This window comes from Dufourea novaeangliae, unplaced genomic scaffold (assembly GCF_001272555.1).
Source record: "Dufourea novaeangliae isolate 0120121106 unplaced genomic scaffold, ASM127255v1 scaffold108, whole genome shotgun sequence".
NCBI classification, from domain to species: domain Eukaryota; kingdom Metazoa; phylum Arthropoda; class Insecta; order Hymenoptera; family Halictidae; genus Dufourea; species Dufourea novaeangliae.
In genome coordinates this window covers 4,156,020-4,228,108 of record NW_015374014.1, presented here as the reverse complement: position 1 = coordinate 4,228,108, position 72,089 = coordinate 4,156,020, and the positions used below count along the sequence as shown (strand labels likewise).

Sequence of the window (72,089 nt, the reverse complement as noted above, 5' to 3'; positions counted from 1 at the left end):
TTGCGTACGTGACCGTGATTGGCTTGGGTGAAGGGGTGAGGAGAGAATTACATAAAAGGCACGAACCGAGCGAGTCGCCTATTCGCCCAACCTACGTCCTCCCAGGGTCGTACACCCACGTTCATACCTCGCGCGTATCGTCTCACGGGCTTATATGGATTATGTTATTCTTGTCTGTATGTGTGTATGTACGTGGAACGTTTTACAGAGGACTCTGCCAGGATCGAATAATATGATTTCAAACAGGCTGTATGTCGTTTCTTCCGTATACAAGATTAGAATCAAAGAGAAATTAATGAAATCCCTACTACCGTGGACCGCTTGTGCAAGAGTCATTATGATTTATTCTTCTACTAGCAACCATTTTCTACTTTGAGTTTCGAAACTTGAGATTGAACGTATACAGGGTGCTCCAAAATTACGTAGCCAAGCATTGCTACTGTATTTGTTAATTAAAAATATTATTACGTATCTACACGTAGATACATTAGTGCTTCGGTTCTGAATTCTTTTATAGCTGTGTTTCTGAAGAAATATGTTCAAATTAATCAAACATATTTAAATTCAATTTAACTTTCCCCAGTGTCTACCGTTTTCAGTGATATTTCCAATTTTCTAATGGGTTGTTTACAATCCTAACGACAACACTTTATACGATTAAAAATATCTTTCCGTGAATGTATGTAGCTCGATATAGTAACAAAGTTAGGATTAACGATGTGAGAATACCTTATATAATTTTCTTGGAGATTTTCCATTGATCACCGCTTTCTTTCCTTTGACCATGCAGATCACGAGAAGGAAGGATATGATAAGCTGTGGCCGATGAAGAAGAGAGCACGAGCACGAGCACGAGTAAGAGCAGGAGCACGAGCAAGAGCAAGCGGGTTCGTCGAAGAAGGCGAAAAGAAGCGACGACGAGGCGGCGGGCAGCAATACCAATAAAAAGATCAACACTAGATCTGATGTTAGCGGACATTAACGGTAACTTGGCGGATCTGAGAAGCGAAGCGATGGCGTCGTCGCAGAGGTTTTGCCTGCGCTGGAATAATCATCAAAGTAATCTACTCTCCGTTTTCGACCAACTGCTCCATGACGAGTCGTTCGTCGATGTTACGTTGGCCGTCGAGGGTCAGCTACTCAGGGCACACAAAATGGTGCTGTCGGCGTGTAGTCCGTACTTTCAGGTAAGAGCAGCAGCATAACCCTTTTCCGGTGCCAACCAAAAGAAACGCTGCACGATTAAGCGAGATCAGAAACAGGGGAGCGAGCGCTTGGGGGATATGTCTTTTCGATGACCGACGAGTCGCATTCTAGGACATTATTAATAATTCATAACGATAGATTAATTCACGTGACGCGTATCAATAATTCATCGACGTTTAGTCATAGTCCGTCGAACTTACACCGATGAACGTTTCGCATCTGCTATTTTTACAGGCCCTTTTCGTCGGCCACCCCGACAAGCACCCGATAGTCATTCTCAAGGATGTCCCGTACGTGGATATGCGCAGCCTTCTGGACTTCATGTACCGCGGGGAGGTCAGCGTCGACCAGGACAGGCTAACCGCTTTCCTGAGAGTCGCTGAGTCCCTCAGGATAAAGGGCCTGACCGAGGTGAACGAGGACAAGTGTGACTTGCCCAGTATCACCTCGTCGTTGCTTGGCAATCAAAACATAGTACCTCCGCCACCACCGAGTCTACATAGAATAAACCAAATCGGGCCTCATCACCACGTCTCACAGAAGAGGATGCACCACATGTCCAGCCATCCTCTCCTCGGCTCGGCGTTGTCCGCGCCGAAGAGGAAACGTGGCAGACCGAGGAAGCTAAGCGGATCGTCCGACACACCGATTGGCGAGATCACCGGCCAGGAGCTACAGTCTTGCTCGGGGGCCGATCTCGTCCAGGGCTCGCCGGAGATGATGGAGATGAAGATGAGTATCGACTTTCAGAGCGAGGGTAGCGGTAACAGTGGGAGAAGCGGGAACGGGAATGGTAACGGGTCGGCGGGTAACAACAACGCGAGCAGCAATAACGTCGGGAACTCGGCGACGAGCAACACGGCCGCATCCTCTTTGTCGTCGACGAGAAAGGACGAGCCAACGGAGAACGGTACTGACACGCCCGAGTCGCTGACGCCTCGTGTGAAACGGGAACCTGAACCAACGCCTAGCACATCTGCCCAAGGTAAATAATAATAATAATTCGTATTTTTGTTGAATTTTCTCCTTGAATTTATTTCGATTTTATGAATGCTCAGTAATAAACGATTTAATCGGTGCGATTTGTACTTCAGCCTCCGACGAGACGTTCGCGCGGCCGCACAGTAGACAAGGGAGCGAAGGTTTCAAGCAAGGTAAGAGATACCATTCAGTCAGCTTTACTCGATTAATGGTTTGCGCAACCTTTAATCATTGTCTCTAACGCGATAATCCGAATAACACAATATCATTGCATTGTTAATATTTCTGATCTATATTAGCTTGAGCAAGTTTAACATTCCTTTTACGAAAAGTAATACGAACAGGGGTATTCACGAGCTCGGAAGCTTGTGGATAAGCCGACTAACCATATACAAAAACAGGTTTTCGCTGTTGAGCACCTGTAAACTGATTTTAGTGTATTAGAAAGATATTGAGAAGTGTCTTATCGATTTAATTGAAATTTTGGAGCAATTACTGCATATTACGGTACATAATAATGTATTAAATACATTGGTTACAGGATTTAAGGAATATCATATATTTAGGATAAATATATGTACGTATATATAAAAATATAGAAAAGTTATTTAATGTTTTAAGTATTAACGGTTACTATCAAGTACTTATCCTAATTGCATATTGATTCTCGAAAGTTGATATATATTAGAAATGCGATAGCTTTCAATGAAACGAAGTTGTGGACAGAAGTATTTGAAATATGCATAAGTTATATAATCCTCTTTGCATATTATTAGCATATTAGTTCCAATGCTCTTGTAACCCATATGTATCAATTGAATTAATTGAAAACCACGTGGTTTTCTATACGTGTCTGAAAGTACGCATAAATGAAATAATTTAATTTGAATAACATAAAATTCATTAGCTATGGAATATTAATCTGTGACCACTTTGCATTTAATACATTATTGTACATGATATGGATCAACTGTATGCAAAATTTGAAACACATATATGACCCTATAATAATCATGGTAGTATTTCAACATAAATTAAGTAAGAACCATGTGGTACATAAAATTAATCTGAATATTTGATTAGTATAAGTGATTAGCTTAGAAATCTATTTTTGCATGATCGAATTTAATCCTACAAATTCAAGAATAAATTGTACCGTTGCTGTTTAACCTCCAATAGAATTAATACATTTTCATACGATTCGTCGAGGTCGATCGACGGCGGTAACTACAATCGGAAAATGCATATGTACTCCGTTTCACAAGTGCTTTCTAAGCGACGTCGTTTCGATCCTTATACCAATCAGTCACTTATTCCATCCAGGATGCTGCAATAAAATTCAAACATGTAACGAAGGCGATAGAAATCGCCTAAACTGCTTTTACGATGTGCTAATGAATTTAATTTTTCAGAAATTCTCGTCCGTTAATTTTACCGTGTTCGGCGTTGCGCGACTGCAAAACAATTTCGCACAAGTGCAGTATCGCGGCAACACACGTTTCCGGGGAGGCTATTTTTTTGACCTTAGACTCAAGTACACTCACCAAAAAAGAAAATTGAAAAAAAAATTCGAACTCGAGTCGATGAATTTGTTGACGAGCGCAATTCGTTAAGATGTTAACTCGTGGACGACGCCTGAGCTAGCATCCTTACATGAAATTAAGGTCAACAAATCGCGCAGAGTGCAGATACAAAAAAAAATACAAAAATGTCCTATACATTGTATGTGATTTGCGTCTGGAGCAGGTGAATAGGCTCCCAGGATGTTGTATTACCGTGTCACGGGTTTTTCTAAAGTCGGATTCCAAAAACAACCGTTTCGTTTTTCCGTGCGACCCGAAACAAATCTTTCGGCAGCGGCCCCTAGAGGCCGTATGCAGAAACGTATCGAAAACACACGATGCGCGCGCCGAGTTTCGCACGCGAGGCTTTAGAGAACTATGCACGAGACACCTACTACTTGAGTCACGCGTGTTGACCTGTGACGGTTCAACAAAAAAAAAAACATATATATATATAATAAACAGCGTAATCATAATAGAACCAGAAAATATGTATGCATATATACATATATATAAATATATCTACGAAAGAAATCGAGCGTGTACGAGAGAGAAAGGAAGCCGTCGTCTCGTTGAACCCACATAAACGTTATATGCTCCTCTGAAACGACGAGACATTCGAGCGGAACCAAAAACGTGCCAACAAACACACAGACTCCCTTTGAATGCTGTAGCCTCCAAAAATCTAACCTAACCACCCACCGATTCTTGTTAAAAAAAATGAGTATATATATATAATATATATAGATACATACATATATTTATATACACTTTCTATTTACTGTCACTTTTTTACTTACCCCCGTTTCCGAAACAACCCCATTTTTACATGTCTTGTGTATATACACGCGCGTTATGTATACAATATTCATCCCCACCCCGCCCCCGCACGAATGAGAAACGCTTCGCTGCCATTGGCCACTTGGTAAAAGGAGGGGGTGGAGCCAGCTTTTAGCGGTGCTTACTTTTTTTTTCTGATTTTTATTTTAAACGCTGGTTAACTTCTTTTGTTTCTCACGTTCGTTCGTTGTGTAAGGAAAAAAAAAGTTGAACTATATACACGCAACTATATTAATGCATAAATCATTTTTTCATGTGTATATATATATATATTGTTATCCGAACATTTGCGACGGACCGCTGTGAAATCTGTGGATTAGATCATTTACAAGGAAGTGCGCGTAGATATTTTCACGGACAACGAACGTCGGCAGGTTTATCGCTTCCGCCTTCTCTTGCGTTCTTCTCGTTGCCTAGTTTTCAAGTTCATTGACGACAGAGGAAATCAGAAACGGAGAAACGAGAAACTAAGAAATGCATATATACATATATATATACCGGGATAGATATATATGTGTTTAATGTCGATATAATATACAAGAACGAATAACGAAAAACAAAAAGAAAAATAACACAGGACCGAAAACCAAACAACAGAAAAAAGAGAGAGACAAACGTTGAAACCGAAAAGAGCGAGAGACAGAGAGAGAGAAAGATTTTCGAAAGACTGAGAGAGAGAGATCAGAAACTATCGATATCGAGAGTGGTGTGACGTACGTTTTTTTTTTTTTAATGTTTTCATACGTTCCTTCGAGCGAGAATAACGAGGCAGAGAGAGAGAGAGAGAGAGGAAAGGAAAAAGAGGTAGAGAAAAAAAACAGAGAAAAAGTACAGAAATTCCAATATTCACTGACGTACGTACGCACGCACACACATACACATACACGCGCGCGCGTGACAGAGAGAGTGCTTCGAAGATGTCGAAGATGATCGTTCGGTAGTGACCGTGAAACGTGTTGCTTTTGTTCTCTTTGCGCAGGTGAGTTGAGATTAATCTGAATCACCATTCGATCTCTGAGAGATTACCTTTGCGCGGGGGAAGCGAGGGAACTAGGGGAGGCCAGCCGCTCAAAAATCTGAAACCGTTTCGAAATGCCAGAATATATACATATATACATATACATATATAAATCTCATATAAGAGAAAGTCGATATATATATACTAAAAAAAAAAAATGTATACGTAAAGAATCTGATGTACAGAAAGCCAAAAGCGGATTTAAACGTGTGATCAATTGCATCGAAGAGAAGAGAGAACGTTACTTCTTCTCAAGCGTCCTCGATCTCGATGGATCGTCTTCCCGTAGCGTAACTAAAATAACTAAATAATTTTTCAAAAAAAAAAGTAAGTCGGATGTTATACGATTCGGACTGACGGGACGTGCGGACGGATCGATGTAAAAGGGGGGTGTGTTTTTTTCCCGGGAGTGTTGTTGTTGTTGTTGTTGTTGCTGTAGTGTACACATGATTCCATTGACAGTTGCATACACGTGCATTTTGCGCGCGTACGTACGCATTGTCCTTTGTCTTGAGTGTTGTGTATGTGTGTGTACGTGTGGTTGTATGTTCGTGTTTGCATACGTTGTTGGTCGCAGCGATAGATAAACGTGAACGAATTGGGCTTGAACGGGGATTAGAGAGTACAGAAAAAAGAGGGAGGGGTGGGGAAAAGATAGCTAAATGGTGCAAGTCTGGGAGCGAGGATGGGAAGAGAAAAGGGGATGCTGCGTGAGAAGTGTTGAGAGAATGGGTAGAATGAGAGAAAGTACGAACGCGGAAGTGTTGTGCGAGAGGAGTGGGTGCATGGTGCATAGATCCATTTGGAAGAAAGGGAGAAAGAGAGACGGGGTTCGTTGAGTCGCTGAAAATGCTCCTCTTCGTGGTGTTGGCGACCGGGGACCGGTTAAACAGTCCTCTTCGCAAGCCGGCACGGAATCGAGGCAAAGCCGCGATCAACAGCGGGAGCGAGTAGGCGAAAGAGCGTGCGTGAGAGCGAAAGAATCTGAAGAGGGGAATATGACGACGAACGTACCGCACCGGGGATTTAGGGACATGGAAAACAAGCACGCGGGTTGTGCGACATAAGAAAAAATAAAAGAGAAGAGATAACACGTGGGACAAGGTTTGACGGACAGTCGGTTCGAATACGGTGACTTTTTTGCTGGCTCTACCCTTCCTCTTGCTTCCCCCCACAAATATAGAAATACGTTATATATATATATTTATATATATATATAATATCAATACAATAATTATACACAATATACATTACTATTAATATACATAATTGTATGTTAGTACATACAATATACTTAAGTCCTATAATTATATAAATCTCTATACATATTAATAACGTTATTACAATATTAGAGGATGTCCAGAACTGTTTAAAGAAGGGAGCTTTCTTCGTTTTCAGACTCGGAGGAGACGTCTAGTGGCGGTGGCTCCCAGTCACCGACTCACATTCGCATCAACTTCGAGCGATGCTTTCGCAAGGAGTACAGCGCCTCCTCGCTACAGGGGAAAACGTCGTCGTCGTCTGCGGCTACCACGGCTGTGTCCATGGAGGACTCGCAGCAATACTCCGACTCTGAGTCGGAGCAGAAAGTGTCGAAAGACAATCTGAGCAGTGCCATATTTAATCTGGTCGCCGGCGAATCGGAGATCAGTCAGAGCGACTTCGAGGGTTCGTTTAAGGTCGAGAATGAAAGAACGGAGGGCTCGGTCCGGGACTTCTGCGTGAAAGAGGGGGACGTGTACCGGTGCACCGTATGCCATCGTACCTATACACACATCAGTAACTTCTGCCGGCACTACGTCACCTCGCATAAGCCTAACGTCAAGTACTATCCGTGCCCGGTCTGCTTCAAGGAGTTCACGCGGAAAGACAACATGGTCGCCCACGTAAAGATCATACACAGTCTGAAGCCGCATATGAGTCTTAGCAGCAGCGGCAGCAGTAGTATGGGCCAGCAACGGTAGACCGTTGTTGCATCGTCTTTTCACCGGCTGCGTTCCCTTGCTCTTCCGTACTCCGTCTCGTGAACCGAAAGCAAAAAAAAGAAACAGAGAAAGAGAAGAGAGCCTCGCGGCTGGGTCAGGTTGAGACACTCGCCTGAGCGGAGACAAACGATCGGGGGGGTGTAATCGTCGATAAAATTCGTTTGAACAAATCGTTGATCGATTTCTTTCCTTGGTAGTAAGAGTTGGGGAACGTTGCGCCAAACGAAGAGGTGGAAACAACCCACGTTCAGGCTCAAGAAGAGATGCGAGCGCGAGTGGTCACTGGCTTTCCGAGTGAATCCATGGTTGTACACCAGGAAACCGACATGTGTCTCGAACGAACCAAAGAAGACCGAGTAGATATGATAGATCATTGAAAGATGAGCGTATGAGGCAATTTTTAGGGACGGGGGGCAGGGGGGAAAATAGACGATTATACAAATTTTAAACAATGTAGCATAATTAATGGTAATTACTTTATTTTGGTTGTACAACCATAAGTTATCACTATCTATATGGGAGAACCGAATCACGGCCAAATGGCTATCTGCAGCTCAAGACGGTTTCTCCTCTTTCACCGAATGCACGTTATTTCGATGCGAAAAACGTGGATTTTGATGAAATCATATCTAATGATATTAAAATGTAGCAGCTAGTAAGGTCGTATGTATACCTATACAAATCGAAGCCAGTACCGTTTACGATTTATAATCAGATGTTTTTAACGTAGGACAACTAATGATACCATCGGCTGTATTCGTGTTCTCTTGGTTCGTTCGAGGAGTCGCTGTCGCCAGACGGAAAAGCTCCCTTTTCTCGAGGAGGAAAATTTCGCACGCGTGACACACAACGGGCATTAAGTTACAAACGAAACGAGCTTTACACCGCGTGCCTCCTCCGGTCGGGAGGAGTCGCGGATACAATACAAAAAGAAAAAGGGAAAGGAGAAATATAAGATGTGCATACAAAGAGTTTATATAATGATGGAACCGAACCAGTGTACTCGTTTAATCGTCTCAACGTAGTTTCTGCGGACGACGGGGATCAGTATAAGATATAGAATTCTAAACCGCGAATTCGCTGAAGGGGAACACGCGAGTCCAAATCAACAAAGAATATATTTGCTATTCTGTGACTGTTATATTAACGGAGAGAATCAAACGTGTCGCATGTAGCTCGTTCAAGATGCATACGTTGTATTGAGTAATAAGGAAAGGGAGGGGCAGTACATGCACACATAATTACACACGTAAATACACACACACACACACACACACACACACACACACACACACACACACACACACATTGCATTACATACAATACATACACACGTATATCACAGAGACACGTTACGATATAAATAAGGGAACCACGTAGACTGAGTAAATGCAATATATATGTACGATGACCGTTCGCCATGTTGTTGAGCCGTTGAGCTGTTGTCAAGCTGTCGAGCCTGATTCGGAGCTATATAGTAGTATAATAGGGAGCCAAGGTGGCAAAAAGAGTCCGTGGTTGGGGGCAAGGAGGGAAAGAATAGGAAGAAAGGGGGGAGGAGGGGTTATAATGGGGGAAATTAAACGGAAACGGGACATGCAATTCTTGAAAGACTGCAGAGGGACGGTTTTTACGACACCAAATACAAGATAGTACTGACATTGGATAGACTGAAGGCACTTTAGTAGTAACTTAACGCCGTATCGTACTGTACCGTACTCGATTGAACAAAAGCGCCTCGTGCTTGCTCGTTAAAGGCTAGACACAGCTTTACTATGTGTACTTGTATGTTGTATATTATATGAATCTGTTGATTTTTATTACGATTGCCCGACCGAGTGTTACAGGATTCTGTACAAGCGGGGTACGGGATCGATTAAAAATTTCGGGATCAATATTAAAATTGTTAGACGATCCAACGCTAATGAAATGAACGTATAAGCTTTGTTTCTTGTAAATAAGTGTACCGAATAACGTAAGGCAAGGACGTGTATATCCAGGGTCGTAGAAATTGTTATTGTTAAAACTGTTCTGTCCTTGTCTTGCTTGTTGCAGATCGCCGCGTAGCAATCCGGTGTATCAGATTTTTATCCATTTTTAATCGAACCGATTAAATTCAGACGTAATGTGTTCTTTAGAATATTGTTCTTTTTCGCGTTCAAGGTTTCCACGCGAATACTGGAGACTCTCGTCCGTGTGAATCAATACAATATATATTGTTCAAGAGGGATACGGCTACAGTGATGGTATATAGGCTTAGTCGTGAGAGACAGCACTAAAATACGATCGTAGCTTACTATATTTTGCACTTTTCACTTTGTCGGATCCTCTCTAGTCGAAAACCTTCGTTCATATAGACCGTTTGTTTAGGATAAACATGAACGATCCTTGCATGAAACGGGGGGAGAGGACGCAGAGAACGATTTATATACAAATTTTTTTTTTTTTCATTAGTTGGGCATAGACATTTAGACGACTAGAGGCTATATAATAATAATTATAAACTATTATTACTGCTACTATTAATTAATTATCGTAAACGGAGACCTTCGTTGTTATTTTAATACGTGGGGGAAATTTAATATAAGACGTGGGGGAGAGGCAAGAGTAAATGGGAAACAATAGAAAGAGTAAGAGAGAGAGGGGGGGGGAGGACGCCCGTGATTTGTATACGATCATGTCCGATCGCCCACGATTGACCAGTGTTGTTCGTTCGTTATTCAAGAGATATCTAGCGTGTTGCAATGATATAAAAAAGGAAACTTTAGCTGATTAGGGATAAGGGGGAGGCAAAGCAAGAAAGATCACCGCGAGTCCCCGATCGCAGTTACGCGTACTTTTTAGGCAGATATAGAGGGGTTATGTCATTTAGTTAGGCAGGCAGCAAAGATAGAAGAGTAGGTGAATAATGCAAAAAAAAAAGAAGCTAACAGAAACCGATATAGGATCAGACAGAGAGATGGAGAGAGAGAAAAAACTAAACGTATATTAAAGGGTGGTTTTTTTTTTAATAAGTATTTCTGATCATGGTCGACCGTGTGCCGCTGACTCCCAGATCAATATATACACGTATATATGCTCTCAGGTCAATTATTTTTCAAAATTGTTCACTTTCATGGACCAAAGAATGTGTGACCGCCCTGGTGAACGGCGGGGCGGATTATTATCGGCGGGCGAAAAGATGCTTCTTGTTTCTTTTTCTTTTTTTTTTTACTTGTAGAAAAACGAAAAGAAATTTAGTGGACGAGACACATAAGGGTGGTGTGTTGTGGTGTCGCGGGGGGAGGTCGGTCTTGGTGAAATCGTTGTGTTCAATGATGATGGGTTTTACGCGAATGCCCGTCCAAAACGGAAACATTAGCGTGGGGGAGGGAGGGGTGGTATAACTGATATAAATAGTTACGATATATAGAAATATAAAAGTGCAAAGAGGCAGCGGCTGAACAGCTTATATATCGATTTAACGTAAAGATGAAACAAAATAATAATTAAAGTAATTACACTCACATTTGATAATCACTGAGAGGCTAAGACTAACTCAATTTTAGATGGCGGGCAAAGAGGGGGGATACGGATTCGTAAGGAGGCGAAGTAAACAGGGATGTGCCGATTATCGAAGGGGAAGATTAAAAAACAGTAGAGTGAAATATAATAGACGCATAGAGCTCTCGGATCGCCTGAACAACAGACACAAAATTTTTAATTTGCCAAATCAACGAAAATTCGATGATCAATTTTTTTTATTGTAGGCCAAGAATGAATAATTTCCAAATCTTTTTTTTTCTGCTAAAAGGCCTTCCGCAGTAGCTCTCGTTTTTTCGTGAAATTCTTTGGGTTTCTTCGTCCGTGAACAGACAAAAATGAAACACAAGTGTTAGTTTACCCTAGTCGAGTTTTACGTGAGAAATCGCTGAAAAGTTTAAGAGAACCTTTGTTTCTAATGTTTGTTGAAGACATGCTTGTCTTTTTTAAAATTTTATTCATCCCCATTATACATATATATCTATTATATACGTATATACATAATATTGTATATATTTCGTTAAATATTTTATTAATCGTTACACACGGGGGCAAAAAGGGAAACGGATTAAAAGGGGTTTCGTATCGTTGTTGAGATATCTGAGGACAGTTGCAGAATATTTGGCACAAGAAAAAAGAAATGAAAATACTTTCGATCGGCGCGTATGTGAGGCCGGAAGTCGAACGCTCCACTTGCATCAAATTCCTTACTGGTATCTTTAAGGCTCGTGATATCAGGGTAATAACTGGTACCTACTTAAAATTGTTGAAATTCTAGCGATTGAATATTTGAAGCTTGCTACGAAATTTGATCGTACCAACATTCGCTCACGTTCGTTGCCTTTTAAATGTTGTTAATCTTTAGACTTAAGGTTGTAAAAAGCGGGGAAATTCATGTTGCCAATCAGTAAAGCGTTAGTGGTATTTCGAGGGGGAGAGAGAGAGGCGTGTCTTGTGTGCCAAGGATGCGATCGTACGCGAGGTCCTTGGTGTTTCGTACAAAATTAGTGTTCAAATTGTAAAAAGTGTTCATAGCTAAAGAAGATGAAAAAAAAAGAGACGTTGAAGTATGTTATGAGGAATTGCTTGTTGGCGGGGAGACAAGGCTCTGTGCTACGCATTACGCGCTGTTATACTTTCGGCTTCGATGAAGGAAAAAAAAAGGGAAACTAAATTTTCGGGAAAGAAATTGTTAATGCGCAAAAAATTGAAGAAAATCGACCGAGGTGAGACTTTTGAGATGTGATCTGCAGCTGTCCTTTAAAAAAATCGTCTTTTGAGCCAAATAGATTTCACACAGAAGCGAATTTCTCACGCTAATCGAGGGGTAGGATGATCGCATGAGGTTCTCGTTGATGAGTTTCGTGTTGAGCATATTTTAATTAATTTATAAGTCTACGGACATTGCGGGTGGGTAACGGGGGTTATATGGAAAATAAAAAAGCAAGAAAATTTTTAAATAGAATATATTATATTTACCCGAGCGTGGCTCTTGCAATGGCGACGTTCAAGCGATTCTCGTCTCTTTGTTCTTGCCTCTTTTTCGAAGGGGTAGGGCCACCAGTCAATAATCGATTATACTAAGTTTTTTTTCCACAATGTTAAATCGGCGTCGACCGCTATTGCAAGATTCCATGCCGTAAAAGGAACATGGAGACAGATAGAGAGGGCGCAAGAGAAAGGAAGAGAGAGAGGTAAATTACGAGGCTTAAAAAGCAGACTGTACTATCGGATAGATTTTAATATATATTAAATATAAATATATATAAATATATATGTATATATACATAAACATGTATGTATATATATATTAAAAAAATGAAAGAATCATAGTTTATTATCGCAAAATAAATTACACGCATATGTACACAGAACACGTATAGAGAGAGTGAGAGAGAGAGCATGTGTGTGTGTGTGTGAGAGGGAGAGAAAGGGAAGAACATATATAAAAATACGCGAGAAGACGTAAAAATGGTACATATATGCATATATCTATATATACATATATACGGATGTATATGTATATATACATATATATTAATATTATTGCGATTATTATTATTAACATTATTACGATTATTATCATTATTATATATTATATATATATTTAAACAAAAGTTATATCGAATATATTTTAGCGCTAGTTGATAATACCTATTAACGTCGTTGCAGTTTTTGAAATGATGCGTCAGAAAATGAGAGTTGAATAAAAAAAAAATGACGATAAAGACGAGATGAAAGGGATAACGGAGGAATACGTGGTTATGACATTTAACTTTATATATAAATACGTTGAATTAACGTACTTCAGTGGGATCCAATAATATTGTAGCGGTGTAATCCCCGATTTGGTGCCTTTTTAAGCGACATAAATAATGACGATGAAAAGAAAAACTGAAAAAAAAAGGGAAGGAAGGAAATGATGGGTAAATAACGATGACGATGAAGATGAAGAAGAAGAGGCAGAGACGAGAAGTAAATGAAAGAAATTGTTATCGAAAAAAAAACGCGGTCGCAGGCGCGCGCGCGCTCGTGTATATCCCCTTTTTTTAACAAAAAAAAAAAAAGAAAAGAAAGCGCGCCCGATGATCGCTGTCTAGTGCCAAATAAGTGAGACCTTGTCGTAAAACGAGTGTAATAAGCAAACAAAAAAAAATGAAATAATGAAAATGGAACAAAAGGTGAAATTTTATAGGGAACTTTTTAGAGAAGATGAAGTCTTTTCTGACGCTGGGTAGACTTAGTATATTTTATATGCACTGATTGTTTGATTATGACTATCGATAATAAAAAGAACGGTGTTCAATAGATTATAAACCGAGGGGTTTTTAAGTCTCGCTTTGTGTATACCGACTTGTCTCACATACACGCCATTTATTCACGTCTCCGTTTTTTCCGTTGTGCGCGCGAACGTATGCTCACATTTTCTTTTTCTTTTTTTTTCTAAACCACTACTGTCCCGTGCGTGTGTGTGTGTTCGACTTCGCGAGATTCGTCGACAAACATATTGACACACACACACACACACACACACACACACACATCGATCAGTAATCGACAGGCGTAAATCATTGAAAATGATCGGACCAAGTATAGACGTTAATCGATCGTGTGTATCGAGATGAATCTCGAGAAGTCGTGCGCAACAAATCCAACGTACAAAAACACAACGCATCGAAATGTCACACACATACATAGTAAACGAGCGAATCAGAGCGACAAACTCGATGTTCAAAACCATTATTGTTTCTTTTTCTCGAAAGACCTTAGTTGTCTTGTATCGTTTGAAGTTAATCGAATTGTTCGCACTCCCCACCCTTGTGATACCGACTTGCGTGGAACCAAGCTTTGCCTACGAGCGTGTTTCTTGTACCGAGGCTTCATCCATTAACTGCAATAATACTTTAGTAAATTGCAGTTGCTGCTTTAATTTTCAACACACATCTCTACTACATTCTCTCTTCTATATCTTTTTGTTGTTGTTGTTGTTGTTGTTGTGTTACGACGTTTCGACGATATTTCGCATCGTTTATTTTCGTCACTCGATCTTAACATCGCGTCGAAGTGGAAACGAAGCAAGAGTGCGAAACTAAAATAGTGGTGGAAAAGAGAGCGAATGAGTGGTACGAAGCTCTGGATGTCAGCGACGGTATTTACCGAGAAAGTATACATAACGACAAAGAAAAACACGATATATCACGTTACACGTGCGTTTGTAAAGTTAAGTGGATTGTTCTCTGATTTACATACACGCTTGTCGAGGAAACTAAGCGGGACTGTATCCCATTCAGTCGAAATGAAAAAGGTAACTACCAATTACGCCCGAGCGGGCCCCAAGTAAACGTGCCAGTAGAAATTTGATCTTTTCTTTTTTTCTTTCATTTTTTCTTTCCATCACTTTCTTTCGTTGCGTTTCCGTTGTCGTTTCCGTTATCATTGCGTTTATACACCGTGTACACGCACGTATGTGGAACACACCAACAGACTCTCTTCATTGGATCGTTCAAATCCATAGTCCCCCGGGTTGTGCCTCTCGAGGACACACAATCATCGATCGTCGAATCACCATCAAAGTGCCATAAAGTTACTTCGCAATCGAACCACAAGTAATTGCCTGAAGTTCGTTTCATCGTCCCCGAGAGAGATGTTTCGAACGTCGTGTTGCGTTCCACAACCGTGCACACACTCTCGTAAAGATTGTCTCCGTTATTAGTCGTTTGAAACGAAAAATCCACCGCCTCCCCATGTGTATATCTATCTCGATAGATCCATGTACACGTACATACACACACACATACATATATCTATACAGACAAGAAACACCAAATTCGAGAATTCCCGCACTCACCACGAAGCACCGTTACACTTAGCCAAAAATTACTTTTATTTAGTTTCGTTTTAGCGATTTTTTCGTGGATGCGTCTCGTTGGCCGAGTTCACCCGCCAAATCGACGTCGTTGAGCGATTATTTAAGCAGCCTTCGTTAGCGTTTACTGGATTACTTTGCAAAGAAATCAGAAAACGGCGTGCCGGCGATTCGACTCGTGCCAACGATGACGATCCTTTTTAGATATTAAGATTCCTATGCCGCGGCTGGCTCGAACGGAAGCGAGATGAGGAGGTAGGGATCGTGATCTACGCGATCTGGTTTCTCTGTAATGAAGGGGAAAAGACGAGGGAAAATAATTCTCGCTACCGGGATAGCCAATCGCGGCAGGGGAAGTCAGCGATTATTATTTTTTATGGACTTTTGTTTTGCATGTTGCGTACGCGTATTGTTGATTTATTATTTTTACTTGTCCGGACAATTTGAAGGGAAGTGAAACACTTGGAGAACAACAGAAAGATAAATATATATATGTACATGGTTTGTTCGTTGCATTTAACTTTTTTGATTTTTTACGAGTCCGTTGGCCGTGAGATCTGTTACTTGTTGCCATTTTTATCTATCACGATGCAACATTCGATCGTTTGGAGAAAGAATCTTGACGGACTTCCTCAAGAGGATTCTGTGTGATCGTTTTAACGAAGAATTGTAGCAACAAATTGACCGTAAATTTATTGTACGTCATCGAATACTGCCAAATATTCCTTGCTATACAAGCTGTTTTCGTGAATTAACCACCGTTCACGTCGTTTCTCCCATCGATCGAAAGTTGTATACAAAGTACAACGGAGGATCCTGTCGGACGACAGATTAGGTACACGACCGTCTCATGACATTTATCATTCCGTAGTCAACTTGGAAAGCTTCCAGTGCATCTAGCTAACGTGTACCAAAATTACTCACTCTATAAACCTGAGAACAACGTCGGATGTGTTCATCTTTTAGTTGTCTACTTTTTTCTTGCCCATTCTGTTTCTTGGAAAAAGAAAAGAAAATCATACGTACCGGACGTTCGTTAAGAATTTTCAGCGTGGAATCGACGGACTACTTGGAATCTATCGATGTTATGTTACACGTGTGCTCTTTTCTTGTAGTTAACATCACTAACGCACACGAAACGTAAAAGAGGCACATTCTGTTACGAAAAAAAAAAAAAAGAAAAGAAATGGTACGATCATACTTTGTTTGTTTGTTTTATCGACGTTACGTTTATTTTCATTTATGTGTTCCATACCCAGTTCCTCCCCCTCACCACCGATCAAGTAGCCTTAGCAATTTACGTTGAATTCTTATTTACAGGTGTTTTATTAAAATTTTTATTTACATCGTATACACAAAGAAACGTATCCGTAATCGCTTTAATTGATTGCGTAGTAAATCTCGTTTATACTTGAGTTTGCACGCATATTACAGTATTGCAGTAATGGATCATATAATGACATTAATAGTATCATTCATCTTTCAGTTTGAATTTTTGCTTGAACTTGCATGCAGTACACAGATGCGTGTTTTTAGTAGAAACGAAAAAGATAAAACAGTTGAAAAGAAAACATCCTCTATTGTAGCGCACAAAGTGTACACAATATTTCGACGAGAAATTCGGACTGTTTTAATTAACCGAAATCTTTCCACAGAGTATGCATCGGGGAACGCGAAATGGGACGGCGAGACCTGGAAAGAGAAGTCACGGAATCTCGGTTCAGGCTCCTCGGGGAATCAGTCGACCACGGAGACATCGAGCACGCGATCGAGCACAACGACATCGTCGAGCACGACCACGAGCTCATCCTCGACTTCCACCACCGCGTCGAACTCCGGGACGACCACGACCACCTCGACGAGAAGTTCATTCGCGTCCGCAGCAACCGGAAGGAACAATGCCGCCGCGGCGCAGAACAGCGGCGGCAGCAACAGCCCGTCACCGACGACGAACACGTCGACCAGCGGTGGAGGGCACCAGATCGGCACGATGTCTGCGCCACCTGGTCGCCAGGTGCCCAAAAGACGCATGAGACGACGCGCGACCTCGCACTCCCAGGATCCCGCCGAGCAGCTGACCGAGATGTCGGTCCGCGGGCTGAATCTCTTTCGTTACGCCTCGATCTCCGAGGGCGTGTACCAGTGTACCGAGTGCGCGAAACTCGACATCCAGAAGACGTTCAAGAACAAGTACAGCTTCCAGCGACACGCGTTCCTCTACCACGAGGGCCATCAGAGAAAAGTATTCCCGTGTCCGGTGTGCGGCAAAGAATTCTCGAGGCCGGACAAGATGAAGAATCACATGAAGACGGTCCACGACTGCTTCATGCCCAAGGACTGCGTGGTCCCGTTCGGATTTTTTCTCTCGCCTTAGCGGGCGGTGCGAGGGCGAGGTGGGGCGGCGATCGGTCCGGCACGAAGAACGTCCGCCGCCGCAGGGGATGACGACCAAGACGCGCGTACGGAAACTACTGCTGTGACCGGCGGCGTTCAGCGGAACGCTAGGGGCACAGCCCCGAAAACGATACGGCGGCACTCCTCGGCCCCCAGGATCCTGTCCGCGTTCAGGCGGGGCCGGGTTTGAGAGAGACAGCAGTCCGTTTTCGTTCCGTTGTTCCGGATTGATTGGCGGGGTTCTGTGATTGGTGTGTCCAGAGTTTGATCTACCTAGTTATACCCGAGTATTCAGTCGGTAGAGACGTAGCAAAGTGAGGGACTTAATTTCTTGGAGAAAAGTCTGTATAGTTGTTGGATACTGGGGTGCAGAAATGGTAGTATATCTGGAAAGAGATTTCATATATTTTTTGGGCACAGACATAATTGACTACATGATTCGTAATTGAGCGAATTAGTAATGATCTATTCAGTTCTGGGACTCAATATTATTTGTCCAAATTTTTTGGAAATTTAGTGCAATTGGTTATATTGCCGTTTTAAAGGCTAGCTTGAAATATTATCGATGCGTCATATACATTTTTGTTTTATTCCTGAATGAATTCCATAGTTTTCGACTATTTTTTAAATATATGATTCTATCTTTTAAATGACGCTTGCGGTGTTGGTTAAATGTATAAGAATATACATAATTGTAAAGACAAAACAATGTTGTTGGAAACCAGTAGATTTGTCAAATGTCACTTTAGTTTCTATAGTTTTATACCACATTTACATTGATTTTTATTAAGTATTTGTTTCGCTTATTCGTTCAAAAATGTAATGCTCATAGTTTATATTTCTATACAAAAATCGTGCATGAAATATCAGTTGTATAAACCATATAAAGTACTCGTATCTTATAGAAATTATTTTTCTAGCTCTAGAAACATTAGTAAAATGATTACTGAAAAAATGTTTCTCATGTTAGTAAGCCATTTAATACACGAAGTGCCTAATGATTAGACCACGGGTATTTTTTTAAATACTGTTTTAGACTATCAAGTATGAAAGAAAAATTTATTTCAGCAATGAAAAGATTTACAAAGTCAAAAATATAAAAAAAAAACTCTATTAATCTCTTATAATTTTTATGTGTATGAACACTTTTACATGCCATTCGATGTATAAAATCCTCAGTCCAATACTAATTAACAAAACCCGATACGCACCAAACTATTCACCTTTAGAGAGGACACAAGATTACATATGGTCGTCTCAATTACCATCCATTGTATCGAGCAGACACAAAGTGGTAGAGTGAAAACACGGGTATAATCCGGTCAGAGAGATAAGTATAGGCGTATACGAATACAAATTAGAGATCACATTCACAGAACGTGGCTAATTACTAGCAATGCGGTCAGGGGGATCCATGGAGACACAAAAACTCCCTTTACCGAAGTGTACCCTGCGTCGCGCGGTCCAATCGCATGGCCCATCTCACCCCCGCGATGAACGACCCCTTCCCTCTGTATAAAGCGTGATCCAATACCACGCGCGATCGGTATAGTCGTTCGAAGGAGCCCGACGAATTAGTTTCCCTTGAGAAGAAGTGCGAAGCAATACGTGGCCCCGCTAGTGGGTGGAGACCGAACACGATCGGATCGGGTGCAAACACTTGCTGAGCGGGACGTCGAGCGATCGCGGAAGAAAACGGAACAGGAAAAGTGTATCCCCCGCGCGTGTGTGCTCGATTAAAATGACCTTGTGTACATTAGTATTATATGATCCTGAAACTGTGCAATAGCGCGCAATGCTTGTAGCCGATCGACGACAAGGTTCAACAGTCTCCCTCACTCGCGCGAGTGTCTTATACGCGTTCACTATGTTCTACCTATGGAAACGTAAGTCGTATAAAACGTAATCGAGGTTCGACAATCAGAAAAACAAACAAAATATAATTTTAAACGTTCGACATATTATATAGTACGTGACCTTTTTTGAGGTTAGGATATAAGTGCGTGTGGTAACGCCCGCGGGCGTTCAAAGTGTGTACGCTTGGCAAAGTGTGACTATGAAACCCTTTAGCACACGAGGGCTGGTTTGCAGTCCAAGAATTTTTTTTTATCATATCGAACTTACGTTTACGTATGTAGAACGTACATGAAACCACTGTTTCACGACGTTGAAAAATTTTGTGTCGGGCCCCCGCGTAAGACACGGAAAAGAGTTTTTTTTTTTTTTTAAATGGTCGCAGTATTTTACGCGGGCGTAGTCTGCATTAATTCCAATTTATTCTCGTTATCTTTTGAAGGTGTCAAAATTTAACGATTTATCCGGCGAACAAAAGAGGAGAGAAATATTTCTTCGGAAACTAACGAGCTTTCTCGTGCCTTATTCGATCATTCGATTTTTAAGGGTTAAGAAAAAGAAATGTGTGTAACGAAGATAATGGCGTGCAAGAAAGTACAGAGTAACGTAAGCAATACGAGTAATGGGACTGTCGAAACGACGTTTATATACGTAGATTCTTGTTTCTGGATCGTGTACCACGACGATAGCTTTAAAAATTGTCTATGCTTTAATTTTTTCCCTTTTTTTTTTTTTTTTTTTTTTTTTTTTTTTTTTTTTTGAAGAAAAACCTTTATAACTTCAGCAGGTCGACATGTGAAACGTGGGTTACGAATATGGTCCCTCTTCTTCTCGGAGAATTTGCAATCATACACCCCCTACGGTCTTTTATGCGTTCGCGTATAACACTGTATAGTCAACGCTGAACGGAATTTCGAACACTTTTTTTTTTAAACGAAAACTTACACCAACGTACACTGACGTGGAAACTCTGCTTCCGCTAGGTGAAAAAGTGTAGTGGGGGAAGGGCCTTTTACTATTTGATAAATTTATTTCAAGCACTAAAATAAATGTTAAACCGAATGTTAATTTGGCATACATTTCAATATTTCCCGATAGCAAATGGTAGGAGGCCTTTACTCTTACGCCACTTTTTCCCCTAGAAGAAGTCGAGTTTTTACAATAAATGTATCGAATGTTTTTATTTCAAGCACTAAAATAAATGTTAAACCGAATGTTAATTTGGCATACATTTCAATATTTCTCGATAGCAAATGGTAGGAGGCCTTTACTCTTACGCCACTTTTTCCCCTAGAAGAAGTCGAGTTTTTACAATAAATGTATCGAATGTTTTTTTTTCGATTCCGTAGAAAAAGGGGGTGGACCCATAAACGCGCGAAGGTTCGTAGTTAGGATCCTTCCTCTTTTTTTTTTTTTAAATCTTTTGTATGCCTTCCAAACAGATTTGATTCCAATGGTGCGTAGCAAAGCATATTAGTAAAATGTTAAAAGGAAAAAAAAAGAAAATGTATATTTATCAGAGAGTTTATAAACGGTTCGCTACGAGCGCAGGAGACTCGTAGAGTTCAATTAGATAGTGCCTAAATAGAGAAAGCGAGAGAGAGAGAGGGAGAGAAAAAAAACACGATTTATACTGCATAGCAGCCTCGGTATATGTACAGGTTCTCTGGGAATGTGTATTATAGTTATTACCAATTGATTAATTATTACTATTATCATTATTAATTTACCATTACTCGCACTACTATTAATGCAGCAAACAATATTATTTTTATTATCACCGTTACGATTATATTGCTATTAATATTATATTGTTTGATAAGAATTATTAACTTTTAGCTATGGACAAGCACCGATAAAATTGGTTATTATTATTATTGCTAGGTATATAAGTTAAAATGCACAGGCAAGCACGACACGTTATAGAGAAAGTTATATATGTATACAAACATAGTATATATAATGGGACCCTAGTTAGTTTTGGGTCCTGGACCGTTTGTTTTTCTCTTTGATTTATTATTATTATTATTATTATTATTATATTATTATAATATTATACTTTTTTCGTTCATTCGTTCGGTTGAAAATGAAAAGAACGCACTATCCGAAAGAAATCCTTTATACTTGACACACACTGTTGCAAACGTTTCCTTTTTTCTCCCGGTGGTTGGGATACCGCATATATAGTAGACATCATATTAAAACCAGATCGATTCACGCGAATTTCGAATAAATTTGACTTTTTTTTTTGGAGGGGATAAAATCACATCGAAAATCGGAAATCGCGACTCGTTTGTAGAGAGATACACTGTGTTGTCAGAACCTCTAAGTGAATAACGTTTCGCCCGTTCCTCTTCGTTATTATTCCTCCGCGGCCGAATTTATTTGTTACATATATATCGTCACCACGAACAAACCGTACGCGATTTGTACAATAACTAGCAATAACGAGCGCACCGTCAAGTACTTTGAAGGTAAGAAAGAAAGGTGGTACGTGTAGTTTTTTTTTTTTTTTTATTTGGTTCAATCCCAATCTAATAACTTCCGTGAATTCTGATATTACACGGATAACACATCCCCGCCGCGACCTTCTTCCACGAATTTACTAGACTTAAATAGTGTTCACTGCGACGTACAGCCTCCGACAAACCGAGAATCCTTCCTCCCACTCTCCGTACTTCCATTCTTTAGTTTTTTTTCTTTCCTTTTTCTGCCCTTTATCCTCTCTATATCTGTTTTGCGACACCTTTCGAACGAATGCCGAACGGACAAAAGAAGGAGTATTTTGGTCTTCCGCATCGGTGTTTACAGACGCAAGTGAGAGAGCATCGTGTGAGAGCAATAACCAGAGCGTGGATGTATGGTGTGTGTGTAGAATGATGGTTGTCAGAAAGAGAGAGAGTTATTTAAAAGAATATATATAAAAGAAAAAGAGATATATTACGTGAGAGGGAACGTGCACCTGCGTGTGATTTCTTTTTCACGGGCTTTTCATCTCGCCTGAGATCGAGCCTCGTCTTCGCGGTACATACCGGCGAGGGAAGTACATATATGTATACATAATTAAGAGAAAGGAACACCAGAAATTGTATTTTTTCGCACAATCTTTTTTTCTACGTCCAATCGATCGTTAATATAGAAAACAAAAAAAAATACAGAAATGAAAAACTTTGATATTATTACGGGCACGCGAAATATATACGGTATACGTGTAGGTAGATGGTATCCGATTACTTTTGCGACTTGAATGTCGACGATACGTTCGATGAGAAAAATATATATTGTTACAATTGGGTCGACGATCTACTTGTTTGTGATCTGTACGCGCGTGATCGATTACGAAAGAAAACAAAAAATGGATATCGTGTATGCAATTCTGATGGCGAAGAAATTCTGTTTAGAAAGAAGAAAAAAACAGAGAATTGCGTGTACACGAGGCTCCGAGGAGTCTCGTTGAAAAAAATGAAAAGAAACGAAATTATTTCCTAATTCTGTGACATGTGCAAAAGCAATCGAAGACGGCCGTGTTACTCTTTTCTTCTATAATTTTTTTTCTCTTCACTTTCCATGCATTGTGACTACCTTACTTACGTTTTAGTTTTATACCACTATTGTAAGAGTTCTATTATTATTACACTATTACTATTGACATCGTCAAGAATAACGTTTATTATATTATTTTTAATTTTAACTGTAACATCGGGTAATTAGTTAGCGCGGTAAGGTTCGTCTTTTTTTTTTTTAGGCTTTAATGGAAGACCAACAAGCGATAGACGTTTTTTTAGGGGGACGAAACGTGAGATAGCCGGACAAGAGAGAGAGAGAGACACGAGAAAATGTTAATTATATTACTTATTCATATGGTACGGATAATTTTATTCGAGAGCGTTAAACGATACACACACACAGCTTGCGACGGAATCGCAGGCGCCTTCTTATGTTTTCCACTTTTTATTGGGACGACAGAGCGCGCGCAGACGGGGTGTATGCGCGTTGTGCATCTATCCCCGCGGTGTCTTCTGAGCGAATAGATATCTATTTATGTGCGATGGTTAAACAAGTGCAAATTTTATTCGTGTGTTGGCCGGCGAAGAGTAGCCGGGTGGCACTCGTGGATGAATTGTTCGAGGATGACGACGCGCCATTACGATTTCGATTACAGTAAATCCTCGATAAATTTGCAAAGGCTCCTTGGCAATGAACATTAAATATTGCATAAATTAATCGCCTTATACGGCTGAAACAAATATCATTGGCTCCAGAATTCCAAACTCTATCACCGGGCTAAACCTCATTAAAAAGTCAGCGATACAACTGGAAACTAATTCCTTATCAGTGCGAAGGTGCTTTCGAACACTCATCGAGGATTTACTGTATCCCCAGTTTTCCACTCGTCTGTCGTCGGAATGTCGAGAATCGCGATGATTTCAGCGAATAAAATTCGAAAGGAAACTCGGAAAAAACAAATGCGAAAATGCCTGCAAAGCGTCTCAAAACAAAAAACGGAAAAAACACCCTCTTTTCTTTTGTTTTTCTTTTGGAATCGCGCCCCACCTGCATTACTCTAACTTACGCAATTTTATTTATAAACATGCGAAGAATGCAAACGCGAGTCACTTTTTTTTTCCATAGAAAATTTTTACGGTCGTACCAACTAATTATTTTAGTAGCGGTATATATGTATATGCGTATCGAGTACTCGGCACTTTTATCAATGCAAGGAAACATCTCGAGAGACATCGGCACGCGGCACTCTTGTTTCGATAGAAGAAAAAAGCGGTACATAGAATATTTACTGACACAACTTCAAGCAGGACGTTCGATAGTGATTTTTTATGTTTTATTTTACGTTTTTTTTTGTTTTGCAATAGAAAAAAAAATGAAATCGCGGGGAACTGTTGAGAAACTATAAACGTTGCGAATACCGAAAATTATTATATATATGTATACATATATATAGAAATGATATATTATGTTGTATTGTATTATACATCCTGTTCGAGGGTGTGACACGTTTATATATATATAGAAAAAGTTATATACGTATAACGAATTAATAATAGAGAAAAAGGAAAATGCTGCACGTACATCGTGTCGGTCGCGTCGGCTGTACATTTGTTCGAATGTACGTATGTACCTATATATTGGTGTCTGGTGGCGATAAGAGCGATAAACGATTTGATAATTATTATTATTTTTATTTGTTTTTACCTTAATTATAGTTTCTTTGTAACTCTTTGTGATATACATTGCAATAGTCTATCCGACCGTTTATTTCTTGTATCGATTTAGCGCAACCTTCATTAAAGCAAAACAAAGAAACATGATATATGTATATATACATACGTATATATCATGTTATATATATACATATCTTTAAAGGTTCTATTTCACGACAGTCGCCCTATCTTTAACGAATTCACGGTGCTAACCGAAGTCAGCACTGGCCAAGTAGATGTATTATTTAAACCTGAATGCAAATAAAATTCCAATACATAGAACGTAAGGCGTTTAATCGAGGGAGCGATAATTAACGTAATTGTTTATGTTGAGGAGAAAAAAAGTTTTCACTTAAAGTAAGATGAAGTTCTTAAAGAAAACTTTTAATTTCTTTCAGCGGATGTAGCATTGTTAATCTGAAGCAATTTACGGAATAATGTTTTTGTTTATGGACCACTTGAAACAACACAGAAATAAAAAATCATACATTTTATTGCACACTTAAAACTCATAGTTTTTCGATGTGTGATATTTCTCGAATATGCCTATGAGGTACAATATACTTTGTGTTGCAACGATGTTTGCTGTTCAAGCCGTATTTCAGTCCGTATACGCCATAGTTCAGTACATATACAGGGTGTTAATTTTAACTCGAGCACCTAAATTATTTCCACTACTATTTAAAGTAAGAAAAAATTACCAAAAAGGGTGTACATGGTTTTAAGGCGAGCATCTGATGGTGATAAAATCTTCTGCATTCTTCAAACTGAAGCTGATTTCTTCGTCTTCAAGGTCATGGTGTGTAGGTTGTTGAACTCATCTTGACGCCTACTACCACATCGCGTTATAAAAAATACATGTTAATGTGCAAACAAATACGATAACCTTGAAAAAACCTTCACAGGATTTTTTTATCACCATCAGATGCACGCCTTAAAACCATGTACATCCTATTTAGTCATTTCTTCTTACTTTCAATAGTAGCGGAAATAATTTAGGTGCTCGACTTAAAATTAACACCTTGTATATCATACAATTACCATAGATTCCTTTTTCTGCAAAAAATTAACCTTTTAACTGGTCTACCTAATTGAAATACCTAAACCCTGTAACACCTTTAAATAAGACTTTCATTTAGAATAAGTTACAGACACCTAAGTCATGCAATATCTTCGAATTCTACTATACCTATACTACTTGATTCTGTGTTAATAAGATTTTCATCCAGAATAAGGTGATGATAAAATATGTACTTCAATTATCAATACTTTTTCAGTGACCAGAATATTTATAAACCTGCGTTCACGAATGATATACACTCTCGCCCGTAAGTATTAGGACACTCATCGAATATGCAATAAATGTTACAACGAAATCCTCGATGAGTGTTCGAAGGTTCCTCGGCACTGAACACTAAATATTTCATAAACTAATGGCCGTATGCGGCTCAAACAAATATCACTGAAAATTCCAAGCTCTATCATTATGTTAATCCTCATTAAAAAGTCAGTGTTGCACCTGGGGACCCTTCCTTGCCAGTGCCGAAAAGCCTTCGAACACTCATCGAGGAGTTACTGTATTTCGAAATTACTGAAAGTCTGAAATAATGGAAAACCGAAACAACGGCCTATGGCTACGAAGTAATGGCCCAATATATACAATTTTTACGAAAAATCATATTTTTTTCATACAAACCAGGTGTATCCTAATACAAGTAAACTGCGGATCATTCTACAAAATAACATTTTACGAACCAACTTACGAAAGACATGATGAAAGACAAAAATTTCTTTTCTCTCCGAGGTTCATCGGGTTACGAAAAAAAATTAAAAATACATTAAACCTGAATAGAAGTTCTGTCTTCTATTGCATTTCACATACCCATTTACGCTATGCACACATAAAAACCGCAGTCTACTTACGAGCGGTAGTGTATCACGTAACCCTAATCCATCCCTTCTGCCAATTTGACACATTTTTCCCCTAAGAAATGATGTCATTCAGTTATGTGTAGGTAACTTTATTTTCTTAAAAAGTAAATTTATTTAATTATTACATTAAATTTATACCACTCTGTCAATTTGGCAGCAAGGGACAAATTAAATTAGAAAAACGAGGGTCATTAACATCCAATCTCTCCAAACATCAATTCCATAAATCCATCCTATCAAAACTCCCAATAGTAAAAAAAAAAAAGAGAATCTTTAACGTCTTATTCAGTTCCATCTAAAATCTCTAAACGCTCAGACTAACAATCCCGTGTGCCTCTGTTCTCTTTCCATGTCTAACCCAGACCAGCTGCCCAGTCTGCCCACGGACATCACGTTCGAGATCTGCACGTCGTCGTCCTCGTCGTCACCACCGCCGCCGCCGTTGACGACGACGAAGTCGACGACGACGACGACCGGCGGCGAGGACAGCTTCAACGAGGACAACAGTGGCGGCGGCGGCACGTTTATCAAGTCCGAGAGGGTGGTCAGTGGGATGCACTTTCTGACCGATCGGGAGGAGGATCGGGGAGATCTGTTGCTGCCGAAGTCCGAGTCCGGGGATACCGAGCCGGAGGTCAGGAAACAGGTTGGTTGGTCCGCTGCTTTTGACACTGCTATGGCAGGCAGTGCACCAGCTGCGCCACGGATGAACACGAGGAAGAGGCGTAGCGTGCCGCGTCCTCGCGGAGATTGCACCAACAGAAACGGACTGACCACGAGGAGACCGCTTCAAAGGCCCGTCCCGCCGCGGATTTGATTCGGGTGCTTTCCATTCGGGTCACGGGGGATCCTCGTGCAGCCGAGGGCATTAGGAAATTTGTTAGACACAAGAGATATTATTAGCGAGGATCGAGATTGGACCCGGTTTATTGTTTCGTCGACCGGGACTTGTTGCACACATTGACGAGAGGGGGGATGATAACTTTGACAGGATTTTCTATGATGGATCAGCTTGATACGGAGTTGGTTACTGTGGGTAAATAAAAATGGGAATATTGGATCGATTAGTGGTGTGAAAAATCGGTTTGAGTATTCGAGTCTAGTGATGGGACTGATACGATACATCTGTGGCAGGTATGGATAAACGCTGCATGTCTGAATTTCCAAAAATTTCAGTTTTTGCGTTAATTGAGCTGTAGAATATAGGATTTAGGCATTCATCAGCGAAACAAAGGCGTGGAAACGAACTTTATATGTACAAACAAATAATGCAATTTAATTGAAGTCTAATATACAATTCCTACGCGTTAGGCAAAACAACGTAAGTCCGTGAATTTTGAAGAATATACTTATTTTCTATAAAATATAACGAACAAAATTATATTCTATATTTTTATTTTACCAGAAATTAACACACTATTACATACAATTCGTACGTACATATGTAACTTGTATGTTACAAAAAACAACGCTATACACAGAAGAATTATGCAAAATGAAAGAAATATACATTTATATCGTAAACAAAAACACAGAAACGTTGCTAATAAGAATTGGTGTTCGGAACTTTAAACGGCAATATCTTGAAAGCGAAAACATGTGACTTGTGGCGTTTCCCTGATAACCACAAACGTATTGATGATAATCAAACAATTCGATACCTAAGTACTCATTGGGAAGCCTCGAAATGCATCGAAATCTTGGATACTCGGTATTAACTTTCCATACTGATGCATTTTGGAGCGATATTAATTCGTACCGATTCTACAGTAACCAAGTAAACATCGATACCATGAACAATAGAATCGAATTTTCTCAAGTATTTTGTGGATATAGGATTTTCTACTTAGTTGCTATAGAAGAGGTATCAATATTTTTGTGAATTATGAAATGTGCTTTCATAGAAGTATCAAATCGGTACTGATATTTTCGTAGATGTATCAAAAGGGTATCGATACTTTCATATAAATATCGAAGGGGCATCGATTCTACTCGATAGCTACGGCTTTGAAACTATTCTGTACCTGATCAAAATTTACGGCCAGCTGATAACATCAATACGGTATCACTCCCAACACTATGCAATTCTTATTGTTTTTAGTTTTATGGAATTGTAATTATTTTTCATTGACGATGATTAGCAGAAATGTTCTAAGGTATATTCACACTCATAGACTCAAGCTTATCGTAATCTCTCCGTAAAAGTTAGAAAATTATTTTATTCAGTTATCGAATGCAATGTTTTGTTACGTTAATCGGTACAACAAATAGTTTCTAGTCAGTTAATACAATAGTCAAGTTTTGTTAAGTTATTTAACCGATATTTATTGAATTAATTCACCAAGACCTGATAAGAATCGGAGTGACGAGTGAAAACGAGGAAATAAACGGTGCTCCGATCAGACAACCGCATCGTTTTATTAAATTAATTAACACGAATAGCAAAATGTTGTGGACACGTGGAACGACATTATCCGAATCGCTGTTTTAAAATATCTGTCGTAGTTACACTTTTCAGAGAACACAAATCATTCCGTTATTAAGACTGGTAGCCGACAAGATAAGCAAGTGTTATCGATGAAGATAAGCGTCGTCATCCAGTACGGTGTGTCGTAGTGAAAATGATTATACTAAACATTGGTATTAGCAAAAAAAAAAAAGAAAATATAAATGATTAGGTGTATTGTATCCAATTAATTAGTTCAAATATAGCTACAATCGTGAAATTCAAATTCATCAATTGTAACAATTTTATTTATGACGGCTAATTTATTGAAAGAGAAAAACAAAACGAAAAGAGAAAAAAAATGAAAGCGTGTGATGTGTTCATAAAGTTTTCCGTTATAGGCGTGTTGTATCACAATATGAATGGACTGTTTGTGACACTTGTTTAATTAGCGTATAAGGAAACGTGTGCTTCGCGGATAACGAACTATTTTCCGTTGTTCTCTTGTTTGTGAATGCGTCTCTGACCATCCCATGTAATTGGATCCTGTGTCAAGGACCTATACATAGATCGGTTTTTATAGCGGCCAGTGCAGGAGTATTTTATTGCCAATAAACTGGAAACTTGTAACGTTGAAGATTTCTTCTGTCACTTTGTGTACCAGCCGAATGGAAAGCACCCGGGGACAAACGTGTTTCAGTTGGGAAAGTAATCCTTCCGTCCTTACGTTCATTTCTTATCTGGTTTGCCTGACGTATCTCCCTTATTTAAAAAGAAAAAAATACCGCCGTTTACTTTTCACGCCGCGGAAGGGTTCGTTGAACCGACCTCTCTCCCGCGCGTACACAGAACAGTTGGAAGCGGATCTGATTTTTACGGTGGCTTATCATGGATGACACTTTTTCTGTCGGTGCACATCCTCCGTTTACTTCACTGCGCCGCCGGGCTGAAAATAGAGACCAGAACTTTTGTTTTTATATAAGTTTAAAGTTGAGACACGTGCTGAAAAAGTTGCTGACAATGTAAATTTAGCATTTAGAGAGAATTATGTAAATCTTAGGACAGTTCCACGTTGATTCGTGAAACTCCAAGCTGGTGATTTTTCATTAGAAAATGAATCGAGAGAAAGGCCAGAAAATGCTATCGACGATAATGTTTTAAGAGATACGTATTATTGAAAATAATCCACTGCAAGCAAGAAAAGAAATAGCGTTGTGGAAACCACACGTGGTTGAAGTTTCGTTTGCAAAAACGCTATTTCATGTGTACCAACCTAATAGAAGCCCATAATTTGCCATGAGGCACGTGAAATGTGTGGTATCCCATCATACAAAAGTCAGCATTCCATGAATGAAATTGAATGAATTTGAGACGTTTAAGTATTAAGTCTTCCATGTTCATTTATAAAATTTATGTGAGATGATAAAGCACAAAATATAATTGGAACAAAAAAGAAAGTACCTAAAACAGTGTTATTAAAAATAATGAAATCTTACATTACACGGTGTGAGAGATGCTTAATACAATAACACAAAACAATGTTCAGTTGGTGGGAAATAAATGACGGATCACAATTTGTATCTTTGGAGAGGGTTACGAGGGTTTATATTATTTTTTCGACATATGAAAATATCTCATGTCCCAAAAAAATCTACTTTCTTGGAACTATAACGGAAGCAAATGCAAAAGCAAATTGCAGTAATCGGTATTTAATTTAAGAATGAACTGACTCGTGAACTAACGATAACGTAAACGTGAATGATTAAGAATTTGGGTGTCGAAGAAATGTATTACGTCGTAGGTTTAACAAAAATTAAATTCAATAGTTTCCTATTGCAGTTTTGCAAAAAATTTTGTTTTCGTGTTCTACAAAAAACAGGAAACAAAGTGTCTAATAGTTGCGTCATATTTTCTAGGCTACCCTAATATTAACATATTTATTTCCCGCCAACATAATAACAATAATTTCGGGGCCGAAATTAAAAAGCCGTATGCATTTAAAGTTACATTTGGTGGACAAGATATAGCTTCATAGACATTGTTATTTTACAGTAAATCTAACAGGAATCGAATCTGATCTCTATTATTTCTATATAATAGTTATATTATTCGAGCTCTATTTATTGTCTCAAATTTTTCTAAACAGGATCGTTGTGAAATATAAGAAAGGTTTCCATGATCGTTTGAAGAAAGCTTATAGGTCTGGTATACCTTCTCCATTAATTGTATCCGGGGTTCCACAAACCCCACTCAACTTCCGGAACATTGGCCGAGAGGGTTCAATAATGGGGAAGGGGGTTGGAACAGTGTGACACGCCCGCGAGAACCGTGGTGGGTGCGAGTAACGATGATTGAACGAATGAGAGAGGGAGAGAAAAAACCAAATAAACGTTGTTTTACAAGCTGCTGGAATACCTCATTCAAAACGACGGTTCCGTAGTCTGCAAGTGGTGCGGCGAGGTCCTACCGTCTCGAACCCGTTGGTATAGGCACAAGTACAAGCTCCACGTCTCCACCCAGGTCACCCAGCCGGCGCCGCTCTTCAAGTGCCACAGCTGTAATGCATACTTCAAGTCCCGTAAGGGTTACATCGGTCACCTGAGCTCCCGGCATTCCGACAACGAGAACGACGAGAACAGAGAGGAGCCGGCCAACAAGAAGGCCCGGAAGACCTCCGATGTAAGTCTCTCACCCTCTATCATGTGATCGCTTCGCCGCTCGTACCCTTGCTCCCTCCTTCCATTGCTGTTGAACGATTCGAGTCAGCGAAAGCCTTTCTTCTATTCAAAGATCACCCACGAGACACAATCGAACAGTATTCATAATTGGAATAAACGGAAATTGTAGAATACAGTAAATCGTCGATGAGTGTTCGAAGGTTCCTCGGCAGTGAACATAAATATTTCAGAAACTAATCGCCATATGCGGTTGAAATAAATATCATTGGCTTCAGAATTCCAAGCTCTATCACTAAAAAGAACATTAACCTCATTAAAAAGTTAGCGTTACACCTGAGGACCTCTCTTTGTCAGATATCTCTTTTTCAAGATATAGTTAACAACGGCGAGTAAAGATCGTAGAAGCAAGGCATTCGCCCCTCGCGGAACCATTCCCCCTGTTCGCTTCCATGCGCATCGCTTGGTTCGATCGTTTCGGTGAACTACGGGGCGAGGAAAAAAAAAATGTGAAACGTGCCCCCACAGATCGGGAAAGGGCCGGACTGGGAGCAGCAAAGGGAGAAAGAAGAGAAGCTGGTGGCGGACATTATCGATCGCGTGAAGAGGGAGTGCGAGGCTCAGGGTGAGACGGTGACGAGACGGGGCTACTCCAGGCGATCCACCGTGATGAACAGCTAAGGGCGAGCCCTCGTTAAAGGAACAAAGGGGAATCTGGTGCCATATCATCGTCGTACGATGCTCTCCTCGTGATTCGGCTCGAAGAACGTGCAGGTGCGCGCGCATGGATCGATCCCTGCCGACATTCGATCGCCATATTCGTCTCTATCGGCCGATTACGGGCGGCTCTACGATAAACTAATTAAGGGAATCTCGAGTTTAGAGAGAGAAAGAGAGTCTAAGATCAAACTAGGATTAACTTAACCACATGCAAAATCGGCGGCTCCGTGCTCAATCCGTTCGTTACCGGACATGGTTAGAATCTCGGTCTCTATCACGACGATCGAAGCCCACCCATTCCCCAACCCCCTCTTCCATCGAATCCTGTTGGATATTCTATATATCGGCGTATAATGAATGCGCGTGATCGTCGCGTTAACAATCCGCGTTTACGAGGTTATTACACTCGGTCGGTTCTCCCCCCGTAACGATGTCGGCAGGGTGATCTTCGGTCGCCGGATACGAGGCTCTACAAAACTGTCTAGTCATAACGCACGCGCGGCTACGTATATTTTTTTCGCATCCTAATCGGCCGCGCGGTGGTACATCGGTATGTAAGTATCCGTACGGTATTTGCCCGATAATACGATACACGCGCTCTTTGCGAGTTATAAAACACTTGGGGCCTGGGAGAGCCGCGTCCGCAGCTCCTAACCTACAAACGGGCCGTAGAACACGTTTCGTTCTTCCTCGTCGAAATTCACGATCGTTGGTCGATATCGTTCCTTTGATCTCGGTAGGTTCCGTGGATCTCGATCGCATCAACACGCGAACGGAAGTGCGAATGTTGTTGAATGAAATGTGGTATTTTTGTCGCCGTCACACACGGCGACGGAAATAGTTGCCATTTCGTACACGTCCTAGATTGGCAATGTCGATTGAAAACTGAACTAGCATTGTAATATGGGTTTTATTATGAAACGAACGTCTTAAGAAGAAACTTTTAGATTTGTTCCATTCTTTTTTAATCTTTTCGGCAGAATTGTACGCTTATCCTGAGCTTTTCATGGACCTACGCTACCGTAAAGTTGGGAGTCGTGCTCGATACATTTCAAAATGGCGGAAAGGTATCTTAACGTACCAGTTCAGATTGATCCAACTGTAATCAGGTAAAGCAAAAGATGATTTTAAGGCACATTATACGTAGGTCATGGATATGGGAAATGTTCTTATAGTTGGTGCCGGATACTTAAGGTTTATACAAGCAAAGAATTCGTTCATGTAACAATAAAGTTTTCATTAGGAAGGAACGAATGCTAGGGCCAACTTGGTAAATGGAAATGAAAAAACAGATTACACAAGCATGTGTCGAAATACGAGAAATTGTAAGTGAAGGAAACAATACATATGGGAGATACTAGATCAGGAAATGATGGCTGGTCGTAGAGAATTGGTTTGTATTAGGCCGCCTACATAAAATTCAGAGTAAACTCAAAAAGTGTAACATCTAATTATAAAGAATTGAAAAATTATTTATCGATAAAAATGTGACTTCGGGATATTAACGTACAAACTGAAGAAAAGTGAAAATACTTTGTCTGTTATTTTCGAATTCGAATGAAATACTGAATAATATTGCGTCGAGCACGACTTACTCATACGCCACTCGTTCATTTCATAATTTATTAGTCGATTTTGATAGCCTGATACTGGAGGTACTAGAGGTACTATCTCTATGATTCGGAAGAAAAAGGTTCATCAGTGGACCGAACAGTTTAGAGTGAGATTTCCTATCAGCATCAGACGTAAGCATCTACGACTATTAGACGAAGTGCGACGTATATGCATTTCTAATTTTATTTAATCGTGTTTCAGACATTACGTATAACGATATCTCCTCTTAAAGTAACCGTTAAGACATTAACGCACATGTTTGGTGGTGATACGAAGTGCCACCTTTAGAAAACAACAGGAATTGATTCCTGTTCTAAGTGGCCAATCAGCTGTTCGTCTTTCACTTACGCTCAACATTATCAGGAATATTCTATAACGATCCTCTATTAAGAAATTCAAAACACAATTCGCCTATGGGACGGAAAATCGGCCCTGCCATTCTAGGATAGACACGAACGCAGGCCATTAATGTGAATAGAGTTGCGATTCAAGCCTGAAAGGCTCTCTCAAAGAGAGAAACAGAGAATCCAGTGCCAAATATGTATCTTCCCAAGCCTAGGACATCTCGTTGCGTACAAAAACACGCGGAACGTTCACTATGATACGCGATGAGAGCCATCGTTTGCTCAACAGTGCAACCGTACTACTTCCTTCGATTATGTTCGTTCACTTTTTTGTTATGCTCGACCGTGTGCAGATGTCGCGAGTTTTACCGTGGCTCGTGCACACGAGTGCGGCGTCATCTCTTCGTGGAAACGCGTCATTGAGCAGTTCAGCGCGCGTGAACGTCACGGCGCACGTGAAATCCATAGAAATTATGTCGCTATACGGGTATTGATGCATTTAAATCGCGTGGGTGACGTTCACGGATCTGCCACGACGGTTTTAAATTAAAACCGTATGGACACTTTGGACAGTAAAAGTAACAGTGAGATTTTTCTTTTTATTTAAACCCACCATTACAACTACCTATCGTTCTGAATTATCTGTTATTCTACGTTAATAACTTTAAAAGACTGGGAATTATATTTATTTTTCTGAATGTTTCTCAATAACATGGTAGAAACGAGGAATAAAGGGAAACATATGTTGCATAAGTATTCATTGTAGATAGTTGTATTTCCGAGGGCTGACATCATTCGTTGTTATTCTTCTCTTAACGAGAGAAATTTCTATGATGTCCCGGGCAATTTATTTCGCATCGTGCACTAGATACACGGGAAACGGTACTCGCGCATCTGTCACGCTCGAGCAAGTTAGTTGGGCACGAACTAGTGTCGCTAGAGAGACGGTAGATAGATCGATAAAATAGATAAAAAAAAATATATATCTACGCGTACACGAGGTACGAATAAATAAAATATAATGCACGTTGTCGGTAATCGACGCGGCGGCAGCATTGTATGTATTAATCTTGCTGAATATTCCAAGAAAGTCTGTCCATTTTTTCGAATGTCTCGAAAGTATTTTAATCTCTACTTTATTGTTGCGTGCCGTGGCGGCGCAACGGCAGAAGAACGAACTGCGTTTATCTCGGATTTTAAATTTACGATTACAATTTAGAGTAGACCGTGCGCGGACGCTGTTATACAGATACGTCGCGCACGTAAACTGACTAGTCGTTAAGTTCGGTGCTAATCAAGAAAGGTATGAACTCCGTATGCCTTTTTATTACGAATACGATTGCATCAATTATTTTTCGGAACGAGAGAGAAAGAAAGAGAGAGAATAGAGGTTTAACCCTTTGGAGGAATTGCCAACGATGGGTCATGTGGTGATAAAACATGAGAACTGCGAGTCAAGTTCGTTAAAACGTGATATTTTGTGTCTAATATTTTAATTAAAAATACAGTCAAACGAGATGTACACGTGACCATAGCAGGCTTGGTATTATTGGGATAATATATTTTAAAAAATTAGCATTAAAATCAATTAGTATGTTATTTAATTAACTCTTATTTTTTAATATCTGTACGATATGTTTTCTGGTTCCGGATTAAACGATTTTTTGTAAAAAAAGTTTGCAAATCATTTTACTCTTAATTCCGTGCAACGAAGGATTAGATGGAACCTAACATATTTTCTGGACGCTATTAATGAAAGAATTCAGCAAAAGCTGTCCTTTTACCAGAAATTAATGTGTACTTCTAGTCGTAGCCAGGGAGGGCAGGGATGGCCTTGTCCCCTCCTCCTCCTGGACGGAAAAAAGTGGTTTTTGCACTATTCTACAAAAAAATAATTGAATTTTGCCCCCCACGTTCACCCCTAGAAGACAAAAATTGGATCTTGGCCCCCTTCCTGGGTGCACTAAAAACTTCTAATTATCATTTCCTATATTACCCATTGGTATGGAAACTAGTTGCCATAATTTTTTACATATCAAGATATGTACTTGAATAGAATATTTAAATCTGAAAATTGTCTGTCGCTTTGTAAGGTAGAAATGTAATTACTTTCAGATATTTTTTATGCAGTTGCTTTTTCTCAGATATTGTTAAGCTAGAAATAATAAAATAATTTCAATGATTTATTATTCCAAGTATTACTCTTTAGTTGGCAGTTTAAACAATGTACCAAGCCTGGTTCATAACTATATAACGCGAAAACGTCACGCGCGTTACCTAATCTCCAAAGGGCTAATCAAAAGAGGACAACTCTCTTCTGACATTGTGCGACGGATTTTACACGTAATTATCTACAGACGCGTACTTGCAGGCGGACCTCTGCGCGTATACTATATTTCTAATCCTACGTGCGCAGAATAAGAAGACTGCGGATATGCATACGAGTTCACGGTTTTAGAGGTGAAGGTTCAAGAATGGACGTCAAAAGGAAACTTACTATCTTCGCTAACCCCTTAACTGCGGATGGTCTGTAAGAACATGCAACAATGTGTAAAATACAGATCTTTTATCTTTCACTCTATGTTTAAGCGAGATACATCGTGAATAAACGAGATAAAATTTCAGGTCACACAACGTCCCCTGTTTCGTATCGATGTGTCAACGATTAACTTCAAAAAAAATTTTCATTTGCTTCACTGTATCATCACGATAGTTTTACCAACAGATTAGAGAAAATTTCCCGTTGAAAATACGTTCTAACATGATATTCCTTGAATAATTTTTTGCAATACAAAATGTACGATTCTTTTACACCAAACCACGTTACATAATTCAAAATGGTCCGAATGACGTCGAGTTCGATCTAATTTTCATCGGGAGAACCTGAATAACGTTATTGGTGACGTTTTGTAAGAAAATATAATGAAAGTTTAAATTTTTATTAGCTTGTGACTCGATCGGAAATTACATGGTTGTGCGATCCTCGATCGCGAGCAACTCTGAAGGGTAAGCAAGGTTAGTCTACCATCATAGACGGTTTCCGCAGTTAAACGGTTAATGCCTTTATTAAACTGAAAGGACCCTGAAGGAATGATGAAATTTTAATGTCACACTCCTTTCACTGTTGTTTCTCAAACCACGTTCATGCGTAACACGAACGCGTACGATCCGTGGTCTTATAATCAGATTTACATGCACGCATTTCGACGCGATTGTATACGAGCAGAGGGTGTTAATCGACTAGTGTCGGGCGAAAATAAAAAAAACAAGAGCTACACTTTTCGTCTTCGTTCCTCTCCCATTTGGGACGAAGAATACGGGTTCTTCCACATTCTCGAACGCGCATTAACATGTTCCTTTAATGAAATCGTGGTGTAATTCGACCGTGCGAACGTTTTATCATACCATCCCGACGATAACATGTTAATGTTTTATTAATTCAAGTTTCCAGCTACATTGATCGATCATTCGTGTAACGCTCGAAGCGTGCAAAATTTAACACGAACCTTCAGGTATACTCGAGAGGGAAAGACTAAAGTTGCAACGTTTTAAGAAGAAAAACAGAACTACGCGCAGGTCGCGCCACGGTTTGAAAAAAACAAAACACATTTTCTGTAATCCGAACTCGCCCCATTAGAAGTAAGAAGCGCAACGGAAACGATCACCTGTGACAAAAAATGGGAGTCGCTGATGTCTTTATTGGCGAGCTCTGTGACGCCTCTTCGCGTGCTTTGTGCCAATCGCGAGCATTCAAGCCCGCCCAAAGATCTTTACACGGACCTTACACGATGAATAATATGGTTAATATTAACAAACACTGTCGATAGTACTGATTATGTGTGGTCAGTAGCGATAGACTGACGTTTATGAATGACGCTGATCGATATATCGTGATCCTCGGACAACGATATCGCTGAATGGATGGTATATTGACAGCAATTGTATATTGTTGAACAATGTACATAAAAAACAAAACAAAGAAAAGTCAACGGTTTTTTTTTTGGTAAACAGTGCATGTTCAAATTTTACGCTAAAGGATCAACACATGAGATCAATGTGTCATAAACACTAACAATGAGCCGAAATATTGACAGTAATAATGATATCGCAAGGTCGCGACGATTATGTTGAGTGCTGTCAGTATCGTTGGATCAGTTTTACCGTATCGTATCCTAAGTCTATGGAGTTATCGATCAGTGTCATCGACCATGTGTAGGGTTCGCTTCAGATCTTTCCGCTTGTGTAGCTGTTCCTTTCCAACATGAATAATAATAGGTCCAAAGAACGTATACGATCCGTTTGGAAAATTAATCAGCGGTAATAAAATTCACGAAAGGGTGATGTTTAATTCGTACACGCGATAACGTTGCGTAAACCTGTTTCGTGTACTATACGATCCTGCTTATACACTCGTCTGCCTTCACAGTAACAGGTACGAACCTTCCATTATCAATCGTCTTCCTCGTGATTATGTTACTTTGTACACGATACATGGCGGCGTATAAATGTATAATGACATACGGACTGCGGATTTTTATGCAAATATGGAATTTTTATAGACTAATTCAGAGAAAATTGAAAAGAACAGTAGTTAACAGTTTATGTACTCTGTTCAGACTTCATCGGATTCCAGGTAATAAAGGAACCTCGTAAAACTATATGGATTTTCTTACTACATTGAGTTGTCGACAATCATATACGCTATATATGCATAAAATCTACAGTCTAATGATATACAGGGTGTTTCCAAAAGAGTGTTAAAAAACTTGCAAACGCACCCTATACCTGAAACTAACAAATAAGATCCACTATTTTATTTCCACAATAACAGCTGATTTAGATTCTCGATCATCGGATATAAATCCTCTCGACATTTATTTGTCGGGTTATTTGAAGTCAGTTATACACTCGGTGGCCAGTGGACACTGTCGAGGATTTACGAATGCACGGTCAGAATACATACCACAGGATCAGAAATACGCTGAATATTCTGAGACCTATAAGACGATCAGTAATATAAATTTTGAGAGGTTATGTGATGACTTGTACAAGTTAAAATTAAATCGGCTATATTCCCGAAATCTATTAGTTTCGAAGTATAGAATACGCCCTCATAGTTTACAATGCCGTTTTGGATTGCACTCTGTATAGAAACTTTTAAGTATTTGTATAAATAATTTGTAGTTTGTTCCCCTTTAGCATCGCGTAAGTTAACAACTAAAGTGACCTTTTTCTTCCGGAAACGAGACAAAAAGAAGATGGTGTGTAACATCAATCAGTGAGGTCGTTTTAGATGCGATAGATAGGGACGCGAAATTTATTCGATCATTCCGTCAGACCGCGTTTTCATTGATAACAGGCTTCCTTCGTTTTATGACCGACAGAACGATCGTTAATACCGACGGAAATTACAAGATGTGTGAGGGGGGGGGGCAGGAAGACGAAAGAGTGGCTCGCCCTGACGTATTTCAATCTTCCGTATTGAATCTTAAGTGTTACTAATCGTAAGATCGTAAGGCTGACCTCCTATGTCTGATGTGACGATTCAAGTTGAGAGTACTCGAGGAGATAAATTATTTATTTGTTTACGATAACGAGGCCGTTTTGCGAATTGTAATTTCGGGCGTCTCGCGCTAACTCAAAAGACTATCATTGTATATACAGTGACAGCGACCGCCTGAAGGTGCGATCCCGTCTAAAAGTGCACGAACTCCACAAGTACGTATGTACTATACGATTAAAACAAAATAAAAAAAAAGAGAGAGTGGAAAATAATTACAACATACCATAGTACTTACGATCACGCTAATCACCCAAGCGATTAGCAAACGTTACAACTAACGAAATCGAGCGTATTGTGCATTATATGTCGGGAAAGAAATAAAATCAAAATGAACCGATTAACTCCGTCTCCTGTCATTTACACCTGATCAATTTCTACAGATATGTCAAACTATAGACACTGTATATATTATCATTTAACGTATATCTTAAATGCTGTGCGTGTACCGCCGTGTATATTGTTGGACCAGATCTCGTATTTAATGAAACTGAAAAATATTATTACGATTATTGTGTATCCAATAAAATACTACTCCCAATCAAAAAAACTTGAGAGATGAAACAGTATTTCTCTAAATTGTTCTATTCCGCATAGAAAATGTTAAAATAATATTTACAAATTATTTAGAAAAACTGAAAAACTTAAAAAATAATAAATAACGATAAATATGTCGGTTCGGCATAAGAGTTTATTACAAGGAAATATTTATCGGTAACGGTTAAATAATTTAGAAATAAATATTTCACCGCTGTTTAGCAGTAACGATTTTGCCATAAAGGGAGATAATGATGTAGGTGATCCTAAACTTTTAGTCTATAGTCTATTTACGAACATCTAACAAATCTCTAAAAATTTCGAATATTCCCGCGCTTTCGAAGATATCAGTTCCTAGGAACCATCGTAGATGGCGGAACAATGCGCCTCGACAAGAACCGAGTTAGTCTACTGGTTAAACGCATTCGCCATGTTCTGTTTACAGTGTTACTCTGGTCGCGTCCATCATCGTTTCTAAGTAGTTACGCTCGTTTCCACGCTTCAGTTCAAAATTATTATGTCCTGCACGACTCGCTGGTGATGTTCGTAGACGTGGTGGGTTCGCGTATTTACGAGGGCTACTTCGCGTGACGATTGATCTCGGAAGTGGCGACCGGGCGGCGGTGAGAAACGATGATTCTGTGTTACACGACGGTCTACGGGCTTCTGGTGGCGGCCGTGCTCGGTGTCAATGCTCTTCACGCGAAAGATCCGTTGGCACATCACGGTAGATGCGAGCCGATCACGATTAATCTGTGCATGAACATACCGTACAACGAGACGATTATGCCGAATTTAATGAATCACCAGAAACAAGAAGACGCCGGGCAAGAGGTGCATCAGTTCGCGCCCCTGATCAAGATGAAGTGCAGTCCCGACCTTCGTTTCTTTCTATGCACCGTTTACGCGCCCGTGTGCACTATTATTGACAAAGCCATACCCCCGTGCAAATCGTTGTGCGAGAGTGCCCGTGCGGGCTGCGAACGATTAATGAACAGCTTCGGTTTCGCTTGGCCGGATAATCTCGATTGTTCGAAACTGCCCGAAAACGGCGGCCCCGAGCTTTGCGTTGGTCACAACGAAACCACAAGCCCGCAACCCTCGGCACCGGTCTATCCGCCGCCACGGAGGCCCGTGGCTGAATTTCAACCGTCCTGGACAGGACGACCGAAATCGTTCGGCAACGGGTTCATGGTCGGCGCGAGGGACTTCGGGTTCGTCTGCCCCCTGCAATTCAAGGTTCCAAAGGAACTCGGTTACTCGTTGAAGGTCGGCAATAAAGAGGAGCGTCACTGCGGGGCACCTTGCGACGGAATGTTCTTTAACCCGAGTCAACGACAATTTTCGAGAGTCTGGGTCGGCAGCTGGGCATCCGTTTGCGCGGCTTCTTGCTTTTTCACCTTCTTGACATTTCTCATTGACACCGATAGGTTCAGGTAAGAAAAACGCCCGAATACCATTCAGTTTGATGTGATGACTGATCAACTCGACTTCCTTCAAAATTCTCGGCTTCAATGTCTTTGCACATTTATTTTAAAGTATTATATATGTTGTCAATACAGTTGAGTCCGTTTATAGCGACATTCAAGGGACAGAGAAATTACGTCGCTGTAAACGAATGTTGTTATAAGCAGATTGAAAATATATATAAAGTAATGTGTATGGGAACTTAGAGAGCAAGTCTGATGCAATATGCGGTCTGTTGTTATAAGCTGTGTCGTAATAACCGGACTACACTGTATATGTGAAATGTCAACAGTTTTCAGTAATTTTTAATGCATACACTTGACCAGTTTAACTTCTCATAGGCTCGTATGTAATAAGCAGACTGTGGTAAGTCTTGCAAACATAAATTTTTACAGATTAAATCATAGAAACTAGAATCAAACAAATTTATTTACTACATTATGGGTTCTATCAAGTTCTAACAATCAGTAAAATAAAAACTTACTATTAAATTAAACTATTAAACTGCTTATATAGATCTTTTGACAATCATACATGGCATAAGTATATTCTTTAAGTCTAATGTGAAATAGATATTCATGTCAGACTTTAATTATGAATGATTGTCTTCTTAATAATCAGTCTTAACTTTTCCTATGTGAAGAAAACAATATAAACTTTTAAAAAAAATAGTGTGTGTTTAAAATCATTATTTAGAGCAATAAAAAGTCATTGAAGAAATTGTTCGAGAAATTGTATAATCTAAAATTTGCTCCTATGGGTGATTTAGCAAGACTAGTTACATAAAATATAATTTCTTATACATAATCATGTTTAGTAATATTACTCTGAATGTTACTAAGAATAATATTTTATCTTACAGGTATCCAGAAAGACCAATTATCTTCTTGTCAGTTTGTTACCTCATGGTAGCACTGGCATATGTAATTGGTTGGGCAGCTGGTAATTCAATTGCATGTAGAGAACCTTTTCCACCCCCTTTAGAAAGAATTGAAATGAAATCAACTATAACACAGGGTACTAAACACGAACTGTGTACAGTACTGTTTATGGTGCTTTACTTCTTTGGGATGGCATCCAGTATATGGTGGGTCATCCTAACATTGACATGGTTCCTAGCTGCTGGTTTGAAATGGGGCCACGAAGCAATAGAAGCTAATTCACAATACTTTCATTTGGCTGCTTGGGCAGCACCAGCAATAAAAACAGTTACCATTCTTGCATTGGGAAATGTAGAAGGTTAGTTATCAAATGATTTAATTATACAATATTGTAACGGCTATTATATTATGTAATTAACGTTATTGTATTGATCCTTGTAGGAGATATATTATCTGGTGTCTGTTATGTGGGACTTTCGAACATGGAAGCTTTACGTGGGTTTGTCCTGGCTCCTTTGTGTGTCTACCTTATCCTTGGAACTGCCTTCCTATTAGCTGGTTTTGTTTCACTATTCCGTATTCGTACGGTGATGAAACATGACGGTACAAAGACTGATAAATTAGAGAAATTAATGATTCGTATCGGCATATTTTCTGTACTATACATAGTTCCTGCGCTAATTGTCATTGCTTGCTTGTTTTATGAGCAAGCGTACTACGATCAATGGATGTTGACGTGGAATATGGAGATGTGTTCCAGACCAGAATCACAGACATTGTATTCTCTGCCATGCCCTGTTGGCGAACGTACTCGCGACGTTGGGAGACGAGCAGACTTCGAAGTTTTCATGATAAAATATTTAATGGCTATGATTGTTGGTATAACAAGTAGCTTCTGGGTATGGTCGAGTAAAACGCTAACCAGTTGGCGACAGTTTTTTAATCATATCAAAGGACGTCGCGCAGAAGCGTATGTTTAAAGACTCATAATTCCATACAACAGAACTTGTAAAGTTTTGTCTGTTTTAATCATCACATCACATCATTGATATTTCATTTGGATGATAATCCACCAAACTAATTCATAACAATATATATTTCATCGCAGCTGATAATATTTAAAGAATTTATATACTAAGTTTGACTTACTGAAAACAGATCTGACTAGAAAGATACTCATTTTTATATTCTTTTTTTTTTTCTTTTATCAGTGCATGAGAAACAACAATGAGAAATACAGAAATATGGCGTGCCAAAATACTTTTTTTATTATTGAGACGGTTGTATGTTTGTTTAAGCTATTTGCGAACTTTTCCATTGTATTTTTATGAAAATTGTGTAAGGACTGTATAAAATGTTAAAACTAATCGTCGATTAGTTTACAAGTATTATTAGACAAAGTCTGCATTATATTTTAAGTAATGTACTCTTCTCTTATATGTTAACAGAATTCACGACTAATGTCATATTGTTTACATTAAGTTGAAAATGCTCAAACTGTTTGCAGACAAAGTGTTCAAAGATATAAGTGTACTTTACTACTATGCACAAAACGAATGGCTGCTACTGAAGTCCATTGTCTTTTCAAACCTTCCATTTTGGGTTTGATCGATAGATCATGAACAATTACGCTTACTAATCTCGCGAACGATTTTTATATTTCTATAAAACCGCTTTTAGAGATATTTTATATTTGAAGACTCAGACAAACTTCTGAAAGTTTTTCTTATCTAATCGTGAAAAATCTTTTGATATTTTTCCATTTGTAATGAAAGTCTATAAATCTTATCTTCATAAGCTATAATCGAGGCAAGCAAATCTTCAAAAAAATGTAAAATTGACTTGTAAGACATATGCTATAGTTTAACTAAATTGTATATACTTATATGCATTAACTTTAGTATGTATTATAATATATTTTTAAAAAGTTATGTACATATATATGTCCGCCAAGGAATTGGCATTTTTGTAAGTTTCCTATGCGTAATCAAACTAATTCTAGCGACTCGTTAAATCAGATACACACGGGCCATTTGAATCGAGGCTACTCGGTAACGACTCGCAAACCGGGTGCAATTATTGTTCCAATATCAATGATCAATTCGTCCATTGAAACTGTCGAGCTTTTGTGTCTGTTATGTATTTACGGTGGTCATTAAAAAAATGAAGAATTTTGTAATTAAACTAACCGTAAATACATCATAGTAGGTGCGCAACTATCATACATGAAATATACGTGACGTTGTGTAAAGTAACTATACTATTATATTCTTTATATACTAAACCGGAATATATACATACAAACAGTTCATACATGGTATATTTATTTAATCGAATTATGTTCGTTTACAAATACATAATTATAAGATGAATGTACAGTATAAACTGTGTAACAGAATATTAGTAACAATTGTAACGAATAGTTCAACTGGATTCCGTTGCTTTTATCTTCGGCGATTTAAGAATCCCCATTTTTCGTAATTTTTTTACGAGAAACGGTGTTACCGCTAATGTGATCGATATTCGTATGGGCGCCAAAAGCTTGTGAACGGTGTATGCCAACAAGAAGCTCGACGAATTACTTAATACTTTTTCCAGTTGCTCATTTCCCTCGACAAAATATTTCGCAAGAGGTGTTAAGTCTAGTCCACTGAAAAATCAGTAAACACTTTTAAGTATATTTAATTATAAAATAATATTTAAATTCCGACAATAATTTCCCAAATTTTTGTTTAAAATTATAAAACAGTCAAACATAACTTTCTGTAAATATTTAATACATTCAGAATGGCAAGATTCATGGTATGATTTTTCATTTAAAAAGTCGATTTATATAATCTACGAAAAAATTAAAAGTGAAAATAATAATTATTAACAAGAAAAATTAGTTACAAAAGCAGCTGTCGTTCTGAATCTGTCGAACTTTCTGTTAAGTATAAAGTGATATAAAATAACAATCAGATCCATCGCAAAACTAACCTAATTACAGCTGTATAACATGCACCAAGAGATATCAACGAGATGCCTATGTGAAACACAATAACAGTCCTTCCGTAATCCTTTATCAAAATTTTAAATTTTTCTTTCTTTGATAAATCTACAGCTTGTTTTTCTTTACCGGTACCTTCCTTTGTACTTTGCAGCTGTTCAGACGTACGTGTTGAAAACCTCATATTGAAGATATAATTTGGTTGATACAATTTTCGCAAAAATGTGGTCGTTGCGGTGACCTGACTTGCGGGACCTGAGCGACAAATTACAATTTCCACACTGTTTACATTATCGGTAGTAAAGCGAATTTATCTTCAGCATGCTCTGATAAGTTTTGGAATATCATACATTATCAAAAATCAACCAACTTCATTGTTCTCATTAATAAAAACACCTAACGATGATAAGTAAACACGAATCATACAATACTGAAAATCTAAAGTCAGGATATATTTTTCAAAGAAACAAATACAAATACGAATTCTTAATTCGTTCATTCCCCAACCACGAGTAAAAATAACTATTTTCCTTGATAATTCTGTTCATACGTATCATATTGACGACTACAGAAAATATCCAGTGGCTTTATATTTCTACCAATTTTTACTAACCACTTGTGTCCGCCTGTAATTTTGGTAAACAAACACTTCGGTAATGAGACTTCTGCATGTCCTCGGCAATATATTTTCCATCTCTGGCCCACTGGCCACCTGGCATGTTTAAATGTGTAGACTTTCCACTGGAGGAAAACGGTTTTGGTACGTTACTTTGCATCGTGCCATTTAAACTAACCGCGCCAAAGCAATCGTACGAGTCTACGTGTGAGTCGCTACAGGTTGTTGGGATGCTAGCATGTTCGGCGGTTGTTTTTGTTAATTGTTCCGAGAAGAACGTTCTGCAATCAGCATTCTTGCCATAGATTAGTACCGGTGCGGCGATATCTCGTGATCTTTCAGGAGTAAAGCGACCAGTCTCATTTGCAAATATTTCAGAAACGTTCGAGGGAAGCGGTAGAGTGGGTGGATCGGGATAACGCCGAACACTCGTCACGTGAAGAGCTTTTATACGACTCTGATGCACCGCTGCGTACCGCGTACACTGTGTTTCCCCCAAAGAGGCATTTGCTGAAAAAAGGAAAATGTCTTCTATTCAAATAACTGTTCAAATTCATTTTATGAACTGAATTGAAACAGTAGACGATTGTGTATATATTCTTGTTAGAAATACAACAATACTTAAAGGCTTCCCTTAAAAAGTTAGAATTGTTGACTGTGTATCCGCCTATACGTAAATGCAATAAGATACAGGATTAACTTTTTTAATCATACTCTGTGTAAGAAGTTAAACTGCCCCCTCCAATAATCTCCATTTGAGGAAATTATAGAATCAACTGATAAATCAAATCGTGGGACTTGTGACTTGTTAAAATGGATTCCGAAATTTGTTTACATAATGCCCACACTAGTCACGAATAAGTATTTTTTTTTTATGCAATGAAATGTACGGCACGTTACTATCGCGTTTAATAATATTGCGCATTGATAAAAGAATACTGTCGCTTCAATGACTTACGTGTAAAGAATACTCCGTGCGTCATAATGTTAGAAAATATACTTTTACTGTTCTGTAGTAAGAACTATATAATGTTTAAAGGATTATTGATGTGCATTTATGTTTTTTTAATGTATATAATATAAAAATTGTTTCATCAATATAAGAAAAAAGTGACAAAGATTCAATCTGTCACTAAACAAAACGTGATTTGACATTTTGTCGAAAAAGGATTTAATGCAGTCGACATAGTTTTGTAAATAGACGATAATATTCATAGACATTAATATCTACGTTCAAATACGTTATATACTAATAAATCGGAAGAGCTACTGATACGTGATAACGCCATCGTAGAAATTTCACAGCACTTATTAACCAGTTGTTTCGCTGTCACATGACATCCGCACACTGCTTAAGCTGCTTTATATAGACACGTATAAAATTCAAGGAATGGACAAAATTATACAATGTATGTTTTGAAAACAAACCGGATATTCAAAATAACCCCTTACCACATTCACTGTGAGACCACCTAACCTAGGAACACTCTGACATTTATATCTTTCACAAGCTTGTGTAACATGTATGTCTCGATATTCACACACACGTCAACAAAATTGTCGTAGTTAAAGAAATGTCATTCAAACCGGTTAATTATGCGTGTAGGAAACAAATCTGCAAGTTTAAACGTGATATAAACGTTGCACAGCGTTACTGCTGACTCAACTAGAGATGGCGTGCAAAATCACTAACGGTGATTTATCACAGTGATCGCCGAATCACGATCACGGTCATGATTTAACTTCATTCGCGACCGTGATTGCAATTTTTTTATCTTGTGTGAATTGCTCACTGCGATCGTAAGTCCTTGATGTTTAAACAGAAAAACGTATTTAATATGATTTTACGATGAATTACATTACTATTCGTGCTTGTAAAAATCAGTAGAAGAAATAAGAAATTCTAAAAGAATGATTTGCTAGGTAACATGTAAATTATAATTTATAATCATTAATTTATTTATTCTTCATTGTTTCTAATTATTCCTTCACTGTATACGATATAACCACCGACTAGGTATAGAATACACCTATCATCCAATGTTTTTTTCTGTCCCACGTTCATATGTTATTATTTTAGTGTCAGTACCCGACGTTATCGATAAAGCATGAATTCTGTGTATTATTAACACAAATGAAGTGTTATATATTTCATTTATATTGCGTGTACCTATAATCTATAATCTATATGATTTGACGGGAATAAAAATATCCGATACTTCATTTAAGGTCCACCGGGGGTCTCTGGCGCCACCGGTGGGGGTTCTATGACCCCACGATCTCGCCACACACGGTCGGTGGCGCCACCTGCGGGGTTCTGTGACCCCACCTTCCCACCACACGGGGTTTCTGGCGCCACCTGTGGGGGTTCTGTGAGCCCTCGTTCTCCCTATACGGTGTCTTGGCGTTTCCACCGGGGGGTTCTATGACCCCACGTTATCACCACACGAGGTCTCTGGCGCCTCCGCCGGGGGTTCTATGACCCCACGATCCAACACACAGGGTCTCTTATGTATAAGTTGTCATTCATGTAATTTTTAGAATATTGATATTAATTTATGAACCGAGATTATGGTTTCACAAGTTCCGAGGTTGTTGATACAAAAATAAATTAAAATATCATTTTTATTAAGAATATTAATTACGTGCTTATTATTGTACATATTTATACAGATTTCTTTAAGAAGAAATGAAGTAATAGGAATTAGGAGGAAGGTGGTAATGGGATTAATGAACAACCCATATATATGATTTGACTGTTTGTTATTGAAAATATCGTACGAAAATATACAATTTACAATAGTATTTCTATAAATTTAACAACAATTGCCTTAAGTACTACTTACATACATGATTTTACAATATATTTATAATAAAATTTGTATAGATTCAATAAAAGTGCCTTTAGATATTTATTTTACTTAAATCCTACTTATCTATATGATTTTACAATATACTTATAATGATATTTATATAAATTCAGAAAAAGTAGGCTTAGATATTATTCAGGCTTATAAAATATTGTAACTTATATGCCGCAAATAATTCCCTCCTCTATAATGTGTAAATCTTCCGTACGATCTTCAAAGCTTCATAATGGTTTTATAAAAGTTGTCGCCGAAATTTTCATTCCTGGGAACGTACGATAGATGTGCATAATGAATTGCAGATTCCTCTACCCGTTTCAATCTGTTGTAATTAAATACATGTGAGTGACAAGAGAGTGAACAATAGTGAAATGACCACTGCTATGTGCCACACGTTGCACGCCGTTGCGCGCCACTTAGTTGGTGGCCGCTGAGTTACCCATCACTGCTGCGAATGCTGCAATAAACGAGCTTTTACTGTAAGTATATTTTTATACCCCATCTGTGTTAAAACTATCACTGTGGTGTTCTTTATGCATCTATTTTATCCTGTAAAACCTCATAATTTTTGCGTTTTATGTTTTTTGAACAAATGTTCATTTCATGGATACAGAAATGTTATAAGAATAGTATTTCGTAGATAAACGAAAAATTGTACAATGAAAGTGTGGGAGGAAATAATGAAAAGACAAGATGTACGATTAAAAACTTTATTTTATTTTGGTTTGCTTCGTAATTGGGAAAAATATATATAATGTTGCGTGTACCTGTAGGAACTTTGGACTACAGATTATGTCTGGGACAGTTGTCGTTTGGGTAACATGCTAATTTAAAAAAAAAAGTGAACTTAGATCGTGTCAATACGTTACCAACGAACAAGTGAAAGAGATGAAGAGAAAAAAGAAATAGCTTAAACCTACGCTAAGGCTAACGTCTCGTTAATTCTAGATTTACACGTTGGTAACAAATATGGTATAAAATATGGTATTCGGTATGTATTTTACGTGCCTCTCTTGAACGAACGACAAAAATACATGAAGGCTGAGTGTCGTGTATATCTCGCACTGTGGTCGTCAAATGCGACGTCGTTTTACCATAATGTATACAGGTTTTTCTTAGAAAAAAGAAACAAAAGAGAGAAACAAAAGGGCGGGATTATAAAAACACTCGAGTAATCTAGAACTTAGATTTTTTCAGAATATAAAACTGACCATGAAACGAATCTTACGCATGGCAGACGTTTAACCAACTTTTCTTTTTTTTTGTTTAATCTGACGCTGAACAACCCTGCTAACATGTATAAAATTCTGTACAGCATCGCGAGATATAGCTTTGTGCTTTCTTCCTTGTTACAAGCGTACACATCAACTATTTCTGTTCTGCTTTCTATCTTCCTTCTTTTCTTCGTTTGGAAAAAGTTGGAAACTCTCGACTAGCGGACATTGTACGTCAAACATAAATTAAAGTCTAAAAAAAAAAAACGTATCCAATATATGAAGTTCTTACGAATGTTTATATTCGACATGAATTAATGTATAATTAGAAATCCCTCGAACAATTCGTCCTTTGGAAGATACACGTTAAATGCTTAATTTCAGCAGGGTTAATACTCTTCTCTCTTTCTCTCTCTCTCTCTCTAACTCTCTCTCCCTCTCTGTCTATTGGTCTCAGTGAAAACTCTCGATCGTTCTGTACTGATAATGAATAAAAGCAACGCGCGGTGATTACAGTGAAGCAACGACCGTATTAACTCAAACTCTGATCTTCTGCACATCGAACTGCCCGAAGTTAGACGCGTTTCGCGCTTTTTACTTGGCGATCCACCCATTAACGAAATAAAACTTATTTTGGCATTCCTTTCATCTTATCGTACTCAATACGTGTTATATTCTTGGCCATTCATTTTTGACTAGATTTATTCTCAGTTGAATAGGTATTTCACTCGATATCGCGAGTACGAGGTTTTGGATCGATGTACGTTCCCCTTTTTAGCCAGAACAAACTTCTGAGTGTTCGTCCCAAGCAGCCACCTGAAAGGAATAATTAATAACGTTCGGATAATCCATATAAATCATTTGTCATATTCAACGAACGCTGATTTTATAAATAATCGATCTAAATGTGTAGTCCAATAAGTGTAATACATTTGGAATTTTTGGTCTTACCTGGCATTCGCGGCTGCAATACCATTGATTTCCGCAGCCAGCGCACACGAACTGTGCTGCACGTTCGTGACACCCTTGGCATCGTGGAGGACTGTCCCTGTCTTCTCTGGCATCCCTTCCACCTGAAGAGATGCGTGTCTCTCTATCTTCGATTACTGCTGATTCTTCTTCGACATCGTCCTGCAAATCAAGATTCCAATATATGAGCATGGAGGTTATTAACATTAATAACAAATTAACATTAACAAAAACTAAAGCGAGTCCCTTACCACGTGGATTAAGTTATTCGAGTGAGATTGTACCGGGGTATTGACGACCGGTGTTATGGTTATTTCAGTTCGAGCCTGGAAGCAGAAACAGTAAAATTTTATAACACTGAAACCTACACCGATTTCTATTACAAATAATCATGGTTTTTGTGGAATTGTAAGGTACCTTGGAAGAAGACAGAAGGTCGCTGATAGAAACCGGATTAGAGCCTTGATATGCCTGCAAAAGGTGCTGGGTTGCCGCACTTTGCTGTGGCATAGACGCAGCCGTTGGTGCATTCCTTTCTCTTTCAGGTGCGGTGAGTAATCTAGCTAAAGTAGGTGAAAAAGTTGTAGGTCTCGGAGATTGTGATTTCGTGAGAATTCCGTGGAGCAACGAACAGCTCTGTTGAGGAGGTGTGTTTTGAGGTGCTGGAGATGGTGCGACGGGGTGAAGCGTCACATCCGGATAGTTTTGAGGCGTTTTCACAGGTTCACCTATAAACAGTTGAAGATTTTCAAAATTAACAAGTAGAAAATTTCGAATATCATTAATACAACTTTTTCTTCTTAATTAAATAATTAATACAACTAATTGGGTGTAACTCTGTTGAGGGACAGGAAGAATCACTGGGTCAGTGTGTACAAGAAAGAAAGAGAAAGATTTACATACCTTGTTGTTGACTCAGTTTAGCAAATTGTACTAGCACATCTTTAAAGCTCATGGAATTATTAGGATCGCTCATATTCGGATTGCTTTTACAAGAGTCCGTACTAGATGGCCTTGAGTCAACATTGTGTCCCGTTTCTACCATGGCTCCGCCAGCTCCAAGGCCGACGTTCACCGAATTTCTCATTCTACGACCCCTATAACATAAGAACATCCAACATTGTAAGATTCTTTTTAAAATTACCGTGAATGTCTGTTTCCATACTTCAAAAATTATACATTTGCAGTTGAGAAGATGACGATATAAGTGTGAACATACTTATAGAAGCAGGTAACAAAGAAGTATGGCTATGATGTGCATCATATTCATTGTAATTGGTTTTACCATGTTTCAACTCCTTGTACAAAAGACGAGTAAGGAGTCGAAAGTAACTTATAAAACATTTCCAAAAAAAAAAAAAACTCCCCGATAAATAAGAATAGTAGAGAACGGTGGAGGAAATAATGTACTTATTTAATCATTAATACAAAGATGGTTGTTTGCAGGTTCAGTGTATACTAGAAGAAAGTCAACCAACTTGTGAACCCACCAAACAAGTACGAATAAATTACCTTCGCGGTACTACTTCAGGGTGCCTCAGTCTGTAATCAGCGATGATAGACCTAACATCGACGATGGCACCTTGTCGGCCTTCGCCGATCTGCCTATTTTCCGGGCTGAGCGCCTCAGCCTGTTTCCGGCCATTTTCACCTCCCTGTTTTGGGGGCGTCGATTGTCGCTGGGACGCCTGTTTCCCAGTTTTCTCTTTCTTGAACGCCGGCGAGTCCCGGGAGCTTTCCTCCGGCAGTTCCTCTTTCGAGTCGAAGTTCAGTTTCTCTTTGGATACGGGTGTCGTGTTCCCGCTGCTTTCCCATTCCGGGCCGAGCGATAAGCTAGCCGGCGGCAACGTGTCCGCTAACTGTCCATTGCCCTCCATGAATCCCATCACCTGCCGCCTTCTTTCGATTCTCAGGTACGCCTCCTCCTTGAGCTTCCTCATGCTCAGGATTTCATTCCATTCCATTTCTTTGGCACGTGCTAACTCGTCCAGGGCCTACGTGACAACAGACAAGAGAGCGTATTTTGATTAGGCTTCGAATAACTAAATTATACGGTATCAAAAAGAGGAATTGATACATTGGTGACTTTTACTATTAAAATTGACCATATACCGGTTTTATTAAGACATTAATGGGTAGATGTCTTCAGCCGTTGATATTGGGTCGAATGGAAAGTTTTTATTTTTATAGCAGAACGGAAAGTTTTTATATTTATAGATTTATTTAATCAATTACATAATTTCCATTAGACTCTATTACTTTTTTCCACTGTTCCACGAGTTTTCGAATACAATTACCAAAAAATTTGTGTGGCACAGAGACATGTCATCAAAGACGCACGAACATTCCGTTCAACCTAATGTATAAATTACATCGCATGTACGTGTTTTAAGCGGTACAGCGCGGTAGCCATCTTTGTTTCGGTCATGAGAATTAAAACGGTCCACAGAAGCTACGATTTATCGTACAACTAATTGTACAAAATACGTTGCTTCGACAGTTTGAAAGACGGTTGTACGGCATGCTAGAAATCTGTCGGTGTGTCTTTGCAACTTGTCGTATAACTTGAAGTACGATAAATCGCATCGTCTGTAGCTCGTTTACGAGAAGAAGAATCGCCAACAACTGGGGTAGCTTAGCTGGCTAAACTACTTGCTCGCAACTCATCTGCCGATTTCTCTTTTTTATTCTATTTAATACACTCAATGGGCAATTTCCAATAATTGTTCACTTCAACTAGTGCCTATACAGGGTGGGCCGGAAATCATAGTACAACCGGGCACGTGGTGATTCTACCTTAAAAAAGAATAAAATATTTGGGTATAACATTTTCTCATCTGGGACTCCGTTTTCGAGAAACTCGACTTTAATACTTGTTCAACTTGTAAACGAATTAGTACAATTTGCTTGTCATGTATTAGTAGTAAAAATAAATAAAAAAATGAGTAATTAGTAAAAACACTTTGTATTGTTTTATCCACACAATCATCAATGTTTGTAAATACTATCCCGGACAGAGGGACAGCAGTAGTGGCATACACGAGAAGCAAATTGTACTAAATCGTTTACAAGTTGAACAAACTATAAAGTCGATTTTCTCGAAAACGAAGCCCCGGATGAGAAAATGTTATACCAAAATATTTTCTTCTTTTTTAACGTAGAATCACCGCCAGCCCGGTTGTACTACGATTTCTTGTCCACCCTGTATAGGAACGTTCATGGTCGAGAAAACGGACGGTCGATAGGTTAGGAACCAGCAACGAGTGACATTTACCTGCACTTCAGCGCGAAGTTGATCAGCCCTCGCGGCAAGCTCTTCCGCGGTAACTTTCTCACAGCCGACCAGAGAGGTTATGTACTGTTCCCTTTGCTCGATACAGAACTTCTTCGGCGTGGAATTCCCATTCGCGGATAACTGTCCATCGGTGGACTTTCGTTTCCTGCTGTTTCCCTCCGTCTCGGATTTCGCGCAACGCGACGACGTCACGGGCTTCTGCTGTGACGCGTCCCCCGCGGATAGGGTGGTGGTCTTAGTCGTAGTTGTCGTCGTTTCGGACTCCGAGTCGCAGAGGGGCTCTTTCTTTATGGATGTCGACCGTAGGCATTCGACGGACGTGGGCGCAGCAGCAGCGGTCTCCTCTGGCAGGGCAGCCCCGTTCTGCTGGCTCTGGGGGACTTTCGGCGAGGCCCTCGATGAATCGTCGTCCCTCGTCTTATCGGCCGAGTCCACCTTCTTCCCGTTCCCAGCGACGCCTTCCATCGCGTGCATCTTGTTCAAACTGCAAACAGACAAATATTTCTGTAACGAACAACCGTTTTCCTGTGCCCTTTGGAGTGGTGTTTTATGCTGCCAGTCGTGATCTACTCCGTGCTACTCATGTTGCAACGCACTCACACGCTTTCCATGAGAGTTTCATTGATTCGTCGGTTTAACGGTCGATTGGATTAACGAGAAAACGGTAACAGGGTGATTGAAAGGTATTTAGAGTAAGATACCGATAACGGGAACGACGCATTTGCGATCGTATGATGATTCAGGGAGAAGTTCAATGAACAGAGGAAAGAATTCCGTACAGTTGGATGGAAAATGTTTATGAACTTTCTGTAAACAGCGACTGGATGTGTTGAATAGAAGCATAATCTGTACTCGCTTCGATTGCAGGAGTATTCCCATCCTACAGTTGTATTGTTCTGGACTGAAAACACTGTTGCAGAGATGAGTGGAGAGGATTCAGCAATGGTTCCACTGACTGGGGACTTGTTTCTGCTTTAGAATTAACAGAACTAATTTAAACTTGCAATGAACAATCTTGGTATCTGTAAACGAAACTTTTATTCGATTTTATATGATGTTTGGCATTATGTATATTGCGTTTCACGGATTTGCATTCGTTATAAATGCATAAGGTCTACAGTTTGGTTCAAGTGTTTGGAGGATTCCTTTCATCTTTATTCGCTAGTAATTATTCTTCTTCGAACACAATTATTTAAAAAAGAAATCAATGTTTCATCTTAAACAATATCTGAAATGATGTTTATTAAAATCTAATTTCGGCCATATACCCTGCAATGCAATTAATAATCAAGGTAATGACATCTATCATGTATATCTAACAATATTATAATCGTTTAGACTTTTGTACCTTTATTATTATATTTATTTTTTTAATCGATACACACACTCTTATTTATACATTTCGTAACAACCAAGAAGTCACTTTCATCAACTCAATAAACAGTCTTCGTTCACAGTTTTAGTGGACAAGCTTTTCAACGATCAGCATTCCAACGATCGATCCGTGAAATTTGCGAAATTGAAAAGCATGATAATGCATATCGATTAATGAAAAAATGAATCATAAAGCATTCTTTCTCGACGATGACATTGATATAACGACACGTTTGCTTTGACCTTGCATAGAAAATAAGTATCACTAAGAGCTGGAGGACGTTCAATGGAAATCTACCCAATAGCGTACACCTGGTATTATCATTTTCATGACGTTCTGTACACAAATGTTTACATCGCTGGTAGTACGAACTGACAGTGTAATTACACCGATTGCATAAAGGACGATTCTCGATTCAGTAGAACGAAGTCACCTAGCTTTTGTAATACAAGGCAATTTCAATTTCCTTACATAGACGCCGACGGATTTAAATCCTTGTATGTATCAATACAATAGAATAATATTTAACAAAACTATTCAGAATAATACGATACAAAGTAACTCGTATTAAATATTAAAGACTTTGATACACAGTTCAGAAGATTATTTCGAATTAAAAATATATGAAAATGAAATGCTATTTTTAGTAGTGTAATAGTTACCATGGTTGAAACTTCACGTGAATAATATATATCTGTCTAAAGTGATCAATAAAAACACTATTAAACAGAATCTCTGCACCAGAATGCAATATTAACAACCAAACCACCATGAAAGTCTGTGCGGTCACTTGGAATGCACATAATGCACCCGAGACCGCGTCTTTTTACTCCACGTTTCTCGTATCCTTCAATTTTTCAACAGAATAGAATTCCACGGCAGAATTGAAAACGAAACGTGGTGAATATAGCATGATAGGTATATGTCATATCACAGATCTCCTTATTTAATCATTTCGTTACACGTAACGAAAAGGGTGAATCTAGAAAAGGGTGGATCTAGCAGAGGGTGATCCACACCTTAGTTCTCAAGATGTTAATATTTCCTGGTATTTCGTTAATTTTCAACTTGGAATGGTTTCGTCGATCGATATTCGGTCACAGACAAAAGCGTTACATACTCCCGCGACGTGGATGGGCCAGGGTGGTCCTCGCAACGCGTGCGTGGCTGTTCAGCGTTTACCCTCAGCAAGAGGCGCACGCCAACACACACGCACCTAGAATAGAAGGTGACCACACACCGGGGTTAACGTTTTCGCGCCTCGCGTGCGATATGCCACCTACTTTCCCAAGAAGAAAGACCACGTTCCTCAGGACCGTAACCTTCCACCCGTTAGATAAGTTTCGGACCATTTAGGCGATTCCTTTTGTCTAAATTTAAATCCCGATGCCTTTATCGTGTTTCTCTCGTGTCTGTTCCTCTTTCATTGTAACCTTTAAAGGCCTCACGAAGTGACCTCCCCGACATTCGGGTCATCGATTTATCGCGAATTTTCTGCGGGTTGCCTAACCGTACATTCTTATAGATCGAGAAGAAAAATTTAAGTTTTATGAAACGAACAGGAATCGTCAGTGACAATATGTTTCCAAGATTATATTCTTATAGAGTATTTACAATCATTAATACTTAATTGATTAACAAAATTTAATTTAACTATAATGATATGATCTATTCGATGTGATCTATTGTTAGAAAGTTATAGTATTCTGTCTATAATTTGTTCGGCTTATTCTATTTTTTGAAACTAATGATAATTAATTATAAAAGAAAAATAATTAAATATTGTCTCAGTGCATTAGTTTTAAATAGTATCTTTGGCTTATTGATCGCCATAAGAGTGACTGGAGAACCAAAATGGGGTCGGTAGGAGACTATTGGTGAACTGAACTCAATATTTTCCTTGAAGTACTTATTTCTTTACATTAGATGAAATTGTTTTGCTTTCTCTTTTTCTCAGAAACCTGCAAGGATACTTATCTCAAGGCACTCAGGATCATCCAATTTAAAAAAAAAGAAGAATACAATTGCCACTTGCAAAGTACTGCTACTCGTAAAAATAGGCTACTGTGTTACAATTTCTGGAACGAAATAATAAAATTCATTGTTGTTTACATACAACTACAGGCATTTCAATACACTGGCTTATAAAGGTCGACTTCCTCGATAATATTGACACGAAGTGAAGTGTCCATTACTGAACTGTGTTTTCATTTCACTCACTTTTCCTTTAATTTAGTGAGACAGTTTACAGACAAAATAAGACCAAAGGATAGAAATAATAGGAAACGATTTTACCCTTACGATTTTTTTTATCTGAATACAGAAATTTTATGCTACAGATGAATTATGCATTAGATGTTAGGATATAAAATTATAGATAAGAAATCTAGTACTTCCTACAAACGGAACAATGTTTTGCACAGCTTTCTTCAACTCTTATAATAAATAAAAATCCTTAAGGAAATATCATTATTACATTATCGATGTTTATATACCCATAGCATTTCCTAACCTCCAAATCATACCAGATTCAAAATTTTAATAAACTGTAATGTCATTTGTGTTACTATCACTACATTAAAACTTTCAATAAAGTAAAATAAATATCTGTCCAATTCTCATAAACACCCGTACTCTAGTCATCATACACGTAGTAAACAAAATTGAAACACTAATATTTCCAAGTATACAATAGTAGTAATCACAGTTTTCAAAAATCATTCCTGGTCAACCGGTCTATAACTCATAATCGCTTGCCAAAATGTCTACGCCCTCACAATCAATCGTATAAAAAAACACACAATTCAAAAGGTGCTTTTAACAAGCGGAACATCGATACCAAATGTCAAAGTGAAGAAAAGCAGTTTGCGCGAACTAAATACATATCACTTTCGAAGGAAACGCTTATCCCCTGCTTACCAACGGAAACATCATCATCCGCGGCAATTGCTTTCCGGTGAACGGTCTCCGATTATTAAAAATATCAGCATTAAAGTCGAGAGATTCGCTCGTCCCGAAATGAAATGTAAACACAGAGCGTAAATGGACGAAGGCGTTTGGTAAATCGTCCGAAATTCGCGGCTACGCCTGTGTGCCGGCTCGTTTGCCACACGAGAGACGCGTCGTCGAGCGCGCTCGTCCGCGAGAGGGGAACGAGTCCGAACGAAGGGAGGGGTGGAGGGGCGAGAGGGGGAATGACGCGCGCGCGACGGAGGGGAAACGGCGTTAGAAAGAGAGGAGGGCCATGGGGAGGGGAGGGAGGAGAACAAAGTTCGTTGCACTCGCCCGCGTTCACTGCACTTTATAGACGCGGATATAGGTTTCGCGGTACCAATTCTGAAAAGCCCTCGGAACTCTTCATCGTGCCTTCGACAGACTTTCGGGCTGGGGATAAAAGGATCACCGTAAAACGTTAATTTCTTTGTAATCGGCAGATGTAATCCTCCCCGTGGGAAAGTTTGTTCGCGGCACGTACATCTCGCCATCTTTGTTAGGCGGATGGAATTAAAGTAACGAGATGGAGACACTGACCGTCGAGGGTGATATTCTGAGCTGTGTATTTGTCGCTTCCATGCTTTTATAATGTATAGACTATTAATGGGGTTCTTTTTTGAACACGCATTGGCCATTTTTAATTTCTTATAGTTTGAAAGAAGTAAATCGATATAAAATGAAAGCTGCTTGAATACACTTGTTTCCGGTAATGTCTCTTAGATCTCAAGTTTCCATTCAAACGGCTGGAAATATAAAAACGTAAGCCACTCAGTTAACTGGTGTTTCCGTGTGTATCTTTTACAATAGGATGTAACAGGTGGCAATTGATTTTAAGTTTTTAGTATTCATGGATGAGCAGATGATGGAATAATGTTTATTTCAACAGCACGTCGTAGAAAAGGACTGCAAAATTTCTACAATTGTTTAATTGAAGTTAATAACGAACATCACGAGCGGGCACCACAGACATTGGCATTACAAGTGGCTCTTATGTACTTCTAGTACTTTTAATATTTAGCTGCTTTTGGTGAAATAAAATGCGATAAAAGATATGATAAATACATGATGGATAATCTGTTAGAGTAAATAACTGCAAAAGATATAATCAACAAAAATAAGTGCACTTACTACATATCACTGCACTGATAATATCTATTAACAGAGTTACAAACATTTAGTACGTCGCCGTGAAAATTTTAATTTCACGACTACTGAATAGATGTCAAAAGTTAGTTATGATCGAACGATGCGATACACGTGACAACGGGAACACGATATAGCGGAGTAAAGGACCTGCGTATCAGCAGTGTAGCATATATGCACTAACTGTACCTTTCACACTTTCCATGGACGCATACAATAGTAAGGGAGCGTACGAATGTTTAGTCGTGGTGATAGCGAAAGCGAAGGAGAAAGCGAAACCGGCTGGCAAACGGTAACTGAAATCTTGTAGACGAACGAACACGCGTAAAATTCAAGAAAACAGACTTTCGTTCCGGGGAACTAAGAATCGAATATTTAACTTCAAGTATTGATGTCGATGTTTTGAAGATATTCACAAAGTAGTGGTACGTGATATAGGATCGACTGAAATCTTCTTCTTTCATGCAAAGAGAAAATGAACGCAGTCATGAAACTCAGTACTGACAGCACAATGCAAGATGTAAATTTGCTAAAAGTATTGAGGTTAACAAACTATTTTTCACTAAATGGTAAACAGTTGCTACCAATACGGGTGCAGTAAATTAGGCGATGTTTTGCACGACAGAATCGTGGCGCATGTTATGAAGTAACATGCAGAATTTTCTTTAAATAACCCCACGCAGCTAACATTTTCCTCGAACCAGTGTAATGATCACTGTCACGAATCAAGATGAAACATGAGCTGTACAGCGAGTTTCTATGTCGGTCGCCGGATAGAGACTTTCACAAATATAATTTTAGAGAGAACAATTAGTCAATTTATACAGTAATCTATTATTATTTTCCGAAGAATCAGAATAGAATGCACAAATTGAAGTCAACTGTTAAATTCGTCGATTTCATTTTGATGAAAATACTAACCTATTGAGGACCAAGCAATCAAATAGTTCGATTTTTACACACACACAAAAGAGAGAATTCAATGATGTAAATTGCCTGAAAAAAATCGCAAATAAAACATTCATTTAACGCAACATTGGTCCCTAATGAGTTAAACAAGCAAGTATGATCTGAAACGTATACAAGCGTTAGTATTCTCGTAAGTAAAAAGTTCACGTACGTACTAGACATACAACGTGTTACACCACGAAACCTCAACCGCTGTTTATTACATCTTCTTAAAAGTATCCCTCCGTGTGAAGAGGAAGCTTCGCGACGTATTCGAGCACGATGCACCCGCGAAAAAAAGAACGAGCTCTCGCTACGAGAAAAACCGTTGACACAGGAACGGAGTGGCATGAACACACGCGTTGCATGCACCGTTCACACTCCACTTGCACTTTTCACCGAACGGTGTGGCGGTTGTGCTCGCCGGTCACGACGATCCTTTCTTCCACGGACCCTCCGCCCCCGGAGACAGCCGGACGCAGTCGATCGAAGCCGATCACCGAGCAATCGTCCGTGCTTCGAGTCTTCTTTATCCGAGAGACGCACTCGCCGTACACGTTCACCGTCGCAATAACGACTAAATCCCCTTTTCCCGACGGGTGGTAAAACGGCAAAGGTCAAGAAAGGTCGTTGTGTATCTGTCCGAGAAAAAATGCTTTCGATGCCGGGCGAACGAACGAGCACACTGTCTCTCGGAGTGATCGTTGGAACCAGAGTACGGTTAGCGCGGTCGGTAGGCCGCCGACTGGAATCGCATAACCCTTTTCATCGCTTTCTCCGAGCCGAGTCGGCTCTAGAGCCACCACACGTTTCACGGATGAGAGAGTTCTATGACCGTCCGACGAGAGAACCGCTAGACCCGTCGCGCGTATACACACACACATACGCTGCACTGCTCGGAACGCGAAGCCAGTTTTCGCGCATTTACGGTTAGGACGAAGGACGTTTAACCGACTAGAAGGCGTGTAAGGTGTACAGTGAATACCATCGAGGAGGGTATATACGAGCAGAAGTATACGGCGACGGAGGAGACCAACATATCCGTAGAAACGTACAGATATAGCGATGTAGAAAGAGAGACGCGAGAGGGGGAGAGAGAAGAGAGAGAGAGAGAGCGGAGAGTGCAGCAGGTCGACCAGCTTTGGGGGGGGGGGGGGGGGGTCGTAGATAGAGAAGCGCGCGCGTGTGCGTCCGCGCCTAGATTGGGCTAGGTTAGGTTAGAGGGGACCTTGTCGTTGCGTCCTACTTCTTCGCGAGCGAACGCAGCACGCTTTCGTCCTCCGTCTCCTACTGTCCCTCTGCCGACGCCACACCTTCCTCCTACTTCTCCCATCTAGCCGAGGTTGTTGTTATTGTTCCATTCGACTTTGTGACGTTTGCATACACGGCAATTAAAACGCATCGCTGCCACTAGGGACAGACACTTTCCTATTCTGTACTGCTTTATTATTACCTACTGCGACCGTAGGGGCGAAAATTTTCCATGTTTGAAAAATAAAATGTTGCTGATATAATTCTTGTTTCACAAGGGCGGGGGGGGGGGGGGGGGTCGTCTGATATGTTTACCGCTGACTGCAATTATAATGATAATACCAGTTGGACTTGTTGACACACAGGAAATCGATTACGAGTAACACGAGGAAGCATAAATGCTTGGGAACGGGTTGGTAGAAGTCAGCAACCTGTCGTCTTCTGCGGTAAACTTTACACTGTGGGCAAAACAGGGCTATTATATCGTCTATAAAAACGGAAATTAGAATACCATTAGCAATCATGAAATGATACTTGAAACCGATACAAACTTTTTATATTTCCGATATTAACTTTGCTACTTAAAATGTATTCTACATTTTTTTAACATAATTGGTACCACGAGCAAAATCATGCACAAAACAGAATATACTCCAAAGTGTAAGTTGGAATAGATAATGGCAAAGTAGAGGTCGACATAAGCAACACAGTCCGCAGAAAGACGGCGCCGGAAAGGTCGACTTCGCGATACAGGTGGGGGAAGAACACGAAGAAGGAAACCTCTGCACGGTCGAAGTTGTGCTATTATTATTGACATCGTATGGTTACAAGGTATACCTCTTAGTTCTCATTCTAGCACACCAGAAGACTTTCGTGAAAAAAATGAACGGGAAAAGAAAAACATTTGTAGTCTTTCCTGCCCATAAAATCGTTCATTAGCTAATATAATTAGAACCTCATTGTCATAGAATTCACGTCCTTAATAAACTAATAAACGCGAGGAATTTATTTTAATATGATTTACCAACAAAAAACTAACCAATTTCACTCGAACGCCCTGTGTCGTTTATAAACACTCGAAGGTACAAAAAGACAGTTCTTCGTAAAAGTTTCAACTTTCTCGACCCAGTCCGTAAACCCGCAGGCTACGTAAACCCTGATAACAGACCATGATTTAACGATCCATGACTCTCTGCGTTGGAATGCTTCTGGTCTATCAGCGACGATCAAGTTCGCGCAAACATGGCGAATTTTGCACTTACCATGAAGTTTACTATCCGAACAGTTGCGCAATAAACATGCCAAAGCAGTAATCAAGAACTGTGACCATTTTTTATCGGTCGGTGTTTCGAAAGCGACCCATCGAATAGCCGCGAACTGGGCAAAATTGTTCGCGGTCTCACGGAAATTTAGGCGTCAGCCGGGAGTGACATCGAACGAACGGTCGAACCGGGTAAGAAATGGGAAAGAAGGAAACTCTATGCGAGCGAGAACTCTGCGCTATTATTATTGACATCGAATGGTTACGAGAGACCGTCGTATGGTCCCTCTCCCGTCCCGCTCTCGCGTTCCTCTCGACCTAATTCGCGGACGCTGACGATCGGAGGAGCGCGCGTTCTCGTCTGCTTGAGGTGTCCCTGAGCGCCAAGGACGTTCTCGAGCGCGTTGGTGAACCGCGCGGCGTAGAGGTTACGCGCCGAAGTTTTCTTGGAACGAAGTCAGTCTCGGACCTCGTCCCTTAGTAGGAATCATCGTTGCCTTTAAAAAAAGTCCGTTCCGTGTTCTTTTTTTTTTTTTTTTTTTTTTTAAGGAATCCTCGTTTTCGGGCAAACGATGCAAAAATTGAGGGAACGAAGGTCACAACCGGAAACCAATATTGGATAATTTTCTTTTTGAACCGAGAAACACCGGTACGGTAATTTCAACCGGTTAATATTCTAGAAGATAAAAGACAAGGCCGTGTGCATTTGCCAGAAACCAACCGAGCGCTTCGTCCCTGACTACGAAGGCCTTTTTCGAGCGGCGGTTGCACCGGTCAGAGGTTGAATTAGGTTAATAAAACGATTGCCTTGCGGGTGCCATTTTGTTGGATTTCAATCGCGAGTTTCCGGGAGAAGAAAAAAAAAAGAGTTCGCAGTCACCTTCTATCGACCTCGGCGAATCATGATAGATCGATAAACGGCTAGAAAAAAGTAGCCTATCGTCCATGGTATATACTCTTAATCGCGATGATTCTTAAAATACATACATGGCGAAACATTCCGCGTGCGAGTACGACAGATGCGAATAAACGCTCGAATATCGCACGTGCGGAAAGAAAAAGTCTGGCTCCGTTAAGTTTTGTCTTCGTTCTGTATAATCGATCGATTCCTGAAATTCCATCGTCGTGAGCAGAACAGAAAAAATCGGACTCTCTCGCTTTATACATGCACAGAACCGGGGCGCAGAAAACGTGCACGCAGGCGCGAGATACACACGAGTGTGTGTGTGTGTGTGTGCAACCGTTACCAGGCAAAATAAATCGTCATCACTTTCGAACGATAATAAGGTGAACGTACTTGCGTGTCTTCGGAGAACCCAGCGCAGATAACGATCGATGGGTTTATTAATAAATCCCTCGGATTCCGGGAAACTTACAAAATGTAGCCTCTCAATCTCCATCACGTAGGGGTCACACACACACACTGAGGATATTTAAGACAATGTAGGGGCCCCTCCTCCCTCGCGAAAAAAAAATGGTTTGCCCGCGTTGGAATTCACCGAAAACCAGTCACGTGTTTCCATTGGAGGTACCACACGATGCAAATGGTGTTCTCCAACCGGGCCTTGGACGTCCAAGGACGTGCAGACGAACCGACGAGGATAGGCTATGAAACTTGTCCCGGTTCTCTGCGCTTTTTCCACATAAGATCACCGCGACGGTGGCGGCGGCATCGTCGTTCTACGAGAAACGACGGTATATCACGATGTGGAATGACGAAAGGAGGACGGTCGATTCTCGGCCCGAGGTCGCCCGTAGGTCAAATCGCTGTCGCGGAGACGACCCTGGTCGGCTGTTTGTGCACCAAAGATGGTCGGGTCGTCCGCGCGCGATCGTTCTCTCTCTCGAAGCGAGAGTTCCTTCCAGTCGACCGATTTTCGACACGCAACGCGCAATTTCACCGGGTCAACCGTGGAATAATGACTTTCCTCTTCGTTTGAACCGACTGTCCACGAGCGACGAGGCTAAGATTTCTCTTTCGATTAACATATATGGCACGTCGTGGGGTGTACTTAGAGGAGAGAATATATATATATAATATTGGTCATTATAAGAAGCAAATAGTAATATACCTGATTTGTGAATTTGCTACGTAAATTGGTGGAAAATTCATTTATGATACGGTGTACGATCGAAATATAAAGCGGTGTACGCGAACGTAAGTATGGCACATATCGTTATTTCGAGTTCTGATCAGGGCGATAACGATTCTTACCATCGATAACGAACAATCGCTCTATTGTCGTCTAGGTGGAACGCGGTAGCATTTGTCGATTATAAAAGAAATCATTGTAACAGCGTATCTATAACTTGTGGAAAGACGAAAATTGTTTTTCGAAAGAGTGAATTTTTTTTCCAAATCTTATTATTTTCTACTGAATTTACTTAATATTCGGACAGTTGGATATTCTTGTGATCATTCCAGTGCAATTAAAAAGCCGTATTTTCTTGTTATGCAGTTGGTTTTCTAAGACGTCGAAAACAAGAGTTGGAGAACGAACATACTTGGAGAACGGGCTTCTCGAAGGAGATATCCATTATCTGCGTGTAAAAACAGAATTACCTTTATCAATGGTCCGATTACATTGTCGAAAGAGACTGAAGTCCTGAAAACACCATAGCAAGCTGGGACGGACAAGATGTGTTCGTGTGGCGTTCGAACGAAAGTAAACGTTGAAAAAATCATTATCTGTACGTGCGTCCGGGGCGAGATAAAGGCGCAGGGTTTCATTGGTCGAACCGGCCCGGTAGACTATTCTCAGAAAGACGTTCCTCCGCGTCGACGTTTGCGTTCTCCAACACGCGGGCGTCTCTCTCACTTACCCACGCAAATTTTATTTCGCGAGTCGGTTAAATGACACGTACTTTGTGCTTGTAACTCTTTCGGTTGAATACAATAAGAATTCATGAATAAATGAAACGGATTTGTCTTTAAATCCCAGAAGAAAAAGAAAAGTGAGTACAGAATTCTGACTCAAGGTGAAATACATATAATAATTTCACTTCGAGTGGTATAATCGCAACTGAAGTTCTGACGATGTATAATAACCGTCAAACTTCAACCTCGTTGAAATATCAAGTTTCGATCATGTTACCGCGGAAAAATTAACGAGACTCTATTAACTGTAATCATGTGATTAGTTGTTTCGTGCATGTAAAAAATTATGCAAGTCCGTAATCACTCGGTATATCCGAGTTGTGTCGTATCATTCAGAGTTGAACTAGAATTGACGCTTATTTACTTATTATCTCATAAAATCGTCAGCAACGCGTTAACACGAACGCATTATTTCGAGTTAATTGTATGCGAAGGTCGCGTATTCGTTACGAGGCCGAAGTAACGCGTGACCTTGAGACACAACCGTGGCGACCTTGGAACTAAAAGACCCATAGAAGAAACCCGCGAAAATACAGAGCGCCATCGAGTTTCTCTCCGTGATACTAGTTTCCCGTTGCGCACCAACTTCGAGAGAAACTAGCGAGACTTTCGAATGATCCGCGATTGTAGATCAATGCGCCGTTCCTGCCAGAGGTCGCGCGAAAGGTCTTCATGGTTGCCGCGTCGACTGAACATTGCAATCGCAATCGTCGACGTTTACACAAGCGGATCAATTCTTCTTCCAATTGAAATATCCTAAATATATATAGCTTCTGAACGGTAAGCAAAAAAATAGGGTAAGCAACATTGTATTGCAAATTTACAAATCTTATCCCATCTGTACAAAGAGATGTTCAATATTATAAAGAAAAGTATCCCATTCGTTTCCCTTGTTCGGCTTACAATTCAACAATCCATCGTACGATAACAGATATACCAATTAAATCTGAAGAAAAGATACCGACAGCTAATACAAGTGAAACGTATCGAAGAACGCGTTATCATTTCCGGTACCAAGAGCCCAATCTTCGAATTCCGTCTGGAAACTCGTGATCACCCTCGGAGGGTACCGTGTAAAAACGACTCACCGTGGCGCGGGTTTTAGACCGAGGGCAAGCAGCACGTCGATGCCCGCCATCTTTTGCTCCTGGTTCACTTGATTGCCGCCGCTCTTGGCACGTTGTTGGTGTTGGTGGTGCTGGTGCTGCTGCCGCCTTTCCGTGGCCGGCTGATGCTGCTGCTGCTTACTGTCAGCCAGACCGTTGTTGCCGGTCACTTTCTGGCCGGTTAGCATTTTAGCATGGGTGACCTTGAGGAGGGAGCGCTTCGCGTCCTCGACCAGCATCTTGGTGACCGGCTGCACGTTCACCGGCACGCCGATCGTCGGCACGGCGCCACGACGCAGCCTACTGCGCACAGGAAGACCGAGCACAAGGTGCTCCATATCCTTCTCGTATGAATCGTTCGTAAAGTGGAGGGAGCATATACGTGCAGTTTGTATGTTGAACGGTATCTCGCCGTTCGAGAGGGGCACGCGACCGCACGCGCGCACCCATCGCGAGCGAACTTCCGGTATCTGAGGGAATCGATGGTAGCGGATACGACGGCCGCGGGTCCGACGATGACTGTTGCGGCACGTAGCCACGGCGCACTGCGGCATCCTAACCTCTTAAATCCGTTCTATCTCTCTCTATTTCTCCTTGGTATCGACACACACACGCACACACACTCGCGCGCGCACGCACGCACGCACGGACACGTTGTTCACGCACACCGAGGTTGATACACGATGATAACGTCTCTCTGCGACATCCTCGACGATACTGCCCAGAGTGGTTCTACCGTCGTCGATCCATCCTCACGATGCCTCCATGCGCGCACCGATCTTCATCGTCGACGCGATGCGAGCTTGTTCCCCCCGTCGATGCGTAAGCGTAGTATCTTTGTCCCACAAATAATCTTCGATTAAACCCGATGCGACTCGGACGGTGTGGATATACAACACTTTACGGTAAATGACGCTCAAAGGTTGTTTTCCTGATGCTCTGTGTGTCCGAAGGTCGTGGGTTACACTGTACGAGGCGAGCCGCCTTCGTTTACACTTTGGTAGCGCGACGAACACACGCGTGACTAGATACGTTTTGCCGGGCGGCTTGGTTTCAGGCCCGGCGATTCAGGTTGTGTATGTGACACTTCGTTGCTCAAAACACAGCGCACGTGGGTGTACACACACGGATACGTAGTTACACAGTCGCGCGTGGCGAAAACTTGCAGACCGTGAATTCACACGCCGGTGGTGTTTCGATCGTTCTTATTCGGAATCCTCCGCGTTTTTTTTCTTTCTTTCGAAGCACGACACGTGCGTGGTGGAACACGGGTAGAGGGAGATCCTCAAAGGACGAGTGTCGCGAGTAGAACAGACGAGTCTCGCGGCACTGTTATAGCGTGATGTCGCGGTACGTGAGAATCGACGACAACGAGACAGTCGCACGACGGAAGCACTCTTGCGGACTCTCGATGACCGCGGGAGGTCGAAAGGGCATCGGTACCGCCCTGCGTGCGACGCCCTGCAAACTGTGGGTAGCGGCGTAGAAGGGGACCGGAGGCCAGGGAGCAAAAGAGACGGCGTGACAAGAGACGGTTGGGGAAGGGGGAAGGAGGGGGGAAGGGAAGCACAGACGGCGGAGTAGTGAAAAACGATGTGTGCGTGGGCCTCCCGGCAGACGCCACCACTTTCTCGACTCAAATTCAAAACGTCACACGCACACCCGCGGTCGCCCGTCTCGTATAAATCGACCGTCCACCGCACACGAGGGGGCGGGTGGGGGAAGAACGGTGGGGTGGTTGTAATTTAGAGAAAGAGCAACAGTCCAGACGACGGTTGGAAACGCGTGTGTGTCGCACACGTCTTTTTCCGCAACACGTGTGAGGGACAGGTCCGCGTCGTCGGCGAAAGGTGTCGCCTCGTGCACCTTTCTCCGTTCCCTGACGATCAGCGCTACCGCGCGCGGCGGCGATCGTGACGTTGATTGGTAGGCGGACCGTCAAGATGGCGACGGATGACGGTAGCCCAACCGACGATCGTCAACGAGGGTATACGAAAATTGCCGAACGGTATGTACGGCCACGGGAACTCGTGGGTAGCCACGAGAAAGAGGGAGAGAGCACCAAGGGGCTAGAGCCGTGTCTCACACGCAGTAACCAACGGAAGAACGGAAACGGCGCCGCGGTTGGATATCCTCCCGGAAGGTAGTTCTCGAACGGATCGGAAAAATAAGTAATGCGAGAGGAAGAAGCACCCGGTGTGTGTCTGGTACGCGCGGCGATTAGGTAAATTGAAGAAACCGGTGTGTGTGTGTGTATATATATATCACGCGTGATAGACAACGTGCTAACTACTGCACGCGCGCTGCTTCTCCTCCGGACTGGCCGATCGGGTCCGGCCGTGGAACAAGAGACAGCCAGTGGCAGCTGCGTGTGCCTCCTCGTGTCTGCGTGAAACCGGTGAACCAATGATCGTGCTCCGGTGCCGTCGCGGCAGGGATGACGGGGCGTCATGGAGGGGGCAGGGTTGGAAAGGAAGAGAGCACCAGGGAGACAGGGAAAAAGAGGGAGGAGGTCACCGCTACCGACTAGGGTCCTTCAGGGGTTCGCCACCCCTCGAGCCCACGCGGGTCCTCCTCGCTTTCTGTTATCCGGTATAACCAACCGCTACCGATCACCTCTCTTCCCCTCTCCCCTGTCCGCCCTTCGAGCGTGCAACCCCAGGTTTCTCTCCTTCAGCCACGTTGCGCTTCCTCGACCTGGTCCTCGGGCAGAGCGTTAGGTTACACGCTCTTTTTCTCTTCATCCCCATAAGCAGGCCGCTTTGTCTGGCGGAACACGGCTGAGCCCGCTGACGACCATTGTACGCCGCGCTGGGCGAACACGCGTTAGGAGAATTGTCGCAGTTTTCGTCTTTGTGTACTTCGTCGGCCCCGGGAGGAACCGTGGCCGAGGAAGAAATATTTGTCCTTCACGGGTATCGCAGTGGAGCGAGGAACTTTGAATTATATTCGATCTCACCGCAACCCCACCGGAAAATTGCGTAACGTTTCGTTATGTTACGGAAACGGTCTTGACGAATCATTACGTCTTACAGGAGAGCATTTCTAAATATAGGCAAACCGGGGACCTTCGATAAAGAGCATTGAAAATGAGGTCCTCGATCGACCTCCCCATATGTGTATTAATTTCGCAAGACGTATCGACACGTGTCCATGGTTTTAATTAATATTTTGTAGTTGTATGGATGAGGCGAGTGTAACTTAACCTTGAATAAATTAAGTACTTGAACCCATAGTTGTTGCCCTCTTAACTTTTAAGGGACAAAGTAATTTTTCTCGGAATATTTAGTAAATAATAAATGCAATATAGGAAATGTGAATTTTTTCATGTAAACTGGTACAACTTTCAGCGTGAATTGAAAGAAATTGACGGTTGAAAGTCAATAGAACGGAAAATTCAGTGTAATTCTATGTACTTGAAACGGGGTGTAAGAAACGCCCTGGCGAACATGGCGGAAGTTGCCGTTTCGTGGCCAAATGCCGTCAGCGGAGAACAAAGTCTTGCATGCGTTGCGGACTTATTGCGCCGTATCGAAACGCAACTGGACGCATTCGTGGAACATATAAAAATACCGATTATTATTTCGATGATATTTAGACCTTCACCTACCCTTAGCTATACTATAATATTAACGTATATAATTTATTTCTGTCATTTCTTCGATACTTTTCACGTGACATATAATAATTCCCTCTGATTCTTTGTTTATATTAAACAATACTGATATCGCCGTTGAATTGGGTTGTATTGTACATGACAGCTATTGGCATTTAGTCGGAATTCTATTGCGTCTCGACGGAGACACTACTATTTCTCCCCTATTGCCGCTAATCAGGTTCTCATGGCATCTTATGTGGCACAAAGGAAGGAGAACTTGACCCCGTTCGATCGTAACCGAACCGAAACTGTATTGTCGTACACGATCAATAAGTCAAGCTAATCGTCCGAATACAAGAAAACGGTGTGCATCGAGCGACGATCATGCCGGATCGGTGTGCTTATATTTAATAAAAGTACTCTCGCAAGACAACGTTGCGCCAATGTTTCACGAAATTTTGA

General features: G+C 40.4%; 5 protein-coding genes across 5 annotated transcripts; 3 read left to right on the top strand and 2 right to left on the bottom strand.

The window, feature by feature from the left end:
• The first annotated feature begins 801 nt into the window (after positions 1 to 801).
• On the top strand, positions 802 to 18,307 carry LOC107188795 (protein tramtrack, alpha isoform). The gene is made up of 4 exons (XM_015577154.1): positions 802 to 1,187; positions 1,441 to 2,191; positions 2,301 to 2,360; positions 17,136 to 18,307. Exons 1-4 carry the CDS (start codon positions 966 to 968, stop codon positions 17,852 to 17,854), a joined length of 1,752 nt encoding a protein of 583 aa, XP_015432640.1. The 5' UTR covers positions 802 to 965; the 3' UTR covers positions 17,855 to 18,307.
• Positions 18,308 to 27,228: 8,921 nt separating this feature from the next.
• Positions 27,229 to 32,717, top strand: LOC107188739. Its single transcript, XM_015577084.1, has 3 exons — positions 27,229 to 27,525; positions 31,729 to 32,004; positions 32,529 to 32,717. The coding sequence occupies exons 1-3, from the start codon at positions 27,229 to 27,231 to the stop codon at positions 32,679 to 32,681; spliced, it is 726 nt and encodes a 241-aa protein (XP_015432570.1). The 3' UTR covers positions 32,682 to 32,717.
• Positions 32,718 to 41,250: 8,533 nt separating this feature from the next.
• Positions 41,251 to 44,225, top strand: LOC107188755 (frizzled-2). Its single transcript, XM_015577106.1, has 3 exons — positions 41,251 to 42,211; positions 43,105 to 43,481; positions 43,565 to 44,225. Exons 1-3 carry the CDS (start codon positions 41,409 to 41,411, stop codon positions 44,101 to 44,103), a joined length of 1,719 nt encoding a protein of 572 aa, XP_015432592.1. The 5' UTR covers positions 41,251 to 41,408; the 3' UTR covers positions 44,104 to 44,225.
• A 1,208-nt stretch (positions 44,226 to 45,433) lies between these two features.
• Positions 45,434 to 47,711, bottom strand: LOC107188738. The gene is made up of 4 exons (XM_015577083.1): positions 47,687 to 47,711; positions 46,726 to 47,238; positions 46,103 to 46,367; positions 45,434 to 45,773 (listed from the first exon to the last, which is right to left on the bottom strand). Exons 1-4 carry the CDS (start codon positions 47,709 to 47,711, stop codon positions 45,548 to 45,550), a joined length of 1,029 nt encoding a protein of 342 aa, XP_015432569.1. The 3' UTR covers positions 45,434 to 45,547.
• A 3,739-nt stretch (positions 47,712 to 51,450) lies between these two features.
• LOC107188799 lies at positions 51,451 to 69,222 on the bottom strand. The gene is made up of 8 exons (XM_015577160.1): positions 68,012 to 69,222; positions 55,053 to 55,557; positions 53,291 to 53,772; positions 52,682 to 52,875; positions 52,196 to 52,506; positions 52,030 to 52,104; positions 51,761 to 51,940; positions 51,451 to 51,625 (listed from the first exon to the last, which is right to left on the bottom strand). Exons 1-8 carry the CDS (start codon positions 68,581 to 68,583, stop codon positions 51,584 to 51,586), a joined length of 2,361 nt encoding a protein of 786 aa, XP_015432646.1. The 5' UTR covers positions 68,584 to 69,222; the 3' UTR covers positions 51,451 to 51,583.
• Between the last annotated feature and the right edge of the window lie 2,867 nt (positions 69,223 to 72,089).

Bases quoted from the DNA above. Each gene is read 5' to 3' on its own strand.
- LOC107188799 (XM_015577160.1), bottom strand. From the start codon at position 68,583: ATGCCGCAGTGCGCCGTGGCTACGTGCCGCAACAGTCATCGTCGGACC. The intron at 52,876-53,290 runs GTAATTTATTCG...CTTATGTTATAG, and splicing joins CCTGAAGTAGTACCGCGAAG to GGGTCGTAGAATGAGAAATT. The intron at 52,507-52,681 runs GTATGTAAATCT...AACTGTTTATAG, and splicing joins TAAACTGAGTCAACAACAAG to GTGAACCTGTGAAAACGCCT.
- LOC107188795 (XM_015577154.1), top strand. From the start codon at position 966: ATGTTAGCGGACATTAACGGTAACTTGGCGGATCTGAGAAGCGAAGCG. The intron at 1,188-1,440 runs GTAAGAGCAGCA...CTATTTTTACAG, and splicing joins CGTGTAGTCCGTACTTTCAG to GCCCTTTTCGTCGGCCACCC. The intron at 2,192-2,300 runs GTAAATAATAAT...TTTGTACTTCAG, and splicing joins GCCTAGCACATCTGCCCAAG to CCTCCGACGAGACGTTCGCG.
- LOC107188755 (XM_015577106.1), top strand. From the start codon at position 41,409: ATGATTCTGTGTTACACGACGGTCTACGGGCTTCTGGTGGCGGCCGTG. The intron at 42,212-43,104 runs GTAAGAAAAACG...TTTATCTTACAG, and splicing joins ATTGACACCGATAGGTTCAG to GTATCCAGAAAGACCAATTA. The intron at 43,482-43,564 runs GTTAGTTATCAA...TGATCCTTGTAG, and splicing joins TGCATTGGGAAATGTAGAAG to GAGATATATTATCTGGTGTC.
- LOC107188738 (XM_015577083.1), bottom strand. From the start codon at position 47,711: ATGACGCACGGAGTATTCTTTACAC. The intron at 47,239-47,686 runs GTAAGTCATTGA...TCCTTTTTTCAG, and splicing joins GCACGGAGTATTCTTTACAC to CAAATGCCTCTTTGGGGGAA. The intron at 46,368-46,725 runs GTTAGTAAAAAT...TTTGTCGCTCAG, and splicing joins ATTACAGGCGGACACAAGTG to GTCCCGCAAGTCAGGTCACC.
- LOC107188739 (XM_015577084.1), top strand. From the start codon at position 27,229: ATGTCTAACCCAGACCAGCTGCCCAGTCTGCCCACGGACATCACGTTC. The intron at 27,526-31,728 runs GTTGGTTGGTCC...TTGTTTTACAAG, and splicing joins AGCCGGAGGTCAGGAAACAG to CTGCTGGAATACCTCATTCA. The intron at 32,005-32,528 runs GTAAGTCTCTCA...GTGCCCCCACAG, and splicing joins AGGCCCGGAAGACCTCCGAT to ATCGGGAAAGGGCCGGACTG.